Source organism: Phocoena sinus, chromosome 5 (genome assembly GCF_008692025.1).
Source record: "Phocoena sinus isolate mPhoSin1 chromosome 5, mPhoSin1.pri, whole genome shotgun sequence".
In the NCBI taxonomy this organism is placed as follows: Eukaryota; Metazoa; Chordata; class Mammalia; order Artiodactyla; family Phocoenidae; genus Phocoena; species Phocoena sinus.
In genome coordinates this window covers 82,829,304-82,901,392 of record NC_045767.1, presented here as the reverse complement: position 1 = coordinate 82,901,392, position 72,089 = coordinate 82,829,304, and the positions used below count along the sequence as shown (strand labels likewise).

Sequence of the window (72,089 nt, the reverse complement as noted above, 5' to 3'; positions counted from 1 at the left end):
AAAGAAGATAATAGATGACATTCATATGTCAAAGATTTCTTCAAGGACTACTCTCTTAAAGTACAGTATAGGGGCTTCCCTGGTGGCGCAGTGGTTGAGAGTCTGCCTGCCGATGCAGGGGACGTGGGTTCGTGCCCCGGTCTGGGGGGATCCCGCGTGCCGCGGAGCGGCTGGGCCCGTGGGCCATGGCCGCTGGGGCTGCGCGTCTGGAGCCTGTGCTCCGCGGCGGGAGAGGCCACGGCAGTGAGAGGCCCGCGTACCGCAAAAAAAAAAAAATAAAATAAAGTACAGTATAGACAGGAGGGTTGATTCTCACTTGCTATTTTATGCCCAGAGTTTCTTGTCTGCTTGTTTGGAACTGCAGTAGTGCCACCACCAGAAACCGGAGTCAGCTTAGATGCATGAAATGAGCAATATATTTCTTTCTCTCAACACAACTCACTGCACCCATATTTTTATAGAATCTTGAAAGAACTCTTTGGCATTCAATACCTGATAAATTTTATTTATTTATTTATTCATTTATTTATTTACTTATTTACCTAATTATTTTTTTGAAGATTTTTTTTTTGATGTGGACCATTTTTAAAGTCTTTATTGAATTATACTGCTTCTGTTTCATGTTTTGGCTTTTTGGCTGCGGAGCATGTGGGATCTTAGCTCCCAACCAGGGATGGAAACTGTACCCCCTGCACTAGAAGGTGAAGTCTCAAACACTGGACTGCCAGGGAAGTCCCAATACCTCATAAAGTTTATTTAGACATTTAGATTCCTACTATTAAAATGATAGAATAGTTTTTAGACCTTTAAAGAAAAATCATACTCTGAGTTGTGCCCGTGGCTTAGCACATAGATAAATTTTGGAAGGCCACACTAATTTTGAAAAAGAAAACAATTTAAACATGGGCAGTGGATTAGTTTATCAGTTTCTCTCTATATGCTTTCACAGTAGCCATCTCCCTACTGCACCACATTTATTAGTTCAACCCCTTTTTTACTCCAACTTCCCTTTCCATTTCTTAGCGAAATAATTTCTCCTGATTGATTTAGGCTATTTTCTAATAGAGTGCCTCTTCCCTGAATATAGATTTTAAAAAAAGAAAGAAAGAAAGAAAAAAGAAATGTTTGATGAAGAGCAAAAGGAATATCAAACACTGTTAACTCAGACGCTTAGAAATTCTTGGAATGTTGAACTGTTGCATCAATACATGCATTCATTCATTCAACTAACAAATATTTATTGGGTCAGACATGTACAAGATATTAGAATACCTCTCTGAAAAAGACATAATCTTGTGTAACTTACTAAATACTGAATATTGTATGCTTTCTCCCACTATTCTGACACTAGTTTTTCCCTTTATTCTTCAATAATTCTTCTTATTTCTCCGTGCAACTATGTGCTAAAACTCTTGAGTTTTCTATGATATGTAAATAAGCAAGACATACTATCACTGACAGGAGCAAAGCAGTAATAAATTTAACTTCTTAATTGTCTCAAATCACTAATATTTTTCTTTAAATATAAATATTACAGATAATTTTAGCACACTGCAATTATGTTATCAACTACTTTAAAATAATACAAAAAATTTGCATAAGTTCCATCTATTTTCAGCACTTGAAGTTCATACCTTCTGCATCAGTGGCATAATGACAGATGGTATGTTTCCTTAAAGAGTTTTTTTTTTTTAATACCAAAATGTGTGCTAAATGTGGATAACCTGCTTATTCTCTTCTAAACAACAGTTTTATGAGTTTTCTGTCCAAAGTTTAATTAGCTCTTCCACACTCTGTCCCTTTATCAAATTGTTATTTCCATTTTCATTTGGGTTAAGAAAAAGGTTGTGATGTATGTTTAAAACATTAGCTAGTCACCAAAGAGTAGAACTGCCTCCTGTGTTCTGCCAAGGAGAGTAAATTGCTTGGAAAGATGTCAACACTGAAAAACTGTCAGTAACTTTTTTGGCCACTGTTGTTCAAAACATTTTATTAGTACTTGATCAGTGTTTTTAAAACAGACCAAAATACACTCAGGATTTATAGACTTTGGAAACAAATGATTATATGTTAAGCCAAAATTCTTTTCTTTCTCATTATATTGTTTCCATTCAAATGTATGAATCCATATTTGAACCTCTGACATTATATTTTTTTGATATGAGATATGTTCCATCTGGACTCCATCCAGACAGCTTTAATAATTAAAGTACCAGTTAAGTATGGTACATTATCTCATAATGATGAGGAAAAAGCTTACAACTAAGATTTAGGAGACCTATATGCAACCATCGTGGTAGTCAGGTTCCCTAGGTCTTGGTTCTGAAAAATATGGAGATAATTTCTGCCTATCTATTTCAAGGGGTTTTTGTTAATATAAAATGAAATTAGCACCTAAATTAACTTTTCTAAATTACAAATAAGTGCATTTGTGTTATAGACACCTGATAGCAGTAAAAGTATACCAAAGATTTTTAAGATAATTGGACAATTTTATTAAAATACATCAAAAGTGTTAAGTGCAAAGAGCAAGACAGAAATGCTCACATAGAATATATATGCTTAGAAACACCAGAAGGAAGTACACTAAAATGTTATCTGTGTTCTTCTCTTGTTAAGGTACTATAGGCAAATATTACTTTCTTTTTTAATCTTATCCACATTTTTTTCAAATTTTCAATAGTGAGTATACATTAGTTTTATAAGAAAAATATCAATGTAAAACTTGAGAATTATCTTTTTCACTTATGTTTCACTTGATTTACTAATAGTGAATATAGAATTTAAACTTTATATCTATATTATTGACAATTGTTTTAAATAATCAAGATTGGGTTATTTACACTGAAGTATTCACAATCCTAGCTCTGGATCTGTCTCTCCAATATATTATCTGCATCTCCCTTCCATTACGAAATGAAGAGAAATATTTTCTGTCTTACATAGTTTTAAGAAATAGCTTTCATGATTATTTCTTTTTCTTTTCCCCTGCTGCATTAAAATTTTATACTCTAATTTTCCATGTGATTAGCTTTTTTTAATCTAGTTTTTTCCTCCAGAATGTGCCATGCTCTTTCAGCTCTTTTTACCAGGCCTGAATGCTAGCCAGAAAGAGTAGCTAATGTCTTGCTTGTTCCTGGGTTCCACAGACAAGGCAAATTCAGTGCCTTTACTCCTGCAACTCATGGATAATGATAAAATGGCTCTCATACTGAAGAACAATTAGAAAATGTGAATTGAGAACTGAATTTGGTATAAAATGCCCTCCTGAAAAGTATAACAAGTGTGAAATACTTTTTAATAGTTCTATAATACTAATAAAGTTGAAAACTGAAATCAATCTTCTTCTCTATATTATTTCCACCTTATAATAATATCAAACTCTAAAAATTTTGTAGAAATTAAGGTTTGGTGCTGTAGACTTCAGGTTCTTTTCTTATAACCTTATATGAGGAGTTCAAGATCTCAAAAGCAAAAATGAGGATGGGAAAGGGAATGTTTGATGGTAAGAAAGATAATTTTCCCCTAATACCTATCATATAAAATATTTTAGAAAAGTAAAAGGAAATTAAAATGTGGCTCATATATTCCTTCTATGAATACTCTTCTTCCTTCCCATTAAGTTCCATGGGACACAGTGGATTAACTCTCTCAATGGTACCTGTGTTCCCACACTGAAGTTAACTGAAAAAAGACAAATCTTTCAATACTCTGATCTCATGCAAAGGCCATAAGGTGCACTGACTAATGAATGAATAAGGCACTTTGAAAACCATCTAAAATATAATATGTAATTATCTATCATTAGGGGAACATATCAGAAAGTTTTGTTTTCATTTTTTAAACAATTGACTTCAGGCCAGTTCCTCATTTTACTTTATTTTTCTCATCTTGCTCTGGCTTGTGTTCAGAACTCCCATTGACTTCCAGAAGGATTTTTGCATTTGGCTCAGCTTCAATAGCAGAAAACAAGATATTGAACAGACCCTTATTGCTTCTGAATGTCTCTAAAATAACAATGTTCCACCTTCGAACTGTCTATCCCATCATGGATTTTTCATCATCAACACCAAAAACTGCAAGCAACTCTACACAAAATATTTTATAAAATGAATTCAAAGAGTGTAAAGAAGTTTGCTTACTTTTTTGTGGAGTTATTTTAAAGTTTCCTGTTATTGTGTATATATTATTTCATGTAATCTTTACAATATTTTGTGAAATTTTTAGGGTAGATACAAGTTTCTCCATTGTGCAGAAGGGAAAACATGGAATAGAATTATTGGCCATTCAAAAATAACTCTTAGTGGCATGGACATATATACACAACCAAATGTAAAATAGATAGCTAGTGGGAAGCAGCCACACAGCACAGGTGGATCAGCTCGGTGCTTTGTGACCACCTAGAGGGGTGGGATAGGGAGGGTGGGAGGGAGGGAGACGCAAGAGGGAAGAGATACGGGGATATATGTATAACTGATTCACTTTGTTATAAAGCAGAAACTAACACACCATTGTAAAGCAATTATACTCCAATAAAGATGTTAAAAAAAATAACTCTTAGCTCTGTCAGTAGCCTCTGTACTTCAGACCTCTGAAAGGTTTCAGCATTACTTAAGGGAGTTTTACACATCATTATAGTACACCAAGTATTGGGTCACATACATATGTATTATAATTTTAAAATATTTTTAGGTACCATTTGATTAATAAACCATATGCCAGTTATACAGTATTTGTATAGTCATAATATTTTTGCATTATGTACAATCTCATTCAGGGGCTAAAAAAGAACAATTATTCTTATATACAATCCCACTCAAGCTTATTTTCTGGTATTAAAGAAAATTCAACATGTAAAGAATAAATGCACTGAACTGCATTTATGCTCCTAGAGAAAGTGGCACTAGGGGAATAAAACAGATTATTCAAGATGATGGGTTAAGACAATATTGAGCTTAACAAATTTGCAGCTAAGAAACCATATATATGGACCAGATGTAGTCTAACTATTGAGGCTGTCAAAAGAAACTCTACATCTTAATATACTTTTATTGGTTCTTATTTTTTTAATAAGAGATACGGTGTATAACACACAATTCCCAATTGAGAGCCTAGCTCCCAAAAAAGACAAAGAGCTCCTAGCCCCAAATGAAGTTAACTCAGCCTTAGAGAATAAATTTAAGCAGAAGTAATAGGCCTTACCTTTCAATGTGAAATTGCAGAGACCAATTAGTGAAGTTCTGAAAGGTTCCATTCTAGGAGCAATTCTTCACTGTCTCAGTCAGAGACAAACTGTAAAATGAAGGGGACTTTTCTCATTATGTTTGCAATATCTTCAATAGCTATGACAGTAATACAAATAAGAAGCCATCAGTATGAGTGAAGAAAGGAATCATATTTGAAAGAACCAAGTTAGAATTCTCTAATGTATTAATAAAATATTGAATGAAGCAATTCCAATTTCCACTTTTACAATACTATAATATTCACTATGGTCTTAGAACTATGGGAAGAAAGTTGACATATAAATGATGACAGGAGAGAGGAGAGAAAACGGAGAAAATTTTTTTAGTGAATAACAAATATGGTATGAAATGAAGAGTAAAATCAAAGATCCAACAGGCCCTGAAGGTAGAATACCTTCCTTAATACCACTTATTAGAAAAAAAAAGCTCTAGAGCTCAAAAAATACATTCAAATTGATTCCCTCTCATTATTACAACTGCATTGCTTCATTTCAGCCTCCTTGCTGACCTTCCAGTTATACACCTTCTCATTCTCTCCCTACTTCCACACTCTTGCCTCTATTTATCTCTCTAAAAACAAACTGAATCATGTTAATCTAGTATTTGAAAAAGGAAAAACATAAGAATAAAAACTCTATTAATGACCCGTTCTGATATGCTCATATAATATGACAGAGATCTATTCAATCTCTGTATAATTTGAAGAATAAATTATCACATGAAAAAGACTGCAAGGGAATATATTTAAATTTACCTAAAATAAGGCAAATAAATTAGCAACTGAAAAACTCACTTTTCAAGAATATGTCATAAATGAAATAATATTTTTCATTTTTATTCTTGTTTTTTCTAGCATTATTTTATTTTTATAATAGGAGAATGGTTCATTTACAGTGAATATTTCCTTTATGAACACTACAAAAATAATTATGGTTTATTCTTTAATCAATAAAGACTACTCTGAAATAATCACTTCATAATGATCAAAAGGTCTTATCAATAATTTTTGTTTCAAACTGGCTTTTCAAAATTTCTTTTTTTTTTTATTTGACAGGTGTTTATTGTTTGTCAGACACTGTGCTAGGCATTGGAAACAGAGGAATGGATAAAACAGACATAAGGACACCAGCCACTGGATTTAAGGCTCCCCTTAATCCAGTATGACCTCATGTTAATTTAACTAATTACATCTGCAAAGACTCTATTTCCTCGCATTCTGAGGTTCTGGGTGGGCATACATTTTTTTAAAATTTTATTGGAGTATAATTGCTTTACAAAGCTGTGTTAGTTTCTGCTGTACAACAAAATGAACCAGCTATATGTATACATATATCCCCTCTCTCTTGGACCTCCCTCCCACCTCCATATCCCACCCATCTAGGTCATCACAGAACACTGAGCTGAGCTCCCTGTGCCATAGAGTAGGTTCCCACTAGCTACCTGTTTTACACGTGGTAGTGTATATATGTCAATCCCAATCTCCCAATTCTTCTCACCCTCCCCTTACCCCCGATGTCCACATGTCTATTCTCTATGTCTGCGTCTCTATTCCTGCTCTGGAAATAGGTTCTTGATATAATTAGTATGAGTATTTATGTAAAATGACAGCTAGATGAAATACCACTATCATGGATAAGGAAAATGTACAAAAGTGTTTATCATCTATTTTTATTTCCCAGTTTAATATATTGTTGTATTTTATTTAAGACTATAATTTTAAAAGGCAATAGACATCACTGAAAGGTAAGATTTTTAAAAACAGATTTAAACTCCAAAATACAAGACACCAGAGTTTATATCATATTAAGTGCCACAAAAATATTTTTAAATGTTATTTAAAACATTATTTTAAATATTCCCTACTTTATTTTTTTTAATTAGTATATCAAGTGAACTTAATAATATCTGCTTGGCTTTTAAATTACTTAAGCAATAGTTATAATAATATTTTCTTTTAGAAAAAAATTATATAAAAATTCAATTTTAAAGTCTAATAAAAAATACAACAAAATTAAGTTAGACTGCATATAATATACATTTGAGGTATTTTGAAAATACAGCAGTGAAGAAGTCTTTCCTGCTTGAGTATGTAAGAAGATGTATGTGAAGGTTAACAGTTATGCATATGAAGTCAATCCAAATATCAAAACTTTTATAAACAACTAGACTGTTTAAAAACTGTTTATAAATCTGAGGTTATGATTTTTTGTTTTGAATGCATGTTGAAAACCTAGTTAGGATCATTTAATGTTGACCTCTGGACCTTCACCCTTATATCATATAAAGTGGCCATTTTCATATTTTTCTATGCCTTAAAAAAGTATGCTATAAAGGCAAAAATAAATAAATGGGATCTAATAAACTTAAAGTCTTTTGCACAGAAAAGGAAACCATCAACAAAACAAAAAGACAACCTACTGAATGGGAGAATATATTTACAAATGATATGACTGATAAAGGGTTAATATTCAAAATATATAAACAGTTCGTACAACTCAACATCAAAAAAACAAACAACCCAATTAAAAAAATGGCAGAAACCTGAATAGACATTTTTCCAAAGAAAACATACAGGTAGACAACAGGCACGTGAAATGATGCTCAACATCATTAATCATCAGAGAAATGCAAATTAAAACTACAATGAGATACTACCTCACATCTGTCAAAATGGCTATCATCAAATATACCACAAAAAAACAAATGTTGGTGAGAATGTGGAGAAAAGGCAACCCTCGTACACGTTGGTGGGAATGTGAATTGGTGCAGCCACTGTGGAGAACAGTATGGAGGTTTCTCAAAAAACTAAAAATAGAAGTACCATATGACCCAGCAATTCCACTCCCAGGTATAAGTTTGAAAAAAACAAAAACACTAATTTGAAAAGATGCACACACCCCAAAGTTCATAACAGCATTATTTTAAATTGCCAAGATATCACAACAACCTAAGTGTACATCAACAGATGAATGGATAAAGAAGATGTGGGGGTATATATATACACAATGGAATACTACTCATCTATAAAAAAGAAAAATTTTGCCATTTGCGGCACATATATATATACACATATATATACTATATTGCATTGTATATATATATATATATATATATATATATATATACACACATACCTATATATACTACTTAGCCATAAAAAAGAATGAAATTTTGCCATTTGCAACAACATGGATGGACTGTGAGGGTATTATGTTGAGTGAAATTAGTCAGACAAAGACAAATACTGTATGATATCACTTATATGTGGAATTTAAAAAATACAACAAACCAGTGTGTATAACAAAAAAGAAGCAGATTCACAGATATAGAGAACAATCTAGTGGCTATCAGTGGGGAGAGGGAAAGGGAAGGGGCAAGATGGGGGATGGGATATAGAGGTACAAACTACTATGCATAAAATAAATAAGCCACAAGAATATATTGTACAACACAGGGAACATAGCCAATATTTTATAATAATTATAAATGGAATATAACCTTTAAAAATTGTGAATCACTATATTGTATACCTGAAACTTCTAATATTTTACATCAACTATACATCAATAAAAAAATAATAAAATAGAATACCAAAAAAAACAAGCAAAACAGATGAACTCATAATTTTAAAAAATTATGATATATTAGACCCATTTAGATATCAGGAGCCAGAACTTAATCCAAAATTATAGTTTGTAGAGTTCCAAAATTTCTACTTTGTATCAAATAAGTTTACCAAAAAATGAACCAGAATGACTTTTACTTTTAGTCAATGCCCTCAGATGCAATTGAATTAGCTATGATGTTCTATCTTTTCTATATAAAAAAAGAAATGTGTGCTCATATATGTTAACACAATACCAAAAATCTATTGGGGAAGATGATGTATTCATACACAATTTCTTTAAAGCACTATGATTTGTTTATGCTGCAGTTAATATGGAACATTAACCTCATTACTGAGGTTGTTTATGATTTGTTTATGCTGAGGTTAATATGGAACATTAACATTTTATTGGAAAGTAGGTATCAGTAAAAACACATAGTGCAGAAATGTATGAAATCAGCAAAAAGAAAAATATATAATAATAGTATACTTTCTTCAAGGAAAAGAAAAATAAATGTGAAGTAGATAATCAATATGAACTTAAACTTTTCAATCACTTATATACATTTAGGTATTAAATTTATTCCTTTTTTTTTTTCCCCTAGAGGAGTAGTTGGGTTAGAAGGTGGAGATGGTGCCAAAGGCTTTATTTCTGCCTATTATCTTTTAGTTATGCCAAGTCATTACATAATGGTTGCAAAGAAAACCAATTAATTGCAGTTCAGAAGAAAATAAGAGTTGAAAATAAAAATCCATACAGACACTTTAGACTCACTGGAAAGACTAATGTCAAGATACAGGGAAGTATTTGTAATAATTTTATCTTAGGAAGTGCTATTAACATTATTAATATTTCCATTTTTTATGAGGAAACTACTTACTATGACTTTATCAGTACATTTAAAATGATAGAAACCAAAAAGTGTTTTATAATATTTTGCTGATTTTAAACATTAATGCATACTTTAATAATAATTGTCAGAGTATATTTTGGAAAAATAATATGAATAATTTTAAAGAAAAATTAAAACCAAATATTTCACCATACAGAAAATTATGAACAAAATAAACTCTCCATATAAATATACTGAATAGAAGTTTAAAACATGGTTGCTGTGAGTGTGAGTTAAGGTCATTCATTACACTGACCTTATATTTTAGCTGCACCTACTTGCTGTGTGAACTTGAGCAATTATCTAAACTCTTTCCCTCAATATATTCATACTCAAAACTAGATTAGAAATTACTTATATCATAAGGTCATCTGAGAATTAAATAATTTAATTACTGAAAATTTCTTAATGCAGTCCTCAGACCCCTAGTAAATACTAAATAAATGTTGGTACTATTATTATTAACTGATATGTCTTATGATCTGTGGATTGTAATTGTTGCCTTGACTTCTTGACTTAGCTGTGTTTTGTTAACATGGTAGATAGCAGTTCACTGAAGTTTCTGGCTGGAATTTTCTGATCTGGCTTCATCTACTTAAGCTGCATCAGCTTTGGGCTTGCAATTTAGTTTACACTTAACTAATTTCAAGCTGAAGAAATGTGTCCTGGTAAAAAGCACATATGTAAATTGGTTCATGCTCAACTCTTAGGATTTTAGTTTAGGACCTGAGATAGATCACTTATTGAAACTCATTGAAACACCTAATAAACATTTAAATTATTGCATTTCCATTTTTCTTTTTTCTTTTAATCAATTTTTTAAAATTATACAGCAATACACTCTTATTGTTACAAGTAGTAATTATAGATATACAGAAAAAATTAATAATCTTTTCCTGAAAAACCTTCAGTCTATCCCCAAAAGTCTTTATCACCACCACTGTCAGTAGTTTGTCTACACCTTTTCATTCATTGTGTATACATGCATGTGTTTGTCTGTGTGTATCTAACACACACACACGTATCCACATTCTTATGTGTATATGTAAATATATATATGGGCATCATCCTTTTATTAACTTATTTGACAGAAATAGAGGTATATCTATTAACTAAACATAAAATGCAAAAAAATACATAAGAAATGGTTTATGTTTTGTGTGTAATCAGAAGCACCATGTATACTTATATATACACACACATGTATGTACATATCAGCATAATATATAGAGTAAGGAATAGAGGTTTCATTGTTTTTAAATTACTTGACATTCTTTCAAGTTATACTATTATTTTTTCCTGTAAGTTATATAATATATAAGTAAAAGTTATATATATGTGTAATTTGAAAAAATGATATATAATAGGCAAAAGTATATCTGAGACATTAAATAAAAAGGAAGATATCAGTAACATATATATAATATATTAATTTCTCTATATAATCTCTATCATACACATATGTACATATATTTGTATATAGATGTTAGCATAATCAATCCACCTATAGATAAATTAAATATAAAGAGATTCAATACTTTTAAATTAGCCCTTGACATTCCTACAAGTGCTATGTTGTTTATAAAGAAACACACAAACATATATATATATACACACATTTATACAATTACTCAATTGGTAGACATCATATAACATACACATTTTCACATTTTTGCTTCCATGAACAACTTGCAATAAATATTCTTGTATATATATGTGTGAGAATGTGAATTTATAAACATACATACATATACATGTACATATTCACACATATGACAGAGTTTTTTTTTGGAAATTAACATCCTAGAATTTCTGGGTAAAAATATGCATATATTTAAAAACTGTAAAGATATTTATAGCATAGACAATTGAAACTGTGGAATGGTGCTAAAAATTCCAGAGTCTATGGCACAAATAAATATCTGTGTAAAGTTTTTTACTCACCTATTTTGCCACTGGAGGGGGAGAATGTAGTGACAAAATCTTGTCACCAGAGCTAGAACCTTAATCCCAGCAAACTGTTTTTCAGAAAGATTTTAGCAATTTATACTCCCACCAGAGGTACTTACCTCTGTCACAGTATCATCAGCCAATGGAAGTTACTGTCTTTATTTATAAACACTAACTTTATTGGTGAAAACTGTATTACATTATTATTTTAATTACTACTTACTTGACATTTAGTGAGATTGAACAAATTTTTATATATTTTATTGGTAAAGTGATTACATCTTTATCAATTATCTGTTTTCCTTTTATTTTGTTTCTCATCAGTTAGAAGGGATTGTTGTTATATTATCCATATTGACTTTATTAGTCATAAGTTCATATTTTATTTGTGACTCAGTTATGTTGTCTATTGCCATAAAACTATTTAATTTTAAGCATTTAAATATGTCCACATTTAGACATATTAAAGCTATTTTTATGGCTTTTCTCTTTCTTTCTATACATAGGTTCACTTGTTTGAATTACACTTGTGATCATAAAATTTCATTTTATTTTTTTACAGACTATCTCACAATCACATTTCAATGTTATACATACCTCTTACGAACATCAATACAATAGTCATGTTTTGAGAGAAAGATGAATAATATTTTGAGTTAAACTATCCTGTCAGCTTCTAAAATGCACATGTTACGTGCATCCAACTGTAAACAGAGCAATATAATATGTATACCAGGTCAAGACAAACATTTTTCAATGTAACTTGAAAAACATAACTTGCCCAAAAGAGGAACCACCCTACCTCTAAAAGAATATCTGCTGGTAGGGTCAATTTTTTTTTTTTTTCCCTAAGGATGGGAGAAGACTTATCTCTGTTCAAGCACCCACATGCATAACTGAATTTCTGGAGTTCTGCACCACAGAGCATGGAGGATAAGATTTTAACCAGGAATATTTTAGAACAGATGTTGTCAGTTGTCTACTTTGAACTTTTCTATCAAATGTATGATTTTGAATAGTTATGCTTCTTGGATGGTCCTGCCAGGATGTGTCAGCTGCAAAATGTATCAACAGTTAACTTAGTAAATTGACCTAGTGGGTGGGTTCTGTTAGCATCCTCCATTAAAGGTTGCATACTACCTTCCAAACGCATTAGTTTTCTTCTTTCCATAGTTGACATCAAACTGCACTTTCTGGCACTAGTTAAAGAAAATGATCAAATGATTTTTCAAACAACCACTGGTTTAGAATAGAAAAACCATATTTTTAATACAGAAAGATATTTTCACATTTACTACAGTAATAGCATCTGGATGCAGTTTTTTTCTAAAAGCTTATCAATATGTTTATAATAATACACTTTAATGAATATGTAGTTCTTTGAATGAAAGGACAGTGTCTTCATGTTTGCCAGACTGAGGTTTATCACAAAACTTGAAGAATAATAATAATACTGGTGTCTGAAAAAATTGCTAAACAATACATGAAAGGAGGACTTCATTTTATAACACTTGCTTTGAAATCTGATACTTTCCAAAACCATTTTCACTCAGTCTAGTCTCATGGTAGTTTTTATTTATTTATTTTTTTTATTTATTTTTTTTTTTCAAACTTAACTTCTGAGTTTTATTTTTGAAAGGCTTTGGGAGGAATTGGCATACTAAAGCCTAGTGAGAGCAAAAGGCTATCATACATTTTTTTTTTTTTTTTAAACATCTTTATTGGGGTATAATTGCTTTACAATGGTGTGTTAGTTTCTGCTTTATAACAAAGTGAATCAGCTATACATATACATATGTTCCCATATGTCTTCCCTCTTGCGTCTCCCTCCCTCCCACTCTCCCCATCCCACACTTCCAGGCTGTCACAAAGCACCGAGCTAATATCCCTGTGCCTTGCGGCTGCTTCCCCCCAGCTATCTACCTTACTACGTTTGTTAGTGTGTATATGTCCATGACTCTCTCTCGCCCTGTCAAAACTCACCCTTCCCCCTCCCCATATCCTCAAGTCCGTTCTCCAGTAGGTCTGCGTCTTTATTCCTATCTTACCCCTAGGTTCTTCATGACATTTTTTTCCCTTAAATTCCATATATATGTGTTAGCATACGGTATTTGTCTTTTTCTTTCTGACTTACTTCACTCTGTATGACAGACTCTAGGTCTATCCATCTCATTACAAATAGCTCAATTTCATTTCTTTTTAAGGCTGAGTAATATTCTATTGTGTATATGTGCCACATCTTATTTATCCATTCATCCGATGATGGGCGCTTAGGTTGTTTCCATGTCCTGGCTATTGTAAATAGAGCTGCAATGAACATTTTGGTACATGACTCTTTTTGAATTTTGGTTTTCTCAGGGTATATGCCAAGTAGTGGGATTGCTGGGTCATATGGTAATTCTATTTGTAGTTTTTTAAGGAATCATGGTAGTTTTTAAATTGCAAGCTTTGAAGCACTTTTGCCAATTTTGGATCAATAAGGAACTGATGTAATTTGATCCATAAATACTTTCTAACCATAGTAAAATACTGATAGATTGATGAATGTCATGACAACTCTTATGATCTTAGCTATTATCAATGTAAACTGAGAGCAAAACAAAGACAGAACAGCAGTAATGCTTTAAACCAACTTGGCCTCTGACATGTTGAGTAAATTTTCAAACCCAGGCTGGGAGCTTATTGAGGAAGAAATAGACCTGGAAATTAAGCTAGCTAAATTTTTAAATACTATCATGTATTAAGTGTTTACATTATGCCAGGAGCTCTAGTAAGAATGTTACCTATATATTGACTGACAACAGCCAAATGTGATAGGCACTAATATTAGTCCTTTTTTGCAGATAGGAAAAGGTAGATCTACATAGTGGGACAACTTCCTCAAAGGAATTCACAAAGATAAAATATGAACCTGAATCTGTGAAATTAAAAAACCCATGTTTTTTACAACTACATAAAAGTATATACTAGATAGAGTGTATGTAGTATGTTACTGCGAGATTTGCCTCTTTTCCTGTGTGAATTTTTCCTTTAATTACTAAGATTTCTTATCAAAACAAAAGCAAGAGTTACAAATATTTAATTACTCTAACAGAGGGCAGAAAAAAAAGGTTTCTAACATTTCCATGATATATAGTTGGGAACAAACTCTCTCTCAGAAAACTTTCACAGTAATGTTTATTATTTATAGGTGTAACCAGAAAAGATGAAAGTAATTTTGGTAAATTTTAAAAAAACAGACATTCAGAGCAAAAATGTATGAAATTTTGATTTTAGAAGCCTGTTTATGAGATTATAGCTATCAGCACACCATCTCAGTTTTTCTTTTATTGTCCATTCATCATTCATTTATCCATTTAACAAACTTAGGGTAGAGCTCTGCTAAGCAATGTGGACATAAAGATGCATAACATATTTCCTCATCTTAAGACAAATTTTTATCTAATTATAATACAGTGGGATAAATGTTTCAAAATAAATAAAAGATAGTTAAAAACAAAGTACTGTGGAATAAATAATGAAATGACTATTTCTACATAATACATTTGAAGACTCCTTTATACGAGTGTTAGGTGAGAAAAAACTTAAAAGTTCATAAGGCACAAAGATGGGAGTCTAGTCTTGAAATAGGAAACAGTGTAGTTAACTAATGGTACGTATTAATGTCCATTGTCACAGAAAACATTTTTATCACCCCTACCCAAAACCCCACAAATACACCCAATGCGTCACCAAATTGCATTGTTTCCAGAACCAAAAGTGACAATGCATTACCTTACAAAAGTAGAAATTTCGAAAGAATATTGGTATCAGTGAGATACTGTAATTTAGTATGAGTTGTACTCAAATAGCCTTATTTTGAGCTTTTAATAAATCACTGATAAAGATTTAAAACAATAAGAAAGACTTTTGCTTTAGTAAGACAGACTAGGGAATTTGAACCAACTCTCCTACTGAGACAGCTAGAAAAATATGAACAGAAGAAAATTTATTTTCTTGAAAGCTTTAGAAAGTTTAAAAAACAGTGAAAGTGATAGTATCAAGATCCAGAAGAACAAAGAAATGCAGAGAGGAGAGCCTAGAATTTTTCACTATTTATTTCCTAGGGGCATATGTAGATTATAGAGATGAAAGGGTCTATGATGCTGTCATTTGGAAGAGTGTTGCTCATGATTCATATCCTTTCAACTGGGAATACCTATTGGTTCTTCCTGTGGAAATATGTCTCTTTTCCCCAGGAGGATTTAAGGAATCATCTCATGTAGCTTCTTTGGGCTATTCTCTCTCTCTCTCCTCTAACTCTCTTACTCTCTAATTGGAGATATTTTCAATGCAAATCAATATCTTGCTTTTCTAAAAGTTCCATACATAACAATCCACACTCCTAAACAAAATATTCATCTCAATCTAAAGTAGAAGTCATTGCAAAGGAGGCAGAAACATAGTAGTCCTCCTTATTAAATATTTCCACCAAATAAGTGGATGAAAAGTGAATAACTAAAGCATGAATTCTGATCCCAGTCCTGTCACTAGCTGCCAATACGATCCCGATGTGTCCTAGACTCTGTACCTTAATTTTAGAAAATTAGGAATATTATTATCTTTCTCTCCAAGTTTTTTTGTAAGGATCAAATAAGATAATGCAAGGGAAGTCTTTTGTCAACCATAGGTCATTTTTTTTCCCCCAAATTAAAAGATACATGGATTGAATTTAAGGGAAAAAAAAACTTTCTACAGGAGAGAACTGCCTTTAAGTCTTTCCTGACTGACATCTGTTTTTTAGGAAAAAAAATAACCTGCCATTTCTAACTATCACACGTTTGCCACTCTCCTTCCCACGAACTTTAACATTCCAGTTATGAGTACTATTAAACTATGCTGACAGTAAGACTAACAGAAAGAAAATTTTAATTAACATAATTTAAATTATTCTTATTTAATATTATATCAATTTAAAGGTGAACATTCAATATAAAATACCACTGGTTCTTGACTGGAAATCTAAATGAGTCTTTCAATATGGAACAAAAGTGACATCGTGGGAATATTGTATTGTCCTTGGCGGTGCATTTTGTTCAATGTTCCCTGCCTTGATTTAGGATATCATTTCTTAAAGAGGTCTCCTGGGAAAATAATTTTATGAATCATATTATCTGAGGAAAAAATCTTGTAAGTGGTACTATCACTGGCCTGCCATTCACAAAGCAGCATGAAGGTATAGAATTAACTCTAAACCTAAAAATTAAAGATTAGATTCCTAATGTCTTAAAGCAAATCAGTAAGAAAAATACAAATGTACAGGTCACCCCGTATCTATTATCAGAATAAATACAAGCAAGAGCATGTAGGGAAGACAAAATTTGTCAAAAAAACAAACTCTCTAAAAAGATCTGCCTGAAGAAATGTCAGCTGTCCATAATCCCTTTCGCAACTTGGCAACTACTGAGTGGCGGAAGGGGAAGACAGGACTTGGAAAGTTTTCATTCATGCATCTGGTAGCACTTTTAACAATTACTGTTACTAAACTCCACTGGGATTTAGTGAAAGGTTGCTGTATCACAGACACCAAAGCTACTCATCACTCTTGCTACTCTGCCACAAATTCTAGCCACTTCAGTTACCAATTATACTCTGCTGCATTCAGGGTCAAGGAGATATTTTCGGTTTAAGGCAGCCCTACCATTTCAAGAAGAGGTATTTCCATGTCAGGCATCTTAACTCATTACTGCTTATCTCTGACTCATTCCGAGTTCTTTGGGGTCCAGAATTCCCATTTCTTTATTTTACCTGAAACTGCACCATGGGACATTATCTCCAGACCTGCACAATATATTTACCTCCTCATCAGGCTATGCCAGAGCAGCTGGGTTTTACAAGGGTATATTATTTTCCTAGGAATGCCATAACAAACTACCACAAATGACATGGCTTAAAATAACAGAAATTCATTGTCTCACATTTCTGAAGGCTCAAAGTCCAAAATCAAGTTGTTGACAAGTCCAGGCTCCCTCTGAAACCTGTAGGGGAGAATCCTTTCTTGCCTCTTCCTAGCTTTGGTGATTTGTAACAAACTTTAGCATTCCTTGGCTTGCCCCTGCAGCATTTCAATCTCTACCTCAGTTGTCACATGGCCTTCTCCCCTCTTTGTCTCTATCTCCATCTGTCATTTTCTACTTCTCATAAGGACACCAGTCATATTGGATTAGGGCCCACCCTAATGACCTCAGCTTAACTACATCTGCAAAGACCCTATTTCCAAATAAGATCACATTCCCAGGTTCCAGGGATTAAGACCAACATATCTTTTGGAGGAACACAATTCAACCCATAACAAAGGGCTAGGGATGCTTTTCCTCAGCCATTGGTGCCATGTCCTTTTGAAGCTTGCAAACCTTAATTCTTATGAGACAGCCAAATAATTATACTCCTCAATTCTCCTCATTTATTTTGGGGTAAAAGGAAAAATTCTGGATTATTCACTTTTTTGTACTAAAGTATATATCCATAGCCTTTGCCATCTAATTTTGCAGTGCCATCCTACTGTGGATGACAAATACTTTCCTGCCCCTGTGCAGTAAGACTTGCCCATAGGACTTGGTTGGCCAAGAAGTTTAGTGGGTTCATTGAAAGACTAAACTGTACTTGCTTGATTTGGCTTGGTTCTTGGACTTCTGCTGTAACTCATGAGAATAACATGTCCCAGGTATCTTCTCATCAAAAAAGAGTGAGAAAACTGTGAAATTTTCTCATCCAATCTTTAACCTGTAAACAAGACTGATAGATCTGCAGATTAAAGAAAAGGTAACCCTGCTGACCCACAAAACTCTGAGCAAGAGAAATAAGTATTTGTCTTTTTAGGCTACTGAATATTGGGGTGGTTTGTTTCACAGCATTATTACAGTAATAGCTGACCAATATGTTCTGTTGTGTTCTGATGACTTAAGATATATGCCCACTTTATCACTCCCTCTTCTCTAAAATTTTCCTGATTGATTTTGCAGGTTCTTTCTATTGAAAATTATTTCAGGTTTAATTTATTAAGAGAGCTACTCAATAATAAAAGAAATATGTCTGTCTTATGAGCCATTTATTTCAGAAATTATACTTCTGATACTATTTGTGATTATCACAATTGGCCTATCACATATTCCACTGAAATGAAGATAATAGAAAGAAACAAAAAGGCTAAATCCTTGGGCATGTGTGAAATAATTTCAGGGGCCTCTTATATAACGTGACCATATAATTAATCGTGTACTCTGGGACACCTTTGAGAATGAAAGAAGATACTCTTAATAGTTATGCCACAGTCAGTCATAACCAGACTTCCTGAGCATTCTGGCATGTATGATCATGGTTCTTATGGTGAAAACAACACTGAAGCACATAAAGAGTTTAATTTCCATCATGGTCTATTCAGCCCCTTAATGTTTTTCATATAAATGCTGGTTAAGATATTTGCATTTAGATTTGCAAGGTATAGAAATCAGAAAGAGTGACTCCAGAAAACTCCCAAGGGGAAAAGCAGCTATTTACCTTTTTTGGATACAGGTTAATAGTCTGTATTTATTGTTAGAGCAATGCTCACTGAGGAAGATTCACAAAGAAAATATTTCAGAAAGAGTTCAGGCTCTTCAGGAAGCAGGTTAACTTCCTGCTGACATTTCCAATTCCAGGTATACAGAGAACTGATTTCCTTACTGGATAGAAGGACAGCAAATCCAAATAATATGAGTTTTAGCCTTATATACCCCAATTATTCTCAAAGCCTTCAACACTAGTTTTCAGAATAAAAGATGACTCAGCTGTCTGTTTTTCTGTCTTCCTGCTAAGACATTATTTACCACTTCGATCTATTGACATTACAGTGATGGTGGAAAAGCAAAGGTGGGTAAAACTGGTGGGATCTTAGCACAAAGGAATCAAAGGAATAACTCAAGCCTGTATGAGCAGTTATGCATTCTTCAATACCATGCACTTGCAATGAAAAAAATGAAAATTTCAACTAAGAATGTCCTTGAGAAAGCAGTAAATATATTGATTTTATTAAATCTCAACCCTTGAAGACACATCTTTTTAATTTTCTGTGCAGTGATATGAGAAATACATATGAAGCCTTTCTGCTATATAATGAAATACAATGGTTGTCTCACAGAAAACTTGCATGAAAATTTGTTTACTGTGCCACTGAACCGAAAGCAAGTGCATTTTCATAAAATATCATTGTCATTTGAAAGGATGTCTGACACAAAAACTATGGGTATTGAGACTTGGGTGTTTGGCAGACATTTTCTCAAAAATGCACAAAGTGAGCCTGCCATGCCAAAGAAAGCAAGTGAGAGGTATGTTGCCAAGAATTCACGTAAAAATTTGAATCTGGGAAAATGCCTACCCACTTCCATGAACTTAAAAGTTCCTAGTAGGTAAATAATTTTCTGAGACAATCAGAGGTAATATTAATAAAGGTGATATTTTGCTATTTGATTTATATATTGAAATGTGCCAAAATTTTGGAAGAGTTCCATAACTCTGTAAACAAATACTTTCCAAGTGGCCATTGCATGATGTTACAAAATAATGCATGGAGAAATGATACAATCAGAGTGCAAAATAGATGGTGGACTTTAAGGTAACAATGTAAAAAACGTTCATTGATATTGTTTAATATTCTTTACTAATTTTTAAGAAATTACTAATGTTGAGTTTTGATGTAGAATCAAAGAAGACTATTCCAAAATAAGTGAAAAGGCTATTGAAATATTTTTCTCTTTCCAATTACATATCTGTGTAAAGCCAGACTTTCTTCATGTTCTGTAACCAAAATAATATAGTAGGTTGAATCCAGAGACATATAGAAAAATCTATATGTCTTCTACTTTACCAGACATTAAAGAAATTGTAAATTGTATTTTGAAAACTGTAGTTATTTAATTTAAAAATATTTTATGCTATCATAGTGAGCTTACTATTATTCATACTTTAAAATTTGATTTTAATTTCCAACATAGTAAATATTGGTAGATCTAATTCATGTGAATATAAACTTTTTTTGTGGTACTCAGCAATTTTTTAACACAATAAGAGAGTCCTAAAAGCAAAAGTTTTGACTACCATTGCTCTAGTCAAATCCTTTTTGTCTCTTCTGGATTCAGTTTCATTTTGTTTTGTTTTCAATTGATAAAGATAGAGAGATAAAAATCACTTTTTATTTCCTAAAAAACCTGCTATGTATAATCCCAATTCTAGTCAACTCTTGTTTAATTCTTATTTTAAGAAGAACATTAATAAAACTTACACCATAAAATTATCTATTGGAAGCACTGCACTGATGGTAGAAAAATCAATTTGTTGAGTTTTATGCAAAGTACAAGCCAACTAAAGGAGTTATGATATGATTATGATCATTCTGTTGTGTCTTTTCCATGAAGTATTATGTGAAATTAGAAGAGTTACACTGTAGATTTCTCCTCTGGATGAGATTATCCACCCATTTCCATCTCCTTATCTATTGTGAGCTGCTTTCAAATTGTTAGAGTAATGGGTTGCATAGCTAATGTATTTGTTCAGGAAGAAAAGGAATTGTTTTGACGTATATTAAAAAAAATTGTTCTGATGTTTTCTTGGGATTAAACTTATTTTTGTCCCCCTAGTTTGGTGATAGTGACTTTTCAACCTGTTTGTTTTGTTTTATTTTGGTTTTGTTTTTGAAATTTTTGGACTTCATGTTATTTTTTAAAACTCTCAGTTTCTTTGTGTTCTGATTTAATGCTTAAGGGTTTCATTGAGAAATTTACTACTCCCTGATGACTTACTAGGGAGCCAGTTTCAAGGGGAAGTGAATTAAGTTCTCTAATTTTAGGCATATTCTATTCACTATACCCCTCACATTATGACTCCCAATGCTGTAAATGTAAGAGACAAAAGAGCTTTAAAAGACATTAGAAAAACTAACATAGGAAAAATGGATAAAATAAGTTTTAAAATGAATTTATAAAATTCAAGAACAAACTCTTACAGATCAACAAGCATACGCTTTGACAAGCTGAAACGCTGAAAGTGGATGGATGGGTGCTCTGTACATTGGAAACTTCAGCTCTGAAAATCAGGGCAACAGATCCTTGACAAGTAAAGACACTGGATGTATTTAGTCAGAATAATAGTAAAGGATTTTTTTCTTACTTTGTGACTCAAATTTGTAAATTATATTGGAAATTAATGTCTAGATATGTTCAAGATATGCCCTATTCTAACAAGTTTTTATTCAGTATCTACCCAAGTTTCTTGCACACACAAGACCTGAAATGTGTGTTTGTTGAATAATAAATCTGGACTTAGCTCCATGTTAGTTTTCTCCAATAAATTTCAACATGGAAAAAAAAAAATGCACCCAGTATCCAGACTCCTTACTTTGCCTTCAATAAATCATTCCCAGTCCAACTCTGGCCCTGAAAACATCCCCAGTATCTTCTTTTTTTTTCCTGCTCCAATTTCAACTCTTGGATGTAAATATTAAATACATGTGTGATCTGGAAATATAACAGCAATGAACCTTGGCTGCTCTACTCAGACATGTGAGTATTTAAGTAATAAAAGGTTAATACTATACCAGAAGGAGCCAGGAACTCTTATTCTTCCTGCTTAGTACATATAGAAGAGTCAAATGACAGCATGTGGCAGACTACAACTCAGAAAACAATGTGTGCCAGAAGTTTACAGAATAAAATATCCAAAGCCCCAGATGTATAATAAAAGGTGCCTAGAGAAAGAGGAGGGGGAAACATTTCTGCTGAAATCTTTTGAAATTCTTCCTTTTAAGTCTTTTGTGGGATTTTGGCTGTCAAAATGGCAAAGTAGACACAACATGAGGAAATAAATGGATAGAAGAGTTGTATTTTTTATACTTGCAACTTGGGTTGCCATAAAGCTTTGGGTAAAGAAAGAGTGAACTTCACAGCAGTGTAGGATAAATATTACTTGCTGTAAGATGCTCACACTTCCAAGCTCAGCTGGAGGTGACTATTGGTTTAGTAGTGCAATGCTATAGACATGATGTGCAAGATTAGAGCAACTCGTTCAATATTTCCATTCAACAACAAACTGTGAAGGTACAGTTCTATGCCTTGCAACCTCACTTCATAAAATAAGAAAAATGATATTATATAGTTGATCCTGTCTGTGAGGTTGGGAACTTAAATCAGTTTGTTCAGCTCAGAATGAAAAAAGATTTACTCTGGAGAGCCAGCAAATGCCATCTGAAAGTAGACGATACCTTACAGTGGTCGACCTGGAAGGAGTTATTGAAGCCCATGAGTAAAGAAAGATCAGGAAGTGCTGAAATGAATATTCTGGAATATTCAGAACATCAAGATAACTTTAGTTTAAAACTCTAGAGCTAAATTACTTAGATCAAAAATAAATTTAAGAAAATAAAAATTTTAAATTATTTGAAATACCACCATTAATGACTATAAAGAATACTTCATCCTGACAAATATATTCCACTTCAAAATGTCCTCACAATTCTAATTTTGAAATTCTCTTTTCTTGAAGGTTTCTGAAGCTTTCAAGACTATTTTGCTTATCACCATGGAGTTTTGGTCATGGAGATTTTACTTCCCTCATCTAGTTTTATTTTGCTTAGCCTATGGAATCAGAGACATCTATTTCACATTTCATGAGTTCTCAAAGTCTACTTCATGTTGTATATGATGGTCTTATTTAAATAATTAAAGTTGGAAAGTCATTTTAGCTTTTACAAATGAATACTTGAAAGCAAAATCAACTCAATTATAAATTACCAGTTTCTCCTAATAGTATGCTTGCTTGAGGAACTTTATTTGTATTAGCAAACTAAATTTTACTTAAATAAAAATGTATTTATCTTAAACTACTTAGCTTATTTACTATAATCTAAAATACCTCAATGCATATTAGATACACCTTATATTTTTTTTTTTTTTTTTTTATGCGTTACGCGGGCCTCTCACTGTTGTGGCCTCTCCCGTTGCGGAGGACAGGCTCCGGACGCGCAGGCTCAGCGGCCATGGCTCACGGGCCCAGCCGCTCCGCGGCACGTGGGATCCTCCCAGACCGGGGCACGAACCCGTGTCCCCTGCATCGGCAGGCGGACTCTCAACCACTGCGCCACCAGGGAAGCCCCACCTTATATTTTTAAAAATAAATTTTCCATATAATATATGCTAGTTTATAGATCAAATCTTTAAACTTTAGCATGTGCTAGTAAATACTAATGACAATATAGATACTAGGAATCATTATTATATAAAAGAAAGACTATTACTGGTGGAGTAGCTTTTACTGTACTTACTTCGGGCAGATAACAAGTACATATTACCTCCGGACAAAGTATAAAAGGCACTGTAGAGTGATCAAAATTAGAAATTTAAGAGCATTTGACTCTTGAAAGAAAGGAACTGGATTGGATTAGATCCATGTTTATACAGATATCCCCCTGAGGACATTCCCATGTCTGAAGGTCATGGAATAGCTAAAAATTCAGGAAAAAGTCACAGACTTATTAGATTGAGGTATCACAAGCGAAGTTTAGAGCTGTCAGACTGCTGGGAATTGAAGGAAAAAGCAAACTGAAAGAGAAGGGCACACAGAGAGGAAGCTGCAAAACTTGTATATAAAATGTTCAGAAACTATGCATGCCTGAGGAAGACTTTAAGAAGTCCAACAGAAAACAACATGTTGCTAACAGCACAAGACAAAAATTGGTACATTTTAGATGTTTGGTAAACACACTGGGTTTTCCACTGAAATCCAAGAATGGCCATACTTTTTTCTCAGGTCTAAGGAATTCACTCTGAGCCTAAAGGCAAAACAAATACAGACTTGCTCTAAGAAATCATATAACCAAGACTTCAAGATTTCAAGTTAATCAGCCAGTTACTTAACTATCATCTAGAGCAGAAATTTTCCAGAGGAAAATAACAGGAACCAGTGTCTTTAAAATAAACCATCCAGACTACAGTAAAAATTAATAAATGTGAACAGGAATATCTACTCCACAATCAAGAGAAGAAGCAGCACACAGAAACATATACTTAAATAACACAGAGGTTAGATTAATAAGTACTTTAAAGCAACTAACATAAAATGCTCAAGGAATTGAAGGAAAATCTGGTCATAATAATCAAACTGATGGATAATTTCAACAGGTAAATGGAAACTATAAAAAGAAACTATGGAAATTCTGGGACAGGAAATACAATATGTGAATTTAAGAATTCACAGGCTTCAGAGAACACTGAAGTTGGCAAAGAAAGAGAGAGACAGAGAGGTAGAGAGGAAATGTGAAGACAGTAGAAGGAAATGTATCTAATGTATACATCAGAGAAACAAAATTGAAAAAAAACTTCAAGCAAATATATGTAACTGTGTATCCATAAGAAGAGGAGAAAAGAAAGAAAACTAAAAATAATACTTGAAGAATTGTTGAAAGAATATATAATTTATAGATCTAAAAAACTCAGAGAACTCCAAGCTTTATAAATATAAATAAACCCACATTCAGTCACATTATAATCAAACCGCAGAACCCCAAATGTGAGTAAAACTTTGAAGATGCCAACAACAACAACAAATACTTTAAATATAGGGGAGCATTGATAATAATGCTGGCTAAATTCTGATCAAAGTATGTGAAGGAAAAAAGACAATGGTGTGATATCTTTAATGTGCTGAAAAGAAAAAATATATATATATAAACCTAGAATTATCTATCCAGTTTAAATATGATTCAAAAATGGAGAAAATACTAATATATTTTCAGGTAAACAGGTGCTGAATCTATCCTCATAAAACCTAAACTATAAAAACTGCTAAATGAATTTCTTGAGACTGAAGGGAAATGCTGTAAAATGGAATCTCAGCTCTACAAAAAGGAACAAAAAATATAAGAAATAGAAAATACCTAGACAAATATATAAAATATATTAAAAAGTCTTAATTTTTATTCTTTTAATTTCTTTTTAAAAAAGTAACTAACAGTTTAAAATTATAACAACCTAATGCAGAGTTTGTCATTTGTGTGTGTGTGTGTGTGTGTGTCTGTGTGTGTGTGTGTGTGTGTGTGTATAAACAATATCACAAAGGTTGGAGATATTGCTTGAATCTTGCATTTTACATTTTACATTAGCTCTGAGAAGGCTTTGATAAATTATGAATATGTATTATAATCCCTAGAATATCATTAAACATACAAAAACTAGAAATAAAAGGCAACAGAGAGATTTACATGGACCAAAAATAATATTTGATTACCACATAAAAGAGAAAAGGAGGGGCTTCCCTGGTGGCGCAGTGGTTGAGAGTCCGCCTGCCGATGTAGGGGACGCGGGTTCGTGCCCCGGTCCGGGAGGATCCCGCGTGCCGCGGAGCGGCTGGGCCCGTGAGCCATGGCTGCTGAGCCTGCGCGTCCGGAGCCTGTGCTCCGCAGCGGGAGAGGCCACAACAGTGAGAGGCCCGCGTACCGCAAAAAAAAAAAAAAAAAAAAAAGAGAAAAGGAGGAACAGAAAACAGAACAAATGTAGAAAAAAGAAATATAAAATGGTAGAGCTAAATGCAACCACAAAAAGAATTATAATAAATTTGAATGAACCAAACAAAAGGAGTTAGAATGAATTGAAAAAGGTAGATTTATTGTCTATAAGTTATTTGCTTTAAATAGGACACAGTTGATTAAAAGTAAAGTATAAAAAGATATATACCATGCAAACATTAATCAAAAGAAAGCAAAAGTGCTTAGAGTAATAGGAAACAAACCAGAATTTAAACTGAAGAATGTTATTAGGGATGAAGTGGGACACTAATATGAATAAAGGGTCAATTCATCAAAGGTACAAAACTATCATAAATAAGCGTCATCTAGTAACAGAATCTTGCCATACATGAAGCAAAAACAGGTAAACAATCTACAGATATAAAAATTAAATAAAAATAATATTTACATATGTTGGTGGGTATTGGCTAGAAAACACATAAGGAAAATTTCTGGAATAATGGGAAAAGTCTATGCTTAATTTGGGTGGTGGCTATAGTTTTATACACATTTATCAAAACTTGAGTTGTATATTGTAGATTTATCCATTTCATTACATGTAAATTTAACCTCAATGAAAAAATCAAAGGAACAAATATGGGTCAGACAGTTATACACGACACAAGATTTCATTTATTATCTGCATGCACATTATGAGTTAGATATCATTATTTTTTGATATGATGGAACTTATTTTAAGAGAGATTAAATGATTCACTCAAGGTCACAGAATTAGTTAGTGGCAGAATCAATATTGAAATGCAGTTTGGTATTTATTCCACTATACCATATTCTAATTTAAAAGATTCTATGTAACATAAGCATTATAATCTCTTATAAAATCATATGGTACTAATTTTTGGTTATGCTTTTCTATTTTTTTTTTCTTATTTAATGATCATTTTGCTGTAAATCATGTACCTGCTATATGCTCAAAGGTTTATGTCTTGACAGTAAGGCCATTGTCAAGAGGATCTTTGTTTGGAGTGGAAAAGTTAAGATAGCTGAGATAAACTTCTTAGTGATCATTAATAGGTAGAACATTCCAAGAATTACAAAGTCCTACCAACCACTATGTTAATTGAATAGAAGTTAATCATAGGTGTAATATAAGCCATACATAGGCAATACATTCCAACATTACCATTATACCAATATGTTAATAAAATTATCTTTTTGTGAGGGCTCAGGGTATTTTTTTCTTCCTTTGTTCCCTATTTCTATTTTTTTTAATCAACAAAAAATTTCTTTTTTCAAAGGATAACATATTTTTTAATGTGATTCATATTTAAAATGTAAATTAAGTGATCCAGAGGTTTAAAACTGAAGTCCTTGACTCGTTTGAGATTCACCATCTCCTGGGAGACAACTAAAAATTAACAGGAGTGATCAAGCCTTATTTTTGAATAGTAACTCTCCCTGAGGGAACTTTCTGCAGCTTAGAATAACAGAGAATCTGTAGTCCTGGATTTAACAAATTTTAAAATGTAATAAAATACACAACAGTTATGTTGTACAGAACTATCCTTATTGACTTAGAAAGCTCTTGAGAATCTTGCAATATGTTAGACTCAATCAGCATTGTGAACATTGTGATTATCATTGCCTATCATAGACTAATAAACTAGTCATTTGAACTTTCAACTGATTTGAATTCTACATAAAGGAAGTCTATTATGTTTATAGAAGCCTTACATTTTAATTCAATCAATAATATTCTTGCTTTGCATTTATCAGCACTTTATATATATTTCATCTTATAGAAGTTTAATTTGTATTTTTTGAATTTATTGCATTTTTGACACCCATCCCTTATTTAGTATTTATTCAATCGCTTATTCATTCACTTCATTCACTCTCAGATGATGCCATTATTTTTATTTCACAGAAAAAGAAGGAAAAAAAGACACGATCAGAGATTTTCCACCTCATGCCAAACACCAAATTAGTCAATGAACCTATATTTGTGCCCACATACTCTACCTATACTCCAGATGTAATTGGCAATCACCCCTATGTATGAATTGGATCCTAAGAACAAACGCAAAGACATTGCTCCTACAATTTTGGGCTATCTACTTTATCATTGTCTTTGCCTTCACATCTGGATCATAGGTTAAAAATAAATCATGCTTTAACATCTCCCACCTTAAAACCAACCAACCAGCTCTTCCCTGATCTCATGTCCTTCTGCCAATACTGACGTTTCTTTCCCGTCTCACTGTTATGGACTGAATGTTTGTGTACCCGCAAATTCATATGTTGAAGTTTAATCCCCAGTGTGATGGTATTAGGAAGTGGAGACTTTGGGGTGATTAAGTCATGAGGTCTTTATGATGGGATTAGTGTCCTTATAAAAAGAGACCGGAAAGCTCTCTTGCCTCTTTCTGTCACATGGTGCAACAAAAATTCAGTAGTCTGCAGCTAAGAAAAGAACTCTTACCAGAATTTGACCATGTTGGCACACTGATCTCAGACTTCCAGCCTCCAAAACTGTAAAATAGATTTATGTTGTTTATAAGCCACCTAATATCTATGGTGCTTTGTTATAGCAGCCAGAACCGACCAAGACACTCTCCTCACAATAAAATCTTCAAAAGAGTTGTCAATACTGATTGTTTCTACTTCCTGATCTTCAATTCTCTCTTGAATTCTCTCCAGTCATTACTCACCACCACTATTACCCTAACATCTTTGCTGTCAAGGTCACCAATAACCTTCTCTGTGAGAAGTCCCACAGTCAGTCCTCACTGCTCATTTTATCAAGCCTATCAACACCACTTGATAAGTTTATCATTTCCTCTTCCCTGAAATATTTCTCCACATTTCTTCTGGAATACCAGTCTTTCTTGGCTGTCCTTTGCTTGTTCTCTTCTGTGTTGTTCTCAGCTCTATCTACAATGTGTAGACCTGTGACTGCAATGACACAGGCATGCATTAATACATTTTGAATGAATAAATTAATGAATACTTGCGTTTAAAAGCCACTCTTGCTCTTCAACTGAAGGTAATCACAGAGTAGAGACAAATATAAGCATTAAAAAATGACTGCTAATCATTTATCTCTTCTAACGGCGGTATAACATGAAGAAAAAATGTTCCTATCACTATCATAAATACAGCCTAAGACAATTGTCATGTGACTTTTCTTGTATAATATTAAACCATGAGATTTTTTTTTACAGTTTTAGTATTGTCTTTCTAATCAGAGTATAATTAACATTGCTTTGCATTTGTATATAGTCTTAATTTTATATTTATCTACATTGTGTATATGAATGTTACAAATATATATTTTATTCTACATGTAAGACTTCCTGTGCAGATTACATGCTTGTCAAAAGCTTTCTCAAGTTAAATGATGAGAAGACAGCTCCATAGAAAATTTCTGTTTTAAGACCACTACAAAACTTAAACTTTCCATTTGAACAAAATAACAACAAACAAAAATTAAAATGTGCCTATTGTCCAAGAATTACTGGTTTCTTTAACATGACCCCTAGAGACACAGCAGGGTCTCTGTAAAATAAGAACAAGTAGAACAGTAAAACATGAAATTACAACATAATTTGGCATGTATGTGTATGTTTATTCTTTGGTTAAAAATAGTTCATTATCACTGAGGAGATTATTCAAACAAATAGAAGCATTACCATCTAAGAAGTCATGAGATTAAAAAGGAGATATCAATACTTATTTTTTCAGAACATACTTCAGAATACTTGAAGTATGCTCAAGTAGCATAATTATCCTATTCATGACCAGCTCACTGTTTTACCTGTCAAACTGAGTCTCTTTAGGTGAAAAAAAGTCATCATATAATGATTAGCAGACAGATGTGATTTAATAAATATTGAGAATAAAAGCACTGCACAATTTTAATGGATCTGTAATTGTAATTCCCAAGTATCTTTCCTTCCTCAACTAATTGGGTAATGACATTGCTAGAATTAATCCAAGGTCATCCGCTTGCACACAGTGCAGATGGTTTCTCCACTTTACGGGTATACAGGGGATTCGAGACTACTATTGCCTGCTGCTTTTCAAACTAATTTTTATTCTTAAAAATCCACGCTTTCACTGCAGCTGAACAGCTAAGCCGTATGTTACTTTTTGAATACTTTAAATTATCTGGTGCATGTAATTATTATGCTAAAACTAGCATGCATTAGTACTTTTCGATTTTGTTGTAAGAAAAAAACACTCACAGTACTCTGCTTTGTGGGTGTGGTTTTCTTTTTCCTCTATGTACCAAGCTTTAGTTTAAATTATGGCTCCAATGAGAATTTTAACCTAAAATACATTGGTCGGCTGATAGGTTTCCTCACATGTAACATATACCAGCATAGTTCAGATTTTGCCTAGTGCTATTTAAGATACTATGTTAATCCATCTAGCTACTAGAAAGTTTGGCTTTGAGATATCTTTCCAACTTCTCCTGTGGTAGCCATGATAAATAGGAACAAGGTATTTCTGTGCTTTTGTCAGAATTCTGACATGCCAATGGCAGGTTTGACAATTTGGGCCTTTTCAAATAATGTAATAGGTAAAACGTCTTTATTAAAAATAGGAATATCTGCCGCCGCCGCCGCAGCACACGCCATGGGGGCCGTGACTGACGACGAAGTCATACGGAAGCGTCTCCTCATAGATGGAGATGGTGCTGGAGATGATAGGAGAATTAATCTGCAGGTGAAAAGTTTCATTAAATAGTACAGCTCTGGATCCCAGGAAGAGGGATACAGCCAGTACCAACGCATGCTGAGCACACTGTCCCAATGTGAATTTTCAATGGGCAAAACTTTGCTGGTATATGATATGAATCTCAGAGAAATGGAAGATTTTGAAAAAATTTACAAAGAACTAGAATGTAGCATTGCTGGAGCACATGAAAAAAATGCTGAGTGCAAAAAGCAAATTCTTCAAGCAAAATGAATACGAAAAAATCGCCAAGAATATGATGCATTGGCAAAAGTGATCCAGCGTCATCCAGACCGGCATGAGACATTAAAGGAACTAGAGGCTCTGCGTAAAGAATTAGAGCATCTTTCACATATTAAAGAAAGTGTTGAAGATAAGCTAGAATTGAGAAGGAAACAGTTTCACGTTCTTCTTAGTACCATCCATGAACTTCAGCAAACACTGGAAAATGATGAAAAGCTCTCAGAGGTAGAAGAAGCTCAAGAAAACAAGCATGGAAACTGATCCTAAACCATAGACCAACTAATCACTCACCATTCCCAAGAATACTGAAGTAGCAACATGATCTTAGTGTGTTCAGAATTTGTTGTGCTCTTGAGACATTTAAAGTTTTGGCAGTGAACTACGTTGCTTTTAAATATTAATGCACAGTTCATTCATATTTCTTCACACAAAGGGAGATGACTTCATTATATATTTGTTTTTATTGAAATGCCTTTTTTATACTTAAAAGATAGGAAGCAACACCCAAAAATGTTTAATGAAATGTTTTCAAGCCAGATATGTTAGTGCTCATTGGTATTCTAGGTAGTTTTTAATTGGTAACATTGATTTGCTCACAAAATAAGTGGAAGATAGTAAGAAGGTGGCATTTCTAGGATGTACATGAGAAAATGAGTCAATTTCTGGAAATCATTACCACTTTTGAAAATGAAGTCCATGAATAGGCTCTCAGGAGGGCTGTGAACTTGTGAAATTATGTACAAAATGTTTGTGGTGTATGCTTATTGTGGGAGAGGTTCCATGATATTAAGAATCACTGATATCAGAGGTAATTACAGATGCAAAATAAATCAATATGCATTACTTTCTAGATCTCTGTCCTTAATACTTGAGCAATGTGGTTGTTAAATGTTTTGTTGAAATGTTTTCTTTCTATCATTTTGTTCTGTAGGAGTCATTTTCAAGAGTCTTGCAAAAAGGATTTCATGATCTTTGTAAAAAATTAAGCCAGGTCTGAATCAAAAAAAAAAAAGTAGTATCAATCATACTTATTTGTTAATATTTAACAGTCACCAAAGTGTTTTCATATTAAATATACTTTTATAACACAAAAGCAATCTGAGCTCAGAAGGCAGATGAATCATTATTTTGCATATGAAAAACTCAGAGATCCAAATGATTCACTCAGGGTCCCACAGCCAATAAGTGACAAAACGAGGTTAGGACTTGCTGCTACTTTGGTCTTTCTAGAGCTTATTCTGCCCCCATGACTAGGTCCAGGGTCCTGTCTTTCATTTTCGTCTTACCCCATTCATAGATTAGGAACTAGCCATGTGAGGCAGATAGGCAAGATGAATCTATATTAGCCAGCATTCTCCAGAGAAACAGAACTAATAAGAACGATAGATTGGCTTATGCAATTATGGATGAAGGCAAATCCCAAGATCTACAGGGTGAGTCTGCAAACTGGAGACCCAGGAGAGTCAGGTCCAGTTCAAGTCCAAAACCCTGAGAACCAGGCGAGCTGCTTGTATTGGCCCACTCACATGAGGGAGGAAAAGCTGCTTTACTCAGTTCACTGATTTAAATGTTAATCTCATCCAAAAACACCCTCACAGACATACCCAAAATACTGATTGACCAAATATCTGGACACTCCACAGGCCAGTCAAGTTGACACATAAAATTAACTATCACAAAAACAAACTAGTTGTTCGCTATAATTATATATTTTTCTATACTGCTTCCCTAATTCACATAAGCTTTGTTAAAATTAAGCTCCATAAATCATGTTGTAAGTAGATGCAATAAATCTTTACACAAACAGAAACTATATATATGTGCATATATATATATTCAAAAGTTATCACTATAGCGAACCAAAAAAACCTAAAAGTTTATATCATACTCTGTAAAGTATCTGAAAAATGTCATACAAATAACTGATCCTCTGTGTTCCAAGGGAGAATATATCATAGAACTTGAATGTAGAGATAAAGTGTGACCTAAGATGGACCCTGAAAGACAGATTATAATTAGTTAAATTAAATGAACAAAGAAGGCTATTCCAAGCCTAGGAAAACCTGAATAAGGTGAAAAGGCACAAATTTGGTGAACAAATTTTGAAAAACGTGTTGGGGACCATCAAGGATCAAATAAGATTGATGAATTAGGAGGGTTATGGATAATATCAATTTCCTCAAGTAGGCAGGATCTGATTCAGAGTAAAATGGGATCAACTGATGATTTTGAGCAAAGAGGTAATTGATGAAAGTAGTCAGGTTTCTGAAAAATTTGCTTGAGGTGATGAATAAAATGGATTCAAAAAGGCATAGACATAAAAAGGAAAACACATGAAAATTCAGAATCCTTGGCACAAATTTATGAGTATATATAACAGGGTAGCTGCAGAAGGATAAAAAAGGAAGGAAACAAAAACATTACTAAAAATAAACAACTGTTTGAATATGTAAAAAAGGAAAATTCAATGACATATCAAGATTTTAAGACAAGATAGCTCGGGGGATGATGGTATTTCTGATACAAATTTAGAACCAGGACTGAGGCTTTGGCAACACTCACAGCTAGTGATATATAAGAACAATTAAAACCAAACCAATGAAGAAGGAAAAGAAGAAAGGATCATAAGGAAGAGAGAATCAAATTGGAAATTTTACTTGGAGGAGAATGTGTCAAAAAGAGTAGATGGGGCTTCGCTGGTGGCGCAGTGTGTGAGAGTCCGCCTGCCGATGCAGGGGACACGGGTTTGTGCACCGGTCCGGGAAGATCCCACATGCCACGGAGCGGCTGGGCCCGTGAGCCATGGCCGCTGAGCCTGTGCGTCTGGAGCCTGTGCTCCGCAACGGGAGAGGCCACGACAGTGAGAGGCCCACGTACCGCAAAAAAAAAAAAAAAAAAAAAGAGTAGATGTTCCAGAGAGGGGAAATAAATAACAGACTTACACACACATAGAAGACAGAGTAGTCTGAGGTTCAAACAGGGAAATAATTGGTGGAACTGTTTAGATTCCTTCTACTAGATGAACATTCTGTACACTAATCAATCGCAGAGGAAAAATTGTCACTGAATTCTAATTGCTGACTTTCACTACTTAATCTCTCTGTGGAGATAAGAATTAGTTATGGAGTGTTTATGTAGATGGCAGTCATCTTGTTTTCCACAAACTCATTTGCATGGAAAAGCGCACATCAGTTAGACAACTGTCAAAATAATTAGCTAAGCATGAGATAAGGCCTTTTAGATTTTAGAACATTCCAAGTATTGTCTTTTTTTTAACGTATAAAACCAAATCAACACATTTTACAGAAATAATAAGCGTTGTATATAATTCTATAATTTTTGTGTTCCTTTTTCTTTGGTTTTTCTTATCTATTTAATAAAGTATCTAATTTAGTAAAATAAAACATTACCAGCTGGTAATCACTGAGATAATGAGAAATGGAATTTCTTCTCACTGTTCTCATCCCTCTCATTCTATGTTAGGCATTATGAAATTGAAATAAAATCCATTTCAATTAAAAGAACTCTCTTCTCTTACCATAGAGCATGATAAACAGTATTACTGAATTCAGGTCAATCATAATTTAATCACCATGTATCCATCATTGAACACCAAGTTCACAAGAATATATCCTTTTCTCCTCCTGCATGATGTGAAAGCCAAGGTTGAAGTATACTTGAAAGCGCTTGTTACTGAGGGCATTCTCTACTTTGCTCCACCTCTTGAGCATGGAACAGGGAACCAAAGATCAGAGCTTGTACGTCTGGAAGATGTGATGTGATTTGTTGCTTTATAAATGTTTATTTTAGAAATATTTAGCCTGCTTCTTTCAGTGAATCTACTGTCCACTATTAAAATTTGAAAAACGTGAAGTTGATACTAGTTCCTTTTATTGTTTACCTTTTAGATGAAGACATGTAATGACGTGATGGTCATTTTGGTAACTTAACTTCCCCAATTTCCATGTCCTCAGATGATTTTAAAAATTGAACAGAACAAACTACTTACTATCCTATGTTTTGTGGATATGAAGATGAATGAGAAGCAGTTCCTGTCCTCAAGTGTGTTCTACAATGGTTAAAGCATTTATAGTTATTGATCTATTAATTAAAAGAAAAAGACATTTGAAGGTCATTTCACGCACAAATGCTTGCCTTTCTTACCTACTTTGTACTTGTCAAAAGTGATCCTAGGGCTTCCCTGGTGGCACAGTGGTTGAGAGTCCGCCTGCCGATGCAGGGGACATGGCTTCGTGCCCTTGTCCGGGAAAATCCCACATGCCGCGGAGTGGTTAGGCTCGTGAGCCACGGCCGCTGAGCCTGAGTGTCCAGAGCCTGTGCTCCACAACGGGAGAGGCCACAACAGTGAGAGGCCCGTGTACCCCGCCCCCCAAAAAAATGATCCTAAGCACACAAACATTATATTCTTCTTCTAATTCAATGTGTCCCACCTTTGTCACTATTGACATTTAGGGGCAGATAGTCCCTTGTTGTGGGGCTTTCCTGTGCATTGCAGGGTGTTTAGTAGCAACCTCAGTCTCTACTAACTGGATGCTAGTAGTGTATCCCTGGGCGTGACATTCAACGCTCTGTCCCGACATTGCCAAACTGCCCAGGTTGAGCACCACTGCTCTCATTGTAGTGAGGACACCTACATTTAAAAGGCAATCAGAGGTGTACATTTTTTTTTTGATTCCATGTATAAGCAATATCATATGATATTTGTCTTTCTCCATCTGGCTTACTTCACTTAGTATTGTAATCTCTAGGCCCATCCATGTTGTTGCAAATGGCAAGCCAGACAGAGAAAGATAAATATCACATGATATCACTTATATGTGGAATCTAAAATAAAGTTTTTAAAAAGATGCAAATGAACTTATTTACAAAACAGAAATAGACCCACAGGCATAGAAAACAAACTTATGGTTACCAAATGGAAAAGGGGTGGGGGAGGGATAAATTAGGACGTTGGAATTAACATATACACTCTACTATCTGTAAAATAGATAACCAACAAATATATATATATATATATATATATATATATATCTGAATCACTGTGCTGAACACCTGACAATAACACAACATTGTAAATCAACTATACTTCAATTAAAAATAGATATTAAAAAAGAAATACAAAAATTAATTAATTAATTAAATCTGTGCAAAGAAAAAGAAAGCCTCTTCACAGCTCCTTTGCCCCTTTTGCATGCGAGGACACAAGGAGTCTGGGACCCGGAAGAGGTCCCTCACCTGACCACCTGCATCTGGTCCCAGTCTTTCAGCCTCCAGAACCATGAGAAATAAATTCCTGTTGTTTATAAAATAAAAAATAAACAAACCAAAAAAGGCAATCAGAGGAAAGGGAATCCACAGAGGAGACTCAAAGAAAGCAGTCAAGAAATAGGAACAGAACAAAGTCTGAGAAACCAAGAGAGGGAAGAATTTCAAGAAGGAATCTGGTCAGTGGTGTCTTACGCTGTGCCCAGTAATAAAGATAAGGCTCTAGAATGGAGTTTAAACAGAACATTTCAGGAGTGATTTTTACATATTGACCTTTACCACAGAGCATCTCCTCTAGCCCAGTAGTTCTTAAGTCGCCATGCACATCTGTGTCACCTAGACATCTCAAACCCCAGAGATTCAAATTCAGTCATCTTGGAACATGCTGTGTTACACGTACATATTTTGGAAAAGAAATTTACCTGAGACATCCTGGAATGTGTCCTAATTAACAGCTATTGTTCTAATCTCATTTTCTGTTTACTTTATTTCCTCTGTAATTTTCTCCTTGTTTTTAGCAGTGTGGAATAGTATAAAGTTGAACTCAGCTGTTCTGGTCAGAGTTCCTAGTTCCCAATTTAACACCAAATAAATGTGTTTACCAGACAAAGTCCCTTATACTCTCCACCTCAGTTTAATTACCTGTAAAATTGGATTGGACAGTTTCTCTAACACTAATCTTCTGCATATAATCTGATAAAATAACCAAAGTAAACAGATTCCTGGTGGAAATATTAGTTGATCCATTCCAATCAAATACAAATATTATGAAAATAAAGAAGTAAACCACAGATTATAGAGCAAACTATAGTCTAAAATGTGATACACTCATCACACAGTAACTATGTAATAACATTTCAAATTGTAATATATCAGACAGCCGGAAAAAAAATCCAAAATAGTATATACTAGATATCCAAATAGAATAATTAATTCTCAAAGAAATACTCTGAGTGATTTACATTTCAATATTCTGAAGAATGAATTCTCACATATCTGCATACATGATAGATTTTTTTCTACCAATGAGATCACTCTATATATTTAGTTTGGAATTTTGCTTTTCATGTACATTGACTGCAGTTCCTTTATCATCACGGGAGTTGTCATCTCTGAAATGACCACTTGAGAAAGTCAAGAAGCAAGAAGCTGCTGCTACACACTCTACACACTATCACCACAACGACTTCTCAAGCACAGGAAGTAGGGGAAGAGGTAACCAAAGCTGCAGTTTATGGATTCATGCACCTGATGGAGCATCCACAGATTCAACCTGCACGTGGGGTAGTGAATGATGGAAGCCTGGTGCCTGACATCAGCACGCTTTCAAACTTTGTTTCAAACAGCCAAGTACCTCAGAAAGAAGGGTTCTGCCTTGTCACCTTCCAGACCTCACACAAGTGCATGTTATCAGTCGAACCGAATTTGTATTCAGATGAAAAGCACCCGTTAGCTTTTAAACATCTCCCCAAAGAAGAATATTTGAGAGAGTTTAAAGAATATACCATAGTGTATTTCTGAATTTTCCTTTACAAATGGAGTAGAAAGAGCAACAGTAATCTCTTTGAGTTGGCAGTCTTTATTCTTGGCCATAATAGTATATCAGCAAAGAACTTGGGCTATCCTAAATGTTTAGTGGCTGTTGATGTGGTTGATGTGACTATTAAGTAATTAATCATAAAAATAGTCAACATAAACTGAAGCAGGAAAAATTTATTAGTTAAATGTTCAAACTCTGAATAAATCTACTTGACTAAAATTTTAGCTCTACCATTTGGCTAACTAATAGGACTGTGGGCAATTTACTTAAAATCCCTCAGAGATTTTCTTATACATGAAGTAAGAGTAATAATATTACTCTTCATGTTATTGTGAGGATTAAAAAAGAAAATCTGTGGAAGGCGTCTAACTCAGTGACTAACACTTGGTATAAACAGGGCTAATGGTAACAATAATTAAGTCAAATTGATTGTATTTAACAGACCTATCAAGACCATCCTGAAAGAATTTTTGAAATTATTATGGTAGTCACCCATCCATACAAATCCAATTTGTCTATAGGTAATTGACCAAATGTTATGTATTATACATGCATATGTATATATTTTTTCTCAGAATATTTTATGGTCAAAATGGTAGCCATATTTTACAACCTGAAATTAACTCTATTTTATTATGTAATAGAATCTTTGGGAGGAAAATCCCATCATCCAAAAAGATGACTTAAAATTTTTTTGATCAGATTTACAGGTCTATGATATCTCTACAGTCATTCATTGCATTCATTTATTTCATTTGAATTTCTAAAACAAACTGTAAACTGTTTAATAACTTCTAGACTGCTTGAAGAGAGACATTATTCCCCAGATTACTAGCTCCTTAGTATGTTTATGACATAATGAGAAATTCCTAGGATGGTGCTAAGTGTATAATACAGGTTCTAAATAAATATCAGTTTCCTTTTATTTTCACAGTTCCACAAGGGCTTGGACAATGTTGTCTTCGTTTAGAATTAATAAGTCAGTGAACAATGTGATATAGTAGAAATGTATCTGGTGAATTTGAGGTTCTTGATGTCTCGTCACAGAAAGACAAAGTGAGAGACAAAGTGATAGGTAAGAAATGGAATTATTTAGAGAGAAACACACTCCACAGGGTGTGGTCCATCTCAGAAGGCAAGAGAGACTCGAAATATGGTATGGTTAGTTTTTATGAGCTGGGTAATTTCATAGGCTAATGAGTGGAAGGATTATTCCAATTATCTTGGGGAAAGGGCAGGGATTTCCAGGAATTGGGCCATTGCCCACTTTTTGACCTCTTATGGTTGACCTCAGAACTGTCATGGTGCTGGTGGGTAGGTCATTTAGCATGCTAATGTATTACAATGAGCATATAATGAGGCTCAAGGTCTACTGCAAGTCAAATCTTCCTACATCTTGGACCCAGTTGGTTCTAACCAGTCTTTGTCACGTCCTATGGCTATGTCATTCTTTTAAAGCTTGTGCCCTGCTCCCTTCCCTCCTGTTTCAGAAAGAGCATGAGTTTGAAATTAGGTTCATATAGTAGGTTGAAAAATGCCCACAAATTCCTCCTTTTCCCACATGCATGTCCCTTCGCAATGTGACTTCGCCTCTCCTCCTATTAAGAAGTGGAGAAATGTTCTCCATATGGACGTAGCCATATGACATACTTCACTCAATGGAACATTAGAAAATACAATCTAGAGTCTTAAAAAGTGTTGAGTACTGGGTGGTTGTCATCTCTTGGTGTTAAAAACCCTCCACCATGTGAACAAGCTAAGGCTAACTTCCTGAATGATGAAAAACAATATGGAGAGAGGTCCCAAGCCTTCCTAGACATTCCATCTATCCCAAATATGTGAGTGAGGTTCCCTAGACTATTCAGTCTCTTTCTAATCAAACAGATTCAGACTGAAAGAACTGCCCAGACAGCCTACAGAATTATGAAGAAAAATTAAAATATATTGCTCTATTTGTAATGAGGTGGATAGACCTAGAGTCTGTCATACAGAGTGAAGTAAGTCAGAAAGAGAAAGACAAATACCATACGTTAACACATATATATGGAATTTAAGAAAAAAAAATGTCATGAAGAACCTAGAGGTAAGACAGGAATAAAGACACAGACCTACTAGAGAATGGACTTGAGGATATGGGGAGGGGGAAGGGGAAGCAGTGACAAAGCGAGAGAGAGGCATGGACATATATACACTGCAAATGTAAGGTAGATAGCTAGTGGGAAGCAGCCGCATAGCACAGGGAGATCAGCTCGGTGCTTTGTGACAGCCTGGAGGGGTGGGATAGGGAGGGCGGGAGGGAGGGAGACGCAAGAGGGAAGAGATATGGGAACATATGTATATGTATAACTGATTCACTTTGTTATAAAGCAGAAACTAACACACCATTGTAAAGCAATTATACCCTAATAAAGATGTAAAAAAAATTAAAATTTTTTTTTAAAAAATGTATTGCTCTAAGCCATGTACTTTGGCATTCGACTGCTGAACTGGAAAAAACTAACTGAAAAGGCTCATACTACAGTTCTACCACTTAATAAAGCTGTTTAAACTTGGACGGGCTACTTACTTTATTGAAACTTAATTACCTTACCTGGAACATTGAGATAACTTCTGACTATATATTGTTGTTTTAGGTAGTTAATCAGACATTAGCAGCAAGGAGGTGACAGTGGTGAGAAAACCAAGACGAAATCAAGTCACACACCCAGCCATCTGGGGACTCTCCCTTGACACCACCCAGATGGGTAAAACTATGGTTGTGTGGTGGGCAGCTTAACCTGATGAAGAGGGGCACAGTAACACGAGGGAAATTCCCCGGGCTGCACATGCCCAGACCAGACAGGGGTATAACCTACAGTAAACCCAAACTCATTATACCAGCATTATAGCAAAATCTACATGTGGTTTTGCACCACCACCCCACCCCCACGTCCCGTGGGCATCTCTTCCCAATTCAAGGGTGAGAGCATGCATAGCAGTAAACTTGTTACATATTTTGGGACTGTCAATCAAATAATGATCTGCTGTCACTCACCCCCACCACCCTGCAAAATGCTCCTTAAAAGTGCCCTTAAGCCTGTATAGGAATGCTGCTTTCAATTCGCAGAAACAGCCCACTCTCCCTCTCTGAGAGTGTACCTATGCTTAAATAAACTTTGCTTTGTGCTTAAGCTTAAAGTGGTAGTTTGCTATTCTTTGCTTACTATCGTGGGACTGAGATTGCTGGTCTGGGTCTTCCGTTGACCTCCTCGGCTAAAGCTATTTCGTTACAACACATGTCAACCCGGTGACACTGCGGTGAGAATTAAAAGAGACAACATGTTAAAAACCCTTAGCACAATGGCTGGTATCTGTTAGGGACTTAGCAATATTCCTTGCCTTTCCTTTCCTCTCCTCTGACAATTTCTCTCATAGAGTGTCTTTTGGGCCACAACATATGTTTGTACAAGATGTACCAAGCACAAAAGTATTGCCAACTAAAAATTGGCACTTGCCATCTGCCTCTACAAGGATCAAGTCACTAGCCACTGTGGCCACTGACCTTCAACACACCCTGAAAGAAGTTCAGGGTGGAGATCAGGAATGAGGCACTCTGTGCTCTGGGAAAAACTGGCAGAACAAGCCTTCACATAGTTAGATATTTTCAGGAGAAGATTTTATGACTCCAAATACTTGCATCTTCTCATATCTAGAAAAGCACTAAAATCACTGAAGGTGACATCTGCTCCTCATGACTAGCAGAAAGCCTCTGCCAAAATGTGTGCTCAACTGCAGGTATCCCCCTTCACTAAAACCATATATAACACTGACCATCCCCCCACCTCTTCGGAGAAGTTCCTCAGAGCTATCTGAGATGTCATCTCTTGGGCTGTATTCCTCATTTTGCTCCAAATAAAACTTAACTCACAACTCTCATGCTGTGCTTTTTTTTTTTTTTTTTTCTGTTAACAGTACTAAGTCTAAAGAAGCAGTGGGACCTATAATACAATCCATGCTATGTTTCCCAAACTGTACGCTCAGGTTTAGGGTTTTCTTTGCGCAGAGGAAAGGGTGCCTTACCTTATTCACACAGGCCTAACTAGAGCTGGATTGTATGCTTAACAAATGTCTGTTGACTTGCATCAAATTAAATTATTTGGTAATGGAAAAGTTGCGTTTTAAAAACTAGAATAGCAAAAGTTACCCTGGCTGATTTCAAAATCTAGACGAGTCATCCAAAACCCATCCTCACCTTTCCTTGATCTCCAGTGAATTTCACATTTCATTTCAGTATTTATACACATGGCTACATTCTAGAAATAATCATCACTTATCATTTTTCAGCCTCAGAAAACTTAAGATGTAATGATGTACTGTACTTTGATTATAACCGGTATCCTCTACTGTTCTGACTTCCTTAATTGTGCTACATTTGGACTTCACCTCTTTTGATTCCCCCATTTTCTCCAGTCGATCAACAGCCTCTTTCAACACTCTCTTTTCCACCCAGCCTGGATTGTTTTGAGAGGGAAAAAAAAATAACATAAAAATGTAGATGTTTTACACATTCATGTTCTCCAGACACAGCTGGACGTTAAACACTGCTTAGAAATCCTTGGCTATTTTCCTCTGCCTTTCCTCAAAGTGACCATTCTGAATCTTCATCACACTTCTCAACCTCCTAACCTATTCTCACTCATCCATCTACTCACTCATTCATTCAAATATTTACATTAAGTTTCTACCACACAATGTATATTTTGATGGGACATGGAGATAAAACAGTGACCAAAATATGGTGACCTTTTCTGTCAAGAACTTATATTCTACTCTGAAAACTAGAAGATAAAATAATTATAATTTTTAGTTTTATGGACAAAATAAATAGAAAGGATGCTCTGAGAGAATTTGGATGGGGAAGGGGATGTGGAGGTGGCATTCTTATATGTTAATCAGAATAGAACACCTTATGGAACACATTTAGGTTGGAATTTAAAAGTTGAAAAGATAGCCTTAAGAAGAGCTATGAGAAGATGCCCTAGCAAATAGCACAGCATTGGCAAAGACCTTGAGTTTGCAAAAAATACAGCGTTCTAGAACCTGTCAGAAGTTCAGTGTATCCAGACCACAGAGAAATTCTAATGTAGGGTTTAACCATACATAGGAAGTAGGGTGATTCATTCACAGTCATGCAAAAGAAAGAAAGGAAGAAGGAGTGAGGGAAGCAGGGAAGAAGGAAAGAAGGAAGGGAAGAAGAGAGAAGGGAAAAGAGAAAGAAAGAAACTTAGAACACATGATAGCACAGTTAAAGAAGTAAAATGTCTTACTGGCTTATTAGCTCACAGACATTTTGGAAGGCAGAGAAGATAAGCTTGAAGGCCACACAAAAAGATACTATGCCCAAACTATACTGTAGGAGTGTGCCAGTGAAGAACCCCTGTGACTGCTTCTACCTCTCTTGGCATCAGTGACCCTGGGCACTGGTGCCTAATTCTCTCTCATCACTGGTCCTAAAAGCCTCTATTGCCATCCTTAGCTAAACATGGGTCCCACGTGGCACCTGTTTCCTCATGTTAATCTTTTGTGAATTGAAGTTCATTGTAGACATGCTTAGATAGCAGGCGCTAGTTTCCAAGTCTGTGCCTTTGTTGCAAAGGACTCTAGGAGAGTAAATACCTGGTTTCTACCTTGGACTGGAGGAACTCAACTCATAAGAAATTTCCCAAACTTAAGAAATGTGCTTGGCAGCTAGATGCCATGACATTTTTATGCTGTGAAACATATAATGCCAAAATCTCGGAAACTTACAATGGAAGTTCATTTCTTGCTCATATATATATATATATATATATATATATATATACAGTATATATATATATACTGTAGGTTCTCTGATTCTCTGCTCCATATGTTTTCTCATTCTGGGTTGTAGGTTGAAGAGCAACCCCTATACCAGTTATGCCTTTTTTTGTGGAAGAAGCTAAGATATTCCATGCAATCACATTTAATGCTTCAGTTTGCTAAACATCATGGCTATTCATATTCTTTTGGCCAAATTAAGTCTCATGGCCATTTTTTTAAGTTAAAAAATATGAAATGAAAAAATAGACTTCTCCAATTGCAGGGGCTGGGGAAAGAGGAGAGGAGAAGTAAATATTTGTAAACAATAGTCTATTAACACAGTCTAACCTCTTAGTCACAAATATTTATTTCCTTTTCCCCTGCACAGAAAACACACCTCAAGGAAGACATCCTAAATGTCTTATCCAATCAGGGCATCAGACTGTGAATCCATCATTTTGTGATAATCTCTACTTTATATCTAAATGATGGCACTCCTCCAGCTCACACATCCATCATAAAATGGTATATTATCCATCAAAAAGCATTACCATTTGAATAGAGAACAATGAGAGACACAGAGCAATCAATCACTGGTCCAACAATATCTAAAATTCAGCTAGACAAACACGGCAGAGATCCCTCTTCTTGGTAGTTGAGCATGTTCCTCAATTAGTTTTTGATTCTGTCTACTGGGAGGAATTCCTCAGTTCACTTTTCCCCATGGGTTTAAGCCTTGCCTTCTGGGAAGAGTTTCCTTTTGATTAGTCTCCTTGGCAACATGTGATGAGAGTTTTCTGCCTTTTTCTTTCCAATAGAAATTAGAAGCTAAGGGCTTCCCTGGTGGCGCAGTGGTTGAGAGTCCGCCTGCCGATGCAAGGGACATGGGTTCGTGCCCCGGTCCGGGAAGATCCCACGTGCCACGGAGCGGCTGGGCCTGTGAGCCATGGCCGCTGAGCCTGCGTGTCCGGAGCCTGTGCTCCGCAACGGGAGAGGCCACAACAGTGAGAGGCCCGCGTACCACAAAAAAAAAAAAAAGAAAAGAAAAGAAATTAGAAGCTAAAAGTTCATTTTACATATTGAATAGTCACAAGCTCTTCTACAGATTAGCAGTGATTTTAAAGTTACAAATCTCTCAAAAACAGGGTTGAATTTTATTTTTTACCAATTTGATGCTAATCAGTTTAATATTCCAATAGCCATACAAACTGTTATTTTGGAGACATGTTTTTCTCCTTACATTAACTCCAGATATTTTCAGTATACCTGCCTTTCATTGGATCACACTCTTAGTTTAACCTATTCTGAACAATTTAACTCACCTAAAAGGATTTACAAAAGGCAATTCAATAATAAATAAAATACATTAAAATCTATTCTGAGATTTTAACAAAGAGCTAAACCATGCTTATGATTTGTGTTTTCCCTTGAGCATGTGTCTTAATAGCTACGTTCATGATTTGGTCTTTGATCTAAGGATGTATCTTTTTTTTCTTTTTTTTTTTTGTGGTACACGGGCCTCTCACTGTTGTGGCCTCTCCTGCTGTGGAGCACAGGCTCCGGACGTGCAGGCTCAGCGGCCATGGCTCACGGGCCCAGCCACTCCGCGGCATGGGGGATCTTCCCGGACCAGGGCACGAACCCGTGTCCTCTGCATCGGCAGGCGGACTCTCAACCACTGTGCCACCAGGGAAGCCCCTAAGAATGCATCTTAATGAGGTTTGGGGTCTCAAAACATTTCTCAATTTTATATTTACTGTTTATAAAAGAGAACCTATTATATTTCTTAACCCTGCAAGTCTCAGATATTCAAAATTCTAATTTCCTTCATATCCTTTCTTGAAAACAAGCAGGTTTTTTTTTTTTTTTTTCCTGAGCTCATTTCTTGCTGGTAGCATTATATCCAATGTAGCATAATACCTAACCCTCATAATAACATTTACTTTCCAAACCTTATAGGTCAAAGCCACAGTTCTATTAGACACATTACCTGCCTTCCAAATTATCACAGTTGATGGTTTTTTTTTTTTTTTCCTAACTGCATAATATGGGGCACTGTTTTTCCAGTTTCCAATAACAGTTTGGGGAGATTTTTTTTCTTCCTTCTACTGGTCCCAAAGCCAATGTTACATGTACTACATTTTTGTTTTAGGAGTACAACATTTCTAGGTGCCAATGTTTGTATTAGTCAGCTTTGATAATCTATGTTGTGTAACAAACATCCCCAAAACCTCCTGGCTAACAACACAGGTTTATTTTTCACTCCTTTTGTCTGTACTCTCTGGGATAACTGTTCTTCTGCTCTTACCTGTGGGAAGTTTTGAGTCTTCTACATTTGTCCTCTAATACTGCAGGCTAGGGTGAAGGGACAGCTCTAACCAAGAACATGACTTTTCTCATACCAGAGGGGAAAAGCAAGAGAAGCTAAGCCAAAGCATGTCATTGTTTTTAGCTCCTGCTCAGATATGGCATATAGGAGATCTGCTCACACAATATTGACAAAATTTAGTCACTTGGCCAATGGGATGAAAAATTACAATCATTCATTGGGAAGTTAACAGTAAAAGAGTAAAGGAGAATAAATATTTGCAAACAATAGTGCAACTTACCACAGAGTGAATGTAAAAACAAATTTGATAACCAAGTCCTCAGGAGCTATAATAATTAAGAGTTTAAATAAACAAAGAAGAGTCAAAGAGGAAGAATCAACCAGTGAGATAATAAGAGTATCAGGGAAGTATGAAATCATGTGAACAAATAAGAAGGCAGTTAAACAAAAAACAAGTAGCTAACTCTGACAAGAACCACTAAGAGGTTAAGTAAGTTGAGGCCTAAAAGATATCTATGGATTGAGGAAACATGAAGATCACTGGTGAATTGAACATGAAAAGTTTTAGAAGAGCAGAGGAGCTATTACCAGGTCAGAAATCTATGTTAAAGAATAAATAGAAGATTGTGAAGTTTAAAAGACTGATAAATTATACCCTCTCTTCCCTACCAGTTTCAGAATCACATGATAAATACATGTAGGAATAAGAGCTATAGAGATCAAAATAACAAATTTATAACTAGTAAAGCTGAAGTGGAGACTAAAGCTGTGTGGCCAGTATATGTTTCCTTATATTTTCCTTTTCTTATAAAGCATAGGATATATCCACAGGGTAGATTTGGTCTGAAGAACAGACTTCATTTATCCATCTACGTGTAAGAAAAAAATGGTTCCCTCAGCCCAGTACATAGAGAAATTCACTTTCAAGTGTCTTTAAATGACAGATCTGGGGCTTCAAGCCCAACACATTTTCTACATAGCATGAACAGTAGAAGAATACATCTATCCTCTAGGTAGATGTGGTGGTGACTACTAATTGTCTTCCAGTACCACATTTCCCTTCATGATTTTAGAACTGTACTTCCTCTTTACTGAACTTTAGCAAGACAAATGGATGTATAGAGACCAAATTGCCCGGTCTTTCTTGCTTCTGGTGTGGTCCAGATTAAGTGGCAGATAAAGTGACAAACAAAATTCAGGTCCCATTCTTAAAAAGAAAGTATATTATCATCTATTTCTCTTTTTTCCTGTCTGGGTTCAGAGAGATGGAAACAAAAAGCATATCTGAGATGGAAATTACATGTCAAGAATAGCAGAGCCACTCCACCAGCCTGAATCTCTGGATTATCTTTTGGATCAGCCACTTAACCACCCTAGAAGCTTCATATCCCTCTGAACTCATGCATGAAAGATTTTCCCTTGTTGACTGACTGTATTTTGGGGCCTAATTGTTACAGTAACTTATGCTACACCATAATTACTACATAATTTGGAACTTAGCAATGTTGTGCTGCCATAATAAAAATCTCGAGTGAAGCATTGGCTTCTCAGGTGGGCTGTGAGCATCAAGAACATAAAAAGTTTTAAAACCTGGTAACCTTTATTATGTCATGACAAAATATTTGGTCAGCTACAGTAGTGTGGAAGGCAAACCACATGCTTTCCAAACCTATAAGTAGTTCAGAAAAGGTAAGTGTGCAGTAGTCTGTGACTTCAACTTGTTGCTTTTAGCAAGATCCTGAAAGAGATTAATGAAGACAGGCAAGAATTAGCCAGGTTACAAACAGAGACAAAACGGACCACTTTTCTCCCAAAGGACGTTTTCTTGTCCTGTGGTTTGCAATTTGAATTAACTGTAAGTGTAGAATCTGAGTACCCAACAGTATTGCAAATACTAGTTTTCCTGTATAACTCTACCTAAAAAAGATAAAATTACTTTCCAGAGTCTAACACATCTCCCTAAGATTTCTCAGATATGGTGGCAAAGATCATATTCCAGTGTTTCTTCCCAGCCAAAACTATTTTTTTCTATTAAATAGCCTCATGTAACCTCAGTTACTTTGAGGAAGGAAGAATAGATGGAAGAATGTAAATAAATAAAAGCATAAATGATTGAAAACAATGACTACATAATAGACATGAAAGAATCTTCAGAAGGCAAGCCAAAAGCTTGGACAAACCAGACAAGAAAAGGTCTAACCAAGGAACTTTTCCACTGAAAATTGAGAATGTCTTTATAATTCCTGCCCAAGTAGGAGTTCATCATTATTATGAACTAGTGACGGCTATGTGTTGCCTATTCTTTCCAATTCTGAATGGCCAAAACAGGGCTTTTATTGACAATATTCTGTTTCCATTATACTGTGTATTAGGGTGTATGTGTGTGTGTGTGTGTGTGTGTGTGTGTGTGTGTGTGTGTGTATACTAGGGAGTGAGGGCAATAATTTGTTTATCAACGTATATGTCACAAGACCTTGAAGAGTAACATCCAGACTCGGTGGAGAGCATTACATATTACCCAAAGATGGTGGACTTTGTGCAGAATGGAACTTTGTACTATCTTTTTGGAGAAAAGTGTGGGAGATGATATGCATTAATATTTGAGTGGCCAGAGAAGAAACTGCTAATCACCCCTCACTACCCATTCATCCATCTGTTAACAACCTACCTTTCCCTTTGATTTTGAGCCAGGAAAGCCCAAATAAAAAGAAAATTTCTCAGCTTCCCTCGTGGTTAAGTGGCCACAGTCTCAACTGAATTGAGAGTACAGGGATATGTGCAACACACAGGTGACATCTAGGAAAAAAAAAAAAGGCTTCTTTCCCTCCATTTCCTCTTTTCTCCTTCCTGCTTGCTGGGAAACTGTGATAATTGGAACAGACACTTTCAGTCAGGAAATGGAAGCCAGTTGTTGAAGATAATAGATGTTCCTCAGCCAGCATGCCTAACCCCCTTGAAACTTCTGCCAACCTCTAAGCCAAAAATTGAGAGTGAAATAAAATTCTGTTGAATCCAATGAGTCTCTGCAGGGTTCTTGTTTTGGTTTTTATTTTGTTTTATGTTTTTGTTTATGTTTTTAACTCATACTCTCTTTTTCTCACATCTTTATTGGAGTATAATTGCTTTACAATGTTGTGTTAGTTTCTGCTGTACAACAAAGTGAATCAGTTATATGTAAACATATATCCCCATATCCCCTTCCTCCTGAGCCTCCCTCCCACCCTCCCTATCCCACTCCTCTAGGTCGTCACAAAACATTGAGTTGATCTCCCTGGGCTATGCAGCAACTTCTCACTAGCCATAACTCATACTCTTTTTTTTTTTTTTTTTTTTTGCGGTACACAGGACTCTCACTGTCGTGGCCTCTCCTGTTGCGGAGCACTGGCTCCGGACGCGCAGGCTCAGTGGCCATGGCTCACGGGCCCAGCCGCTCTGCGGCATGTGGGATCTTCCCGGACCGGGGCACGAACCCGTGTCCCCTGCATCGGCAGGCGGACTCTCAACCACTGTGCCACCAGGGAAGCCCCGATAACTCATACTCTTAACTAATTCAAAAGCCATCCATGTACATTCTGTTCCTTTCCCAAAATCACCAATAGCACATGCCACTCATCTTAAGTAGAAGATTGAGTGAGGAGGACTAGAAGTATAATAAAAATGATCCTTGGTGTGAAGTAGGAGTACTATTCTTCCTTATCTTAGGTGTAGAAGTAGACACTGGTTATACAACAGCTCTATCAAGAATTTGTGACAATAAGAGGAGTAAATAAACGAGGCATATCTGGAGTAAAAGAAAGCACTTTTAAATGAGGATACGCTAGAACATACCTGTAGTATTGCTATTTTACAGATTCTGATAGATTATACCATAGAACAGGAGCTGAAAGCATAAAAAACTAAAGATCTGGTTATTACATCCTAGATACACTAAGTCAAAGTTGTTTAGGAGATTTAAGGAAGGGTCAAAAACTTTTTTTTTTAAATGATACAAAGGATGGTGCCAAACTGAAAGATGGGAATCAAATTCTGCTGACTCAGAGATCTTGAATTTCAAAAATAAAATTTAAGTTTCAATGACACAGGAAGCCATTGCTAATAGGCAGGATTTGGAAAGTGCCATAGAAGTGGCTGGCAAAACTTAAACTGAGAAGGGACACAACATACCTAATGCGGTTTGAGTTTCAATCACCTTGGGGATACATCCGATTTCTGGGCAAGAATCAACTGGCCATAGCCAGAATGGCTACGCTACCTTCCTTGCGCAGGTAAGTGAAGCTTTGCTTGATTAGTAAGTGCAGTTACAATACTGGTACGAAAATAAAAGAGAATTGCGTAAGTGAATGGTACTGATAATTTATGTTAGAACTACGTGTAGACATAATGATAAGTTTGGAATCATTGAGATACATTGCAAGTGTTGCATTTATTTTTCTACATCTTTGAAACTTTTAAGAAAACCAAGCATATTGAATCTTTGATTTAATAAATTGAGTCAAAATTTAAATACAAGAAGCACTGAGAGTTTCATTTTACAAAAAAATAGGTAGTGTGCCGATGGAAACAAACAGAATTATGATACAGTGGACAGATGGAAAATAGAGAGATATGTCTTTATAAAGACAAGGAAGAATGGGATCAGTCACATATGTGGAAGATTTGGGCTTTGAGAAAGTGAGGCACTTTCTCATCATCACTGTTTTAGTGAAAATGAAGAAAATATGGTTGCAGCTGCAGGTTAATTTATAAATTTGGTGATGGAAAGATGAATGCATCCCACTGGATGGCTCAATTTTCTTAGTGAAGTGTGAGGTAAAGTCATTATTTTGAAAGGAAGGAGACATAAGTAAGTTAAGAAGAGAGAAAAATCATGGTCAGAAGATGAACAAGCAAATTTTCTAGATTAAAAATAGGTGTTCAATAAGTATTAAATATTAAGTTTATGTTTATGTAATTGAAATGAAATCAGGCAACCTTGCCTTATAGTGTTCTCCTATAGCATTCAGCAGCATGAATACAATCATAAATAAAGGAGGCTCTTGCACTGAACCAATGTAAGCTTCCCACCAGCCACACATGAGTGGAGTCTAAGGAGCCCAGGGAGTTGAGAGTACTTTCCAGGAAGTGATTAGACTATCATGCTATGGGCTAAGAAATGAAGTGAAGCATGGAGGGGGCTGATGGATGATGAAAAAAGATGACAGAATCAGTGGACCAGAGATTTTGATGAGATATAAAAAGTTGTATTATTACATGAGATAGTAAAATTAAATCTTGCTCTCCCGGTGAGCATCCAATACCTCCTCCATGATTCTCACTTTCTGGTGATGACCTTTATTCATATTCCTCTCGGGGAAAAAACATGTCAGAAGAGAAAGTTAAATTCCCCAATGACCACCACCATATCTCCCAGCTGATCTGGCTCCCTACTGGTATCCTATGAATTTCCTCCTGTTGCCAGGGATAAACTTTTCAAAATCACACACAAGGCCAAGCTCTTCCACTTTTGCAGTGGATCCCATCACTGATCCGCTACTGTTCCTTTCTTTCTTTCATCATTAATTCTTTCTTCTGACCTGAAACATAAGCACCAGACAAAAACAAATGCTATTTCTCATATTAAAAAAACTATTTTTAAAATTGTGACCTCACATTCCTTTCCAGTTACCAACACATTTTTCTGCTTTCCCTTTAAAATAAAACTCTTTAAATGTAGCTTCTATACACATGATTCCCAATTTGTCTCCTCTCTTGAACTCAGTCCAATCACTCTTTTATCCTCGTTACTCCACATTAACTGTTATCTTCAGTGTCACCAATGACCTTGAGATTGCCAAAACCAATGGAAAATTCTTAATTCTCTTCCTAATCTATCAAACGTAACAACTGTTCCATTTTTTTCCACTAACTCATATCTGTAATTTTTTCATCCCTTGACTTCTATGATATATGTCTATTTTGGTTACTCTTGTTTCCTCACAGTTAACTTTCCCCTAGTCTCCTTTGCTTGTTTTACTTAATTTTTCCAGCCTCTAAAATAATGGCACATCATGAAGCACATCTCAGAGTCCATCACTCCTCCACCTATAGTCACTTCCTTGGTTATCTCATCCAACTGCATTACCTTAAATGACATGAACATGCTAACTAAACCTAACTGCTAATTGTCTCTCCAAACTCAATTTCCCTCATAAACTCAGATCTCATACTTGCTACTTGACATCTCTTTTTAGACATCTATTAGAGACTTTAGGTTTACCCTTCCCCTGCAAAAAACTCTTAGTTTTCTACCTCAGTAACTGACATTTTAAAATCTTGGAGTCAACCTTGATGCCTCTTTTTTTTGACATCTCACTTGAATCAATATATCACCTCTCTTAACTTTAAAATATGCATCAAATCTAATCTCTTCTTACACATCTCTTGCACTATGACAACCCTAGTCCAGTCTAACTTCATCTGTCACTGAATTATCACAATAGATTTCTGTTTCCTCGGCCTTCCATCCTTAACACTTTATAGTCTATTCTCCACTGCATATAGGGTGACAATTTTAAAATACATTAAATCCTGTAATTCCAACAGACACTTCAATAGTATTCCACCTTAATCAACGTACTGTCCAAAGTCTTACAGTGGCCCACAGGCCCTATGTGATTGAGCTCCTTGCCATCTCTCTGGACTCTGAGATACACAGTAGTATAAGGAATTTTGTTTTGTTTCATTTAAAGGTCTTATTATCTTGCTCTGGTTCATGCTCTAAACCAGCATGAGTGCAACAGGGATTTTGAGGCTGAACTTAACCATGCAAAAAAAGCATTTTTTTCTCACTCTAAGCAGAAGATTTAATCTGTTTCATTAGGAAAAATAAATCAAACATGATCCATAGCAAGCATGATCTACAAGTACAATCCTACTGACACATCAAGCACCTTATAACCCGGAACCTGATGATCAGACCAAAACACATGCTATCATTTTTCACATCAAAATAAATTTTTAAAAAAATGAACTTTAATCCTCTTTCAGCTACCAACATACTTCTATGCTTTCTCTTTATCTGTCTTCCTTTTTTCCTGAACCTACTTTTTCTCCTTACCTCCATTCTTGGAAGAATACAAGATGTCTTTTGGATACCCTATTTCTGCTCAATGACAACGCCTATATTTTTCTTCCTATTTCTTCAAATATATTACTCTGTCAATTAACCCTTTTTTTACTCTGTGTATTCAGTCTCTCTCACTCTTTTTGCTCATGTTTTCAGCAGCTAAACATGCACAAGATTATTCCACCCCGAAAAATAAAACAAAACAAAATTCCATTGACCCTTTTTACCCTATAGCTTTCCAAAATCTTTCTTTTTCTTTTCACTACCAAGGCCCTTGAAGGATTATTGAGTCTTCTTTTGCTTACATCACATTCATTTCTTAAGTGTCTTTGGTCCCCTAACACTTCACTAAAATTGCTTTGGAAAAAGGTCACCAATGATACCCTTACTGCTGAATGTAACAGAAAATACGTGTGTGTTTATGTGTGTGTATGTGTGTGTGTGTGTGTGTGTGTTATCTTCTGTTTGTGGCATTAATCATCTCCTTCTTCTTGAAATCTCTCCTCTACTAAGACTTCCATAACACTACCCTCTTCTTCTACCCTTTCTGCTACTCTAACTTTCCTCTCAGTTTCCTGTGTCACCTCCACTTCTGGGACTTGACAAATTCAACTTGCTTGATTCCTTAAACCAAGACATCCTGATGTTCACTCTTGATCTAACATACCACTGGAGGCTGGTAATAGAGTGTCATATTATCTGATTTCACATCACCTCCAGGACAAACCTAAGAACTCTATGATGGTGTTTCCAGACGACAGTCTGTCTAGTCAGAGGGTCTACATGATGTTTGGCAAATAGTAAATAGTTCTGAAATTGGAGGCCACAGTCAATCTCAGAGCATTCAACAAACTTTGTAGCAATTTAATCCTATTGGCCACAGATCAAAACTATTCGTTGTTGTTAGAAAATACATGCCAACACACAGTTGTACCTCTGAGACTTCCAGGACAAGTGAGAGGGTTCTCAGAGAGGGATAAGTTGGTTGTTGTGGAAACACTTTAGGTCCTTAGGAACAGAGAGAGCTATTTACTCTTTTGAGGAAGGCTTAAGAACTGCTTTCCTACACATAGAAGGACAATAAAAATATGACAGGTCTCCGCTTCCCTGGTGGCGCAGTGGTTGAGAGTCCGCCTGCTGATGCAGGGGACACGGGTTCGTGCCCCGGTCTGGGAAGATCCCACATGCCATGTCGTGGAGCGGCTGGGCCCATGAGCCATGGCCGCTGAGCCTGCACATCCGGAGCCTGTGCTCCGCAGCAGGAGAGGCCACGACAGTGACAGGCCCGCGTACCACCAAAAAAAAAAAAAAAATTTATATATATATATATGAGACAGGGCTTCAATTTTTTCTGGGTCTGTGTAAGAGGGAATGATACCCATATTCCAGACAGCTCAGGAAGATTTTCATGGAAATAAGGCCTTAGGCAAAAATTGAACTAACAAAGTTTTACAAAAAGAAAAAATATAGACAAACCTCCTCCATAGGCCTTAAGTCCCACCAAATGAATTAAAAAACAAAACAACATTAGCAATAATAAATTTTCACACAGTCCTGCCTGGTGCCACCTTCTTCCTTAGACCTGCTGTGCAGGAGAGAGGCAGCCCTAAAAGGGTTCCTCTAACAACTACCTGGGGAAGGACCACATTTTCCTTCTGACTCCAGCCTGCCTTTCCCATCTTCTCACCAGCTGTTTGCCATTGGAAATCAGTTGCTTAAGCCAGACTCAGTTATTCACCACAAATCCCTAGTTCCTTGTTGTTCCTGGAAGGTTGCCCACCTCCTGCAATGATCTCTCCATCTCCTCTCTGTTTAGACATATTTTCTCCATTCTTTAAGGATCCAGTCAAATCTTGTCATTTTCTAGGAGACTTCCCCAACTACAATTGCTTTTGCTGACACGGCTGAATTTCTGAAGTACAGACAGTCTGTAAATACCATTTGACCTCAACAAAAGACAGCCATGTAGTTCTGGTTTTGTTTTTTGTTTGTTTGTTTTTAACCTATACTACTGTTCTTCCCACTAGTATTAGCTTCCTTGAAGGGCAGAACTGGGTCACGATCATCTTGGTCTCCACCTTAGTCTGTAGCACAGAGTAGACTCACAGTCCATGCTTATTAAGGGCAGAAACATAAAATCACAAACTATAAATCAGTAATAACAAGTGTGATACAGTGAAATCACATTCTCTCTGGCAGAAATTTCTAATTCTACTGATAATTCTCAAGATTCAATTTACCATGGCTATTTACAATTTACTTCTGATTCCATATGGTCTATTGAAGATCTATAGTTTGCATGCTGTATATTCACCCTTTGTGTGAACATTTTTACCTATGGCCTCTTTCGACTTTTCTATAATAATCTTAAGATATGGATCAAAGGCCAATTTTCATAGGTGAAATAGCTGGAGTGATATAGATCCTAAAGAATTTGAAATGCTTAAATTATGTATGGAGAGTACCTAGCAATGTATAGTTTTTTCTTCAATTCTGCTTCTTTATGGAAATTTCCTTCGGTAAAATATAATACTTCTTATAGCAACATAGAATCACATTGCTTTGAAAAATTCATGTTACAGAAGTATTTATATTGAGGATATTACACTTTGTATGTATGCTCTGTTTTCTGACCTCAATGGTTCTGTTACAATTTAACCGGGGACCATTATCACCTCCGCAAGTATGCACACAGCACGTATCATTAAAATGTTCTTCCTACACTACCCTCACCTGAATGTTGCCACCCTAAAGATTTGGAATTTCTGGGGATGTTTAAGAACACCTAAGGTGTTTCTTGATCATACTGAACAAGTGTTTTACTGTCGTTCTTTTTTTTTTTTTTGCGGTACGCGGGCCTCTCACTGTTGTGGCCTCTCCCGTTGCGGAGCACAGGCTCCAGATGCGCAGGCTCAGCGGCCACGGCTCACGGGCCCAGCCACTCCGCGGCATGTGGGATCTTCCCGGACCGGGGCACGAACCCGTGTCCCCTGCATCAGCAAGCGGACTCTCAACCACTGCGCCACCAGGGAAGCCCTACTGTCTTTCTTATGTTTAGCAAATGTTTGAAACTATTCCACTAGCTTTGAACACAGTTAAAAATTTTCAGCCAAAAAATATGTTTGAATAATAATTCTGATAGAAACCTTGCTGGATGGTTCTCATGTTTAAAAGAGGGAAAGAGGGGCTTCTCTGGTGGCACAGTGGTTGAGAGTCCGCCTGTCGATGTAGGGGACACGGGTTCATGCCCCAGTCCGGGAAGATCCCACATGCCGCGGAGTGACTGGGCCTGTGAACCATGGCCGCTGAGCCTGCATGTCCAGAGCCTGTGCTCTGCAACGGGAGAGACCACAACAGTGAGAGGCCCGCGTACCGCAAAAAAAAAAAAAAAAAAAAAGAGGGAAAGGGATATTCTAAGCATTTATGACTGACCAAGAAAAATTTCAAGGCTCTTAGGATGGAAGCATACATAAAACAGGCAGGGAACATGGCTATAAGCAATCAATCAATACAGAACCATTTTTATGAAAAGTATATGTATGGCTACTTGCAATAAGAGTTATTTGGGTAGAGAAAATTCAAATTGAAAAAAAGCCAGCCTTGTACTTTTGTTTATAAACTGGACTTTACTGTTGCTGATGTGACTTTTTTAGAAACAACAAAAAAGAGCCAATTTTCACAACTAATACAGATTATTTCAAAAGTATCTGCAACACTACAAGCACCCAACAAATGACAGCATCTATTTTCCCCTAAACATCAGGATAGAAAATCCAATATGTCATTCTGTTATTTAAAAGCCTCTTGCATTAACAGAGATACGAAGAAAAAAGCTATTTCTATTGATCTATGGATAAAAACAAATAGTATAGTATTGAGTGAACAGTATTGGTGAGAAGACAACTTAACAGCATTAGAGAAGAGAAAGACATCAATTTAGTGAGTAGATGAAAGTGGGTTAGTTTAGCAAGTTTAAGAAGAGTGTTTGCATCAGTATGACTGTGTAGTAACAAGGAAGATAGGGAAAGAAACAGAATTGTATTACATTTTACCTTCTTTAGAATGAAGAAAGAAGGTGAAACAAGAGCACAGCTAAATAGGATTCCATAATACTAAACAGCACAATCATGGCTCCGTGGTGAGTTGGTAACAAACCTCTAACCCACAACTGCATCATCTTATGGGAATTATATTATAATGAAAAATATTACCCCAAAATTAAGTATCAATAATTATTATTCATGTGAAAGATGTACCTAGCTAGTTCTACCTTAGAAGAAAGTCTATCTAGGAAAAAATGGTTTTGAGACCTTTTTTAATGTCATGGAATACATAAGAAATAATTTTTGCACACGCACTGGGATAAATGGAAAAAGTGGGCAATTAGCACAAGCTCACTGGCTCCCCAGGCCTTGCACAGCTTCTTTGTCGGATGAGGAGACCAGCATCTCCAGGGCACCTTTAAACCCTTCCCTGCAGACCCATTTTCTCTGGCTCATCTTCAGACAATGGTTGATATTGTAAGGGAGCAATCGGCCATCCCCAAATGTGTCTCTTTGACATGAGGATTAATTTAGGCTGATTATGTGTAAGAAACAGAAGATTCAAGAAGTTTTTCTTGTTTCCTCTCCCTTAACTGCTTAAAAGAATTTAGATCAAAAGCCTTTTCCTAATGTAAATTGGTGCAGCCACTATGAAGAACAATATGTAGGTTTCTGAAAACACTAAAAATAGAGTTACCATATGATCCAGCAATCTCACTCTTGGGCATATATCTGGAAAAGATGAAAACTCTAATTTGAAAAGATACATTCCCCTCAGTGTTCATAGCAACACTATTTACAATAGCCAAGACATGGGAACAACCTAACTGTCCACTGACTGATGAATGGCTAAAAATGTGGTGTATATATATACAATGGAATATTGGTCAGCCATAAAAAAGAATGAAATAATGACATTGCAGCAACATAGATGAACCTAGACATTACCATATTAAATGAAGTCAGAGAAAGACAAATATCATATATCACTTAAATGTGGAATCTTAAAAAAATGATACAAATGAACTTATTTACAAAACAGAAAGACTCACAGACATAGAAAACAAATTTAAGGTTACCAAAGGAAAAATGGGGGGAAGGGATAAATTATGAGTTTGGGATTAACAAATACAAACTACTATATATAAAATAGATAAAAAAGGAGGTCCTGCTATATAACACAGGGAACAATATTCAACATCTTGTAATAAATTATACTGGAAAAGAATCTAAAGAAGAATATATATATTGAATCACTTTTATGTACACCAGAAACTAACACAACATTGTAAATCAACTGTATTTCAATTTTAAAAAAAGAGCCTGTTCCTAGAATGTAGCTATCACCCGACATATCTGCAAAGATTATGGGCTGGTTGTGATGGGAGAAACTCAGTAGGGCCTAGAGATCAGAGTTCACTCTGTGCCCCATTTTCTCTATATGCACAAGCAAACATTCGTTTACCAAACGTTTGCTTTTCCTTCTCCATGTGAATTTCCTTCTTCCCTTTTGAAGTCCCAAACCACAACCCTCAACATCCTCTTTTGAAGATGGTATTTAAGGTGAAGGTTTTGGCCATTTTAGGGAGTTACTCAGTTTTCCTGGGTCTCTTCTATGTTATTAAACTTTTGTTTGACTTTCTCCTGTTAATCTGTCTCATGTAAATTTAATTTAGACCATCCAGAAGAACCTAGAAGGAAAATATCTTCCTCCATGACAGTATCAGTTAGGAAAGAATTTGTGTTTTGAATAAAGGGGTTAAATTAAGCCTGTATACCCTTGAGTTTCTGGACCACATCTGTGGCATCTGCTGTTTTAGTTGCAAACAATTTGAATAAATCAAGCAGTTGCACATTCAATTTTCATGACCTGTTCAAATTATTGGCATTACCTATGGAATGGGATTTTGTATTGAAAAATAAAAGTCAACTTTTTCTGTGTTTTTGGCTGGTTGTTGTAGACATTGTAGCAGCTTGTTTCTTGGATTGAGTTCCCTATTCTATGCTATCAACCAAAAGGGCTTAGCTGGCCTAGAGCCCCAGAGAAAGGGGTACCACAAGTCAAAATATAATAGCTACATTTAAGTGTTCATTTTTATAACTTTCCAATTTTTAAAAATATCATGGTATCAATCCTTCTGAAAACCAGCATTCTCTCTCTCTCTCTCTCTCTCTCTCTCTCTCTCTCTCTCTCTCTATATATATATATATATATATATATATATATATATATATAGCTTTAATTTTCGGTAAAACACTTTGTAAATTACCTTTGCAATTTAATAAAGCATAGGTAAGTATACCTTAACTCAAAAATGAAAGCTAACACAGATCATTAAATGTTAATCTGTTGCCAAATTTATAGATATGCAGGAGCCACAAACCCCTTTTTTGGAAATAAATGTCTTGAGATACCTTGCCTTAGGCTAAACCCTCTGGCTGACAATATCTCAGAATGCTTACCACAGAGTAGTTTTCTCGTTCTTTCTAATCCTATATAAAAAGATCAAGCAGTTGATAAGTAGCAAAATCACCTCTCCAGAGATCTTTAATTATAATCAAGGTATTTTTTTAAATCACCAAATAAATGAGATAGATAGGGTCAAATTAGTGACCAGAAACCCACAGAGTCTTTATTTTACAGGGTCCAAAATACTCTGATTCTTATCAGATGGCGATGTGACAATTTGTGCTTTTGATATTAAAAGCATAATCTGTAATTCAGACACAGGATCTAGGGCATTTGTAGCTTCATAGTATAAAAGTGTATAGTTTGAATATGGCAGGGGTTGAAATGCTTAAAATGGGTTATAGCTAGGTCACTTCCACTCTTGCATTGCTGTCCCATGATTTTTCCTGCATTATATTTGTTTTTCTCTTTTTTCCCCTCTAATTTTACATTTGTCTTTTACCGTTTCAAATTCTCTTTTTCCCTTTTTTCTTTAAGTGGGCAAACTAGCTAGTACTCACGTATATGAAAGAAATCCCTTTTGTATTCTATAATGTATTTTACTCGGGGAAAGGGAGCCATTATAAAGTTAGTGAGGGTTAGGAAAGCCTGGGCTAAAAAATTAAGCATATCTCTTTGATATTTTACCACTAATTCTTGCACACAACTTTAGCCCGGTAATGTTGCATCTTCATTAATGGAAATTTGTTTTGTGAGCTACCCTGGAAATACCAAGAAAATAAATATACTCAGCTAATCTTATATGTGCTTATTTCAACTCTAAACTAACAAAACAAAAACGAAGAGTGAATATCTGTGAATTGCCTGATATACAAATATAGATTGAAAACGGTATATAAGAGAACTGAAAGATGTATCATATACTAATGGAAGCTTCCTAATAAGAAAAACAAAATATTCATTTTGTTTTGTGTTTAAAAGCTGATCTGAAGATGTCCATCTAGGGTTATAGGGATAATCTTTGCTACAAAGACAGTGTAACTTCACATAAACTATCAGTAGTGCTGATAGAACCAGATATGCTGACAGACCATTATAATAGAACAAATCACAAAATGAGCAGAACAGAGGTTTTCTCTTGTTGAAAAGGAAAGGGAAGGAAAATAAGGGAAGGGACAAGAAGGGAAGGGATGACAAGACAGTTTTGAATACAATAAATTGGTTACAGAAAAATACTTAAAAGATGATGATAAATTGGTTTGTGTGAATCATGGTCAGTATTTTGATGCTGTTAAAGCTTATGACAATTTGCTTCTCTTGCCATGCTTAAGTTTTAGGTTATTTTCTACATCAAGTGTGTATATGTACTTGTGGGGAAATATGTATCACAGACAGGGAAGAACACTTGTTTTATTTTTTAGAGCTTATTTGTATAATTTCTAAAATACTCTAGGAACAAAATTAATATTTGCATTTTTAAGGATGTTAACACAATGATCATTGGCTAGTATTGCAAAAAAAAAAAATTCAATACACTAGATTTATGACCTTTGGTTTTTTTCAGTCTCATTTAAAAAGTAGCCATGCCTTTATAAAATTACAGTGACTGACTCAACATGACTTGTATCATATAGTTAATTTTTTTAAATGTTCTTTATAATGCCTTTCTACATAAAAATTATTCAATAGTTCTTCTACCACTTCCTCCTACACTGCAAATCTATCAAAAGCAACATTCATATGTTCTAATAAGATCTTTTAATATTTTTCAAAAGTTTTGTGCATTAATAAAGTTCATTGAAAACAAACAATCTAAAATTTACTCCAAAATTTTTTATTGTTTGAAACGAAGACTGAAGAAGTATGATTGAGTTTCTGACTTTTGAAAAAATTTTCTGCTGCCCCTAAAATATAATTTTTAAATACATTCCCTAAATAAGCAATATATTCTTTGCAGGTTTTTAAGGGATCTATGTCTGTTCAGAAAACACAAATGTAAAAATTTGAAGTGAGAAAAGTAATAAAATCTAATGAATTTGAGTCCAAAGACTACATTTTTTCACGTTCACCAAAGTAGTTTAGTTTTAAAGCACAGGGATAAAATTACTTGTCATGGGGAAATTTGTATTTGTTTTGGCTCTGCTCCACTTTTGGAGTATTATTCACACTTCTGGGTCCTTTACTCTTTATACTTCCAAATGCATATTCCTAATACAATTTATTGTTATAAAATAAATTTTGTAGATTAATCACTTAATATTGTTATATAAATTCATATAATACCTGAGTCAGTATAAAATACAACACAAATGTAAGGGCTTTTTTGAAACATAACATGTATCTACCATTAATAAATGCATTAAGCTTTGTAGCAGAGAAGTGTATTATATCAATTCACATTATATATTCACGATGTGAAAATATGTATGTCACAAATGCATTGTTCTGTGTCTTGCATCATAGAAAACAGACTTTTGAAAAATCAAAGGGCTATATCAAAAGGAGAATTCTTTCATATTCCACTCCTTTGCTGCCATGAGATCCTGTAACACCCCGCCTCATCCATGACTTCACAAGTCTTTGAAGCTGTACGTGAAGTACAAGCATGCATCATTCCCTTCTAAGGAATTCTTCTTTGGGATGTCAGCCCCTGCCATAGCAGCTTATTAATTTTTTAAAATTACAACCTGTAGTTTTCTCAGAAAATGTATCCATTTATGAAGCCAGTAACAATATGCATTGTGTTACTTAACAAATGCACTGTTCTTACACCAAAATTCTTCTCTGATGTTCAGTAGGGTCTATACTCCCCAGTTAGAATCAATCTTATGTTATAGGACGTGGATCTCCATAAAGCCACTCAATTGATAGCAGACTCAATTTATTAACTGATTTGTATCTAATTTATAGAGAACAGTGGCCTAATAGAATTGGCTATAAGTCAGGTAAGGATTTATTTGAAAGAAAATAGTGACAAAATTTGAGGAAACGAGAGCTGTCCAAAAAGCGCAGGGTATAGAATCTAAGGAAGTAGGGTGAAAATATTGAGAGAAAGAGGCAAGGGAAAGATGGAAAAGAGTGTATTGAGGAGACTGGAAGAGAGAATGACATTATGTTTAGTGAACAAATAAAAAGTGGGTTACCTTAGTAAATCTAGAGAGAAATGTCCATAACAATGTGATCATTGTGTCGAGACACACAAAGCAGAAAAGAAACAATGGTAGACTTTTATATTCATTTGAATACTGAAGTGAGAGAAATGATGGGCCCCAGGTTGTCCTCAGTCCTCTCTTACACTCTGTGTCCAACCAGTCTCCCCAGCTGCTACCCTAACCAACCAAAATCAGCCTCAAACTCACCAAGGCATGTTCGGCAGCACCTCTCACAGAGGTGAAAGTTTCCAAAGACATGACAGTGACCACATTCTTCATGGTCTCGTTTTCATGGCTTGATGACCTTACTTTCTCAGACATTCCTACAAGTTTTGATTGTCCACTTGTCTACCCACATAAGTAATTCAGGCTTTTATGGTGAGTGCTTGATTACTCTCTGATCCTCCAGCTGAAAAAGTCTTGAATGTTTCTGCTTTTCCTCATGGAACTCTGCTACTCCTATGATGACGTACCTAGCCTAGTCTACTAGAGGAGAATGTGGAGGAGAATAAACCCATTCTAGCTGAGGCCATCTTTGACAAGTCAGAGCCCATGGATCCACCAGCTGACTGCAGATGCATAAAGGAGTCCAGGTAAGATAAGACGAACTTGATCTATAGCCAGCAAACCAGAAAAAACATGAAAATTAATAAATGCTTGTTGCTTTAAGCCATTAATTGGGGGGGGGGGTGGAACTTGGTATGTAGAAATAAATAATTGATACAGTAAAAGGAGCAAAGTTAAAGGGAACAGAACTTTAGACATGGGCATCTGAAAATAAAGAATATACACAGAATCATGGGCATCGACAAATGCCTCAGCTTGTTGATTGGGAACTGGGGGGAAGAAAAAGATAAGAAATAAGGAAGTCTTGGGGAAAGGCATGTGAATGGACCTATGGGTGCAAGCATAAAGCATGACTATGGGAGTAATAATAAAGCAGTCTTTGTATTACATGTTGATGTCCATAAGTGCCCATTTATCACATAAGAAGCCTATACAAAAAAGTTAGCCATTTCCCATCAGTCAGGTTCTGACAACTGTTACCCTAATTGTGGCACACTGAGCCTGTGAATGGAAAAGCCATAATGACAAAGATAGAGCCTGTGCATAAGTCCAAAAGTATAGGCTCCTATTCATCAAAGCTGATCTAGCTATTGCTACAGCATAAGTTCAACCTACCATCAGCAGAGAATGAAACAAAGCCTCCATAAAGCACCACTGAGGGTGGACAACAGTCCCAGTTAGTCCAAGACTGAGGGGTTATCCAGGTGATGGACATTCAGTGCTAAACCTGGGACAATTCCAGACAAAGCATCCTTCAAGGAGACCAAACAACCAGCTGGTGGCAAGTTGACTACATTGTACATCTTCAATCCTGTCAAGGGTAATGACCTATAGCAACTGTGTTGGGGAGAAAGAAATTTTCCTGTAACCGTCTAGGTTTTACTGACTGGGCTAAGAATGAAATTTGTATGAGACAGATTAACAGGAGAAAAATCAAACAGAATTTAATAACATGTATACATGGGAGAGAACCAGAAAAACTGAGTAATTCCCCCAAATGGTCAAAACCCTCACCTTAAATACCATTGTCAGCTAAAGACAAAAGAGGGTGCTGGGGGTAGTGGTTTAGGTCTTCAAAAGGGAAGAAAATTCAAATGGAGATGGAAAAGCAAATGTTTGGTGAACGAATGTTTGCTGGGCCATGCAGGGACAGTGGGATACAGAGTGGACTCTGATCTCTAGGCCCTGCTGAGTTTCCCTCACCACACCTATACTATATTCTTTGCAGATATGTCTGGGGATAGCTCCATTCTGGAATGGGTCCTTTATCTAAATTATTTTAGGTAGTTAAGGGGGAGAGTAACAAGAAAAACTTTCTGTGTCTTCTGTTCCTTAAAAATAATCAACCTAAATTAATTCTCATGCCAAAGAGACACATTTTGGGGTGGCAAATTTTGCTCCACTACAACTAGAATTGTCACAAATTTCAGGTACAGGTTTGCCTTTCCTATACACAGAGCCTTGACAAAGTTAGAAATGTTTAATCCACTGGACACCATCACACATAACATCATCTCAAATCAAGAGAATCACTCCAAAGCAAAGGACTGTGACGGTGGACACATGAACACAGGATAGTACAATCCCATACTGCACTCCCTGTGGCTTCCAGTCAAATGAGGCAATGGGACAACATTTTCAATATTCAGTTGAAGTGCTAGCTTAGAGATCTGACCCTGCAAGGATGGGATGCTAAACTCTAGGATGTGGTTTCCACCCTAAATCAACAACCATTCAATGGTGCAATGAACATAATAGATAGAAAACGTAGCTCTGGGACCAAAGGGTAAAGTTAGGAGTGACCTTGCTCATCATTCATCCAAGTGACCCACTTGGAGGATTCATGCTTCCTACATTAGATTACAACAGTATATTCTAGAATTCTTACTTCCCAGAATAACAATCTTTCCAAGAGGTAGCCTATCAATAGTCTCAATAAAATTTAAGCTACAGATGCTACTCGGTAACTTCAGGCTCCTGATGCCAAGGAAAGGAATCACCAATCTGGCAGGGGCTTTAATTCTGATCATTAAGGGGAATGGATTCAGTTTTGCTACTAATCGTGTGAAGTTCGGAGGTCCTTATACAGTCCAAGATTCAGTTTTCTCATCTTTAAAACAAAGGTAAATTCTACTTCATGGGACTTTTATAAGACTTAAATGAGAAGATGAATTTAAAGCAGGCTAATACATACTAGGCATTTGGTAAATAATAGCTGCTATTATCTTTTATTATTTTTAGTATTATTATCATTATTATTATCAATATAAGCCTTCCTGGAGTTTACAGTCTACCATAGTCAATAATGTTTCTAGAGGTAAATCTAAATTCCTAAACTCTGGCAAATGGAAGGCCAAATGTGCTATAGTCACATGTGAATCTTAAGCAGGCAAATGTGAGTTCTTTTTCCTCTTAAAACAATAGTATTTTCCTCCTCCCCTTCTGGTACTGTCAGTGGAAACTATTTTTTCTTCCTGAAATCTAAGCCTTTCACTAAGCCTTAAAATTCTTATTGAGGTATGTAGTCAAAGGATTTACCAATTTAGAAAACATTCCTTCCCTATTTGTCTAGGAAAAGGCCAAGGTCCTTCTTTTAGAATCTTAAAGAACACTAACACATTACCATTTATAAAATATCACCATATTTTATCTCATAGATCTTCTGGCATAGAGTAAGTATTGATTGTCCATTTGCTTACGTGTATTCATTTGAAACAGACAAAAATGTATATAACTCCTGTGGAAATAAACAAAGACCACCCAGATAGAACAAGCAAAGGCTATTCAGAGCTTGCTATAAAGCAAGGGAGTCAGCTGCCATCCCTTGCATTTGGCAGAGACTCAAGGCAGATGGGAGTGGGAAAGCTTTATAGTGGAAAAAAGGAGAAGGCTCTAGTTGGAGGTTATTGGCATGAGGACTCTAGAGGCAGGCTGATAGAACTGGAGCATGCTGCGTGACTGGTTAGGAGAGCATACTTCTCTTGCTCTGATTGGCCCTAAATTGTGAGCAGGAGCAAAATGAGGAAAGCTGGCATTTATTGATCAAGTCATTACCATTTGGGGAAAACTGGTTAAGAGGTTGTGGTTTGGCTTCTGAGAATGTTTGCTGCAGGGTTTGTGGATTAGAGTTTTTTTTTTTTTTTTTGCGGTACGTGGGCCTCTCACTGCTGTGGCCTCTCCCATTGCGGAGCACAGGCTCCGGACGCGCAGGCTCAGTGGCCATGGCTCACGCACCTAGCCGCTCCACAGCATGTGGGATCCTCCCGGACCGGGGCACGAACCTGCGTCCCCTGCATCGGCAGGCAGACTCCCAACCACTGCGCCACCAGGGAAGCCCTAGAGTTTTATTTTAATACATGGTCTGGCCATTTCCATTTGCATGGTCAGTCTCTCAGTCCTTTTATGACATAAATAGAGGACCCTTCAATATCCTAAATACTTATTTTCATGCGAATCTATGCTTATGGAAGTCAGTTTCATAATAAGTTTATATACTCAAAAATACGTTTCTACACCGGAAATAGATTATGCTTTTGAAAATATCTGTGTATAGATTTCTATGTAAAATAGACAGACTTTTTAATTTTTTTTTGACTTCGTTTTTTCGGTTTGTTTTGGGAGGAATCTCATTTCTGCTACTTTGAATTGGTGATATTTTAAGGACAGTTTTGAAAATCAAGACGGAAATTCTTTATAGACCATCATAGCTAAGAGAAGTATGATAACCTACCATCAGTGTTTTTCATTCATTGATTACAGCCCTGAGAGAGCAATCTGACTGTGAAATTGCTTTTTTACTAAAAATAATTAAATCTGATATGTAAAATAATTTATTAACTCTACAAGGTCTTCAAAAGCAATTTCGTTAGATGAATATATTATTGCTATCTTTAGGAAGAGATCACAACAAATCATAAAGTATGTATAAAAATAATTTCACAATAAAAAAGTGATTATGCAGCCTCACACTTCCTTTATTCTGGGTAAAACAAATCTTCTGAATACACCAGCATGTTACCTTTAAGAACTTGAAAAAAAAACCAACCTCTGAGTAAGAAAATTTTAAAAGGAAAGTGTGTAATATTAAATTGCTTGATTTAAAGGGATTTTCCTTTAATAATAACCAAATGTTTAAAATAAGTTAAAGAAAATTATCTTCTTCAAATCATTCATTCACTTTTTTCAACAAATTACTTGTTGAATACATAGGAATCTAGACTGAGGATGAGAGCTCAAATATGGTCATCTGACATATTTTTTTTCTGCACTTTTAAAAAGTTGAACCAACTTTTAAAAAATCAGGGGATTTCATATACAAACCTAGGTATCTGTCTTCTCTTAAACAACACAGGCCTGCATTTGCACAGTCCAGACATCTGCTGGAAGAGAGAAGAGGCTGCCTCTGTTAGGCAGGCTGTGTCATCTTCACCACAGTTCTGACCACTCCCCACTGAAACCCTGTCTCTCTCAATTGTCCTCTATTAGAGCCCTGCCACCCTGTTAGCCTTAGAAAAATATTTCTTTATACCTGTGCCTCGGTAAAGAATTGAAAACCAAAAGCTAGACCAATAAAATATCACATTTTAAGAAAAGGGGAAAAATATGTTTACTTGTAGAAATAAGACTATTCCCACAATTAAATATACAAACAGCTCTGTAACAACAACAACAAAAAAGGCAAAACCCAGTCCCTTTTTAATGATTTATACTATCATTGTGGCCCCTGCAAACTTTTGCACTAGAAACCCCAGGTAAACAAGCCAGGCACTAGTCTAGTTCCTAGGAATATAATTGTTAGCAATATTGAGTGGGTTTTTGACTTCACAGAGTGTATAACCTAGCAGGGAGAAACCTAATAAGAATTCTAATAAAGTTAAATAAGTAATTATAATAAAGATCTATCCTTAGCCATTAGAAAAGTAGAAACTTCAAAGAGCTGCCTTTTAGTAAATCATTGGAAAAGCACAAAGGCCCAGGGAAAGGGTATTTGGCTCACCCTCATTTCAGATTGTGAGATCTGAGGCCTTAATACCTCACATTCCTATTTACGCCCATCATCACTAGTTCCCAAATTGTTGTCTACACACTCTTATCTACCAAATTGTCTTCCACTCTCCCTCATGCATTTCAACCTTCTAACTTATGATCATCAAACTCACCTATAGCTGCCATCACTTCTTGGAATGTTCTCGCGACTGGATGACCTTCATTAAAACCTGGCTGCCTCCAATGGAAATCCTTCTACTAAATTGCTCTTAACAACAAGTTTTTGTTGTTGTTGTTGTTGTTTCTTTTTCAGTCCACAAACCTCAGGACCAAGAGATAAGATAGGTGTCCTCCTTCCTCCTTAATACTACATTCAGGTAATTAATCCCCCTGCCTTCTTCTGAGGGAATTAATACTATCTAAAGCTTATGTCATCTTCCTGTGCCACCTGCTCTTGTGTCTTGATACCATCTACTGAATTACTGATTATTTTTTGAAGACATCTCTCAGGGCAAAGAATTTCTCCCTAACTCATCATCATTCCCAGCTACTTCAACATGGACATAGATGAATTAGCCACACCCCTTCTCTTTAATCCTTGGACTCTCATCTCTACCTTAGATGCCCACTCCCACATTTAACACTCTCAACTCATTCTTCTCTTTTCCCCTCCCTTTTTCACCCTAAAGAACTCTTGTTGAACTCTGACCTACACCATTTTGCTGCCTGTAATTGAGCGCCTGAATATTTCTAGGGGAGAGAAAATCATACAGCGGCATATTTCACATTAAAGTCATAATCAAATTACTCAAATTAGTACATAATATTTAACTCCTAGAATTCCTAAGATGTTTCCTTAGTGCATTTGTTTCCAGCATTCTGAGATAAGTTATCATGTCCTTTCTCCACATTCTCAACTCCATTGTGTTAAGTATTAATGATCTACTTAATATTTTATAAGACAATTGATGACATCGAACATAACAGCTTTGGCAGAAACTGCTAGGAACCTCAAAATAGCCATTCAATTTTTAAATTTTTTTAAATACTGGAAATCCATTCTTTCCATAAGCATAGTGCCACCAGCTAAAAGATTTTGTATCCCAGAATTCCTTGAAGTTAGATATGGCCCTATGACTTAGTTCTAGCCAAGGAGATATAATAGAAATGTATGATATCGTCATAAAGCTCATTAGAAGGCATGGATGTGGTCTTTTTTTTTTTTCTACATTCTCCAACTTACTGCCTAGAAATCAAAAATGATTGTGGTGACTTTTATGCTAAAAGGCAGAAACATTTTTTAAGAAAAAGAGAAAAGGGTCAAGTAAAAAGGAATGAAAAAGACTCACTGAATGTCATAATAAAACATCATTTGGGGTCTTTATCAAGTATTGTTTCAATGGAGTGAGAGGATTAGAAGACATTGCAGGGAATAGAGTGAGTAAAAATGTAGAAATACGGGGGCAGTTTATAAAACTCTTTCCAGAAGTTTGATTATGAAAGAGGTGAGAGAGATAGAAAAGTAAATCGAGGAGGAATTGGAAGTTAAGTACTTTTCTAAAAAGGGAGGTGCGTGATCATTTTCACATTATTTTTTATTTACTGAAGGGATATATGTTAATTTTAACAAGTTAATCAGTGTAAAGGTGACTAAAAGAAGGATTAATATTTTCTCCACATCTCTCCTATCCTCCCAGCCCCCTAAACAATCTGTTCTTTTTCCTTATTACCAGTTTTAATATGACATCGTTCTAATCTTCTCTCCTGTAAAGTGAGGATCATGTTAGTGTCAGCATCAAAGGTTGGTAAGTATTAACATTTGCTATTACTCCATGGCAGTTGGGCCTGTGACTGGTTTGTTTATTCTCAGATCCACTCCTTCATGCCCCTTGCTTTGTTCTATACCACAGATATCTGACTCCTACATTTTCTGGGCTCCTTTGTCTATTGGTTTCTAATTAGTTTCCAGATTCTGGATGCAAATCAGGATCAAGGATATTTAACTTTCTCTTTCACTGGGCTCCATGCCAGGTCTCAGCAGGAGCTGCCTCTCCTTCATTGCATGAGCTAAATTGGAAACTATCCATCCCTGAAATCTGTAGCACCATCTTGTCCCACTGTATCATGAAAATGATAGTAGCTTTCAGCTGTTGCTAAGTTCTGGGTGTCTTACTATCACCCAATTTTCAAGTCTTTTATCACTTTTACAACTAGTTTCCAATGTTACACTCTCTCTATTATACTACCTGGCGTGGGTTCTCTCTTCCTGACTTTGCCCTGATTGATACAGCTATCATCATCATCATCATCACCATCAGAATGAGTCAGTAAACAGAAATCAGTTAAATGTGGAAATAAGTGCCTAAAGCAAGAGATGGAGTACAAAGCTCAGGTAGGAGGAAAAGCCTACAATTGAGAAAAGAAAAACTATCTTCCTATTTAAGGGAAAAATACAGCCACGTAGAATCAGGTAAATGGTCAGTCCAGTTTATTTTGTATTACCTTTTTTTTATTTTTATAGAATCCATTAATCCTGAACATGTTTGAGGCAACTGAGACCAGGGTGTAATTGTACCTTACCTCTCAATAACACCTTAGCAAAATAGTGAGTCTCCAGGGAAAGATGACTAAATTATGTGTTATGCAGATAGAACTTTAGAAAGTGTCATGGAGCTCCTTAGGTCCCAGAGTGCACAGCAACAGCAGAATGACATACATAAAACACAAAATGCAGTGAAAAGTAAAAACTGTTGCATGGAATTTCTAGGCAGATTGGGGCTTAGCCAGGCTCAGAAAGTTCCCCAAGCACAATGTTGTATGAGCAAAAAATAGAAAGATTTCTCTCTGCCTGAGCACGGCACTGCAGAAGAAATGAGCTCTGCTGAACCAGATGAGAGCCAGCAATAATTTAGTAGGAATCTATACAGACTGACCACTGAGAAACCAGCAAGACAATGAATGAGTCAACAGAAGTCAGCCTGGACAAAGCACACTTAGGAGTAGATGCCCAGCCTACCCTCCAATGACTTGGGACTATTTAAGGACTGTGGAACCTTGATACAGAACCTAGAAAAGGAATGGAGAGGCTGAGAAATAATTTGGATTACAAGTTTTGACGCTGTGCTGGAATAGGGCTCCAAATAAAAAATAGTTTTATAAAAATAAATTTATTACACACCTGAATTAATAAAATGAGATTTCTACCTGTGACTTAGCAAATAAAAATAATTGAAGATTCTTACAAATTTTCAACTCATGTCAGGAAAGTAAGCTCATGCTATGGGAAATTTTATAAAGTACTGCACTGAGGATATGAATGAATCTATTGTTGGTAAAAGTAGCCAAGCTGGAAAAAAGTATCCTTATTTTATAATGCTTAAAGAATATTTTGAATAATTGGTTGAAAGACTGAAATCAACCAGAATGTTACCTTGAACTTTTATGAATGAATAGTCAGCACTTTGGTTATTTTGTTTTATTTTTGTTTTCTCACACACAAAAATTATATGTGTGAAGACAGATTTAATTGTGAAATTACTCGTAAAGAATTTTTCAAATATTAATTTTTTTCAACTGGGAAGAAATAGAAATATATGCTTATATGGCACAAAAACTTTAACACGTAAAATGCAAGACTGGGAGTTC

At 35.5% G+C, this 72,089-nt stretch overlaps 1 pseudogene; it reads left to right on the top strand.

The window, feature by feature from the left end:
* The first annotated feature begins 30,864 nt into the window (after positions 1–30,864).
* On the top strand, positions 30,865–31,541 carry LOC116754548 (annotated as a pseudogene).
* The last annotated feature ends 40,548 nt before the right edge of the window (positions 31,542–72,089 follow it).